Source organism: Cololabis saira, chromosome 21 (assembly GCF_033807715.1).
Source record: "Cololabis saira isolate AMF1-May2022 chromosome 21, fColSai1.1, whole genome shotgun sequence".
NCBI lineage: Eukaryota > Metazoa > Chordata > Actinopteri > Beloniformes > Belonidae > Cololabis > Cololabis saira.
The window spans coordinates 15,818,618-15,881,187 of NC_084607.1; the positions used below are offsets into that span (position 1 = coordinate 15,818,618).

Sequence of the window (62,570 nt, forward strand, 5' to 3'; positions counted from 1 at the left end):
AAAAAATGTATAAATATTTGATGTGACTAGACAAGAAAAAACTTGTGCATTTTTTTCTGACCCTATTAGAAGTGTCAATTTGTGACGCGCTGCTTTCATACCCCCTTTTTTTATTTGACACTGTACCGCTACAGTTCTTCAGGCGTTCATCAAACTTCTGACAGGCTGAAAATCATATTGAGTATCTGACACCGACTGAGACAAAGCTTTTATTGAAGATATCTTACAGAGAATTAAGTTGACATGATTGCAGTTATTGTGCACTATATTGCATTGAAAGAGAAACATCAATGATGAACTATGAGCAAAAATATAGTTCACTGAGTGGTCAAACTGTTGAGGGAATACATTAATATTACAACAACTCTTTGGATACATGTGCAGCACACACAGAACCGTTTTAGTTATATTAAAACAGTTCATCTTCTTAGGTGGATAATGATGATCTCGTCAACCGAGATGAGATGGGAAACATCCTCATGTGAGGGCAAGGTGGCAAGAACGGTTGGGGAAAACATTTCTTTATTTTTTTACAGTTGCTATTTCAAGTCGATACCAATGATTTAATTATGAAGCATTACCCAACATATGCAATAAACCACTGACAGGTAAAGTGAGTTACATTGTTCCTCTTGTTACAGTGCAGTTTTGTGCTGAGAAAACTCTCATCCTGATTCCCACATAGATTCCACATGACATTTTCCACCTACTTAAACATTTTTGTAGACCAGTTATCCTTCAAATGTCAAAAGAATCCCCTACAGAAGCAGCTTCCCGCAGCAGAAAAGACAGCAAACATCTTGCCAGAAAGGGTCTGAAGTGCTCACCTAGCATCCAAACTCCCTGGATATCAATCTAATGGGACCTGATGGCATCTGTGGGAAGCAAAGCCCATCTATCTACAACCCACACAGCCCAACAATTGACCCTCAGCCAATAGCACAAGACAGGGATGTTTTATTTTAATTTATTTTTGCTTGTTTATTATCTGTACTCAGATGGAGCAGAGCTTTTTTGGTTGCTTGAGGAAGAACTGTCCAATGCTAACCAGATCATTATAATGTGATGTATGACTGATGTAGGAATCCAATTCAAATCTATAGTCATTCTTCAGCCGCACAAAGCACCAGGCTCACACTTGCTTTAAGCTATTTTGTGGTTGGATTACGCCCTTACTCACCATCAAATGCCTGAAAAATAGTACTATATCTTCTTCTCTTTGAACCACTTTCACCCCAGAGAAAAAAAAAAGTCCATCCAAATTTAATTTAGTTTTGTCTGATTTACGATGCTGATCTCCTGGTTTTCTCCCCTCTGGTTTCCCTGGCACACAAATGTGGGAACGCTAATGTGAAATGCTGTAATCACAAGGAATCGGGGATATTGAAAAATGATTAATGTGACAATGAGCTTAAATCAAAGAAAATACTCAGATTTCAAAATGTATGTGTGTGTGTCCTTTCTTGTCTTACTGATTTCTCTTTGTATTTGTCCTCATGTCTTTTTTGGTTAAGCCATAAAGACCACATGCCTTTCTACTGACTCTCCAGCTGTCATCCTGAATATGTGAATAACCTTTCAGCTGGTTTGTTTGATGAAGATCGCGCACATCTGTGCTGATCTCACTGATGATTTTCTAAAAGCTAAAAAGAAAACAAAAGCAAGCATTAAATCATTTTCTTTGAAATGATGCTCACAGCCTGTCTGTCTCGAGCTTGAATAGGTTTTGTTGAAGCTGTTGAGTTACTGAAGAGTAAAGCTGAATAAAAAGTCTCCATATGCCTTTAAAGGTATGTCATCTCCATCACTGCACACTCTACTCTGCTGCATATATATATATATATATATATATATATATATATATATATATATATATATATATATATATATATATATATATATATATATATATATCCACATCTGTAAAGTGCGACAACGTGGAAATGCAGTCTAGAGAATGTGAATATATATCTGCGTTTTTTTGCAAAGACTTTGATAAAATTATTGAAAACAGCTCTTACGTCAGTGCATGAAATGTGAAGATGCAGCCAGCAGCCGGTTGCTGGGGAAACATATTAACTGTTGATGATGTGCTTCCAGCATGAACCCTAAGAAAAAAACTCTGGCTAGGAAATTATTGTTTCCCGTTTGTCCGTCTGTCTGTCTATCTATCTATCTATCTATCTATCCATCCATCCATCCATCCAGCCATCCATCCATCCATCCATCCATCCATCCATCCGTCCATCCATCCATTATTATCCTTGGAGGCAGAGCCACCACCAAACTACTCCCCTGTGGTACTAGCTCCTAGTTATCAGAAACCATCTCTACTTTTACGATTGGGCATAGAACACATTTTTTTCCCCATTTTCATCACCCAGTGCTCCTACCTAAGTGACAGTCCTTGCTCTCCCTCTACCAACCCTGAGAGGGCCCTGCACTGAGCTCAGGTCTCCTCCTTAACCTGAGGAGTGAGCAGGCCGCTTCTTTTCACCAGACAGGGTGGGGCTTCTCTGGCCGGACGTAGCGCATGGAAGGATCACGTTATTCCGGCCAGATCCTCCCCACCCCATCTGGTGCCCCGGCTGGCCAGAGGGGGCATGTATAGCCCAGGACTGTTGCATGTTTTTGTGAGGGTAGCTCCCATTGCTACCCAAGGGAACACGGGGAGAACATGCAAACTCCACACAGAAAAGCCCTTTCGCCAACCCCACCCAGGAAACCTGAGGGACTCTTAACGAAAAGCATTATCGTTAACCTGAGCAGAAACCCCCAGATTTCCCTCTCCAAAGCTACTTTCTCCTGCTCTTCTGGGAGAACAAAGAGGTGTTTCCAAGCCAAATGAGACCCTGTCCAGAGGAATATGTCTGAAACGCCTCACTTGGAAGGTGTCCTGGCCAGATGCCCAAACTAACCTGACTGGTTTCTTGATGTGCAGAGCAGAAGTGACTTCACCTGATTCGACAACCTTTAGAATCAGCCAAAGTGAAAGCTTGAGAAGGAATTTTGAATGACCTGTGTAGAAGAGGCGATCCTGAACATTTTTAGGTTTCTTGAAGAGAATCGATTTCTTCAAGCGGAGACCTCCAACAGGCAAGGATTCAGTTTGCAGCAAAGTGTGAAGCAGCCGGCACAGTCGGAATACTAAGCAATAATGAGCTCTGGTGCAGACTGTTACCAGGCTATTACCTGAGCTGCACAGGTATGAAGCACATACAGTTGAGACACTCACACTTCTCTCATGTCTAGAAACCCTATACAACTTAATTTGTGTGCTCAACATACTTAATTTAGACCAACTGAAACCATTATCATTTTAACATTTCCTATACCAAACTGAACGCTTCTCTCACAGGTACTGCGACTGTGCTGCATGTCCCCGACCGCAGCTGGCAAATGTACTGAATAAATCCTGTAGGAGTTTACAGTCGCCATGTTGTATTTGTTGTATTTGCAAAGCACAGAAGGCAGGGTTATCACAAGAGTGTTTCAGGACTGTGTTGCTGAGATTACTGCTAACCGTTTTGGTATATTTTGAGCACAATAACTCCAGGAATTGCAGAAACTACATTCCTCCCACGGATGAACAAAACAAGATAAGACAGCAAAGCTCTAAAAAACTAATCAACCCCATGTCCCGAAACAGTTTCAGCACCACACACATTGAAACAGGTCCTGAACGATGACCCTACCCCTTAAATGATAACAGTGCTTCCAACGATTAGGATTCATTGTTGTTGTTTTCACAGTCTGAGTCGACCTTAACAAGAAGCATTCCTCACGAGGAACTTTCAACACATGAAACATTAACCATAATAGACAAATACATTTTAAACCCCAACTGTAAACACAGAGATAATACACAGCTTTGTTCTACACAGGTCATTCAAAACAGTTGTGGGCAATTGGGTGATTTTTCTTCTCCATATTTAGTCTTTTTATTGGTTATCTGTCTGCATGAGTGAATCATGTATTGAAAGGATGACACGCCTCCAACACTACGGTTTGCACTTTGCAAATAGTGCTAACAGATTTGTCTGTGAAGCTGGAAGTAGGAAGGCTTGTTATTTTGGAACATGTCTGAGTGATATTTATCAGCTTATTCCAGGTGTAGCATGCAGGGGCGTCAATTGGGTATGGCAAGGTATGGCAGCCGCCACACCTTTGCTTCAAGGGTTAAATGTAAATTTTTGTTTTTTAAATACATTTATGGAATAACTACAAATGCAAATAAGAACAACATGATCGATTTCACTAGTTATTATACACTGCAAAAACTCAAAATCTTAACAAGAATATTTGTCTTATTTCTAGTTAAAATGTCTAATTTTTAGTCTCAATTTTTTTTTTTTTAATCTCATTTCATTTAAGACAAGACTCAAAAACAACCATTTTCACCTGTTTCAAGTAGAGTTTCACTTAAAATAAGTAGAAAAATCTGCCAATGGAACAAGATTGTTTTGCTTGTAATGAGAAGATAAATCTTGTCCCACTGGCAGATTTTTCTACTTATTTCAAGTGAAAATTTACTTGAAACAGGTGAAAATGGTCAAATAACAAGTTATTTTTTCTGGTAATGACTCTTGTTTTAAGTGTAATGAGATTTTTTGACTAAAAATTTGACATTTTAACTAGAAATTAGACAAATATTCCTGGTAAGATTTTGAGTTTTTGCAGTGAGTGAGACTGCTTTGAAAAAGTTCCAATTTTCTTGACCACACAGATAAGCTACATAGCAGACTTCTGTGATGAGAATTTGCTGGACGTGTTGATTGATACTCTAGTTAAGTTCTGTGACTCGTAACCTTGCCATACCTTAGCTTCCACTGAATTGACGCCACTGGAAGCATGGTGAAGTGGCAGGTGGTACAATACAGAAGCAAGGTCTCAAGGATGCTGTGATAGAGAGGACGTAGCAGGTGGGCTTTGACTGAGGAGGACCTGAGTTTACAGATAACATGAGGTCTCAAATATGAGCTCCTCTGTTGTGACATTGTTCAGAATCAGAATCATCTTTATTGGCCAGGTTCGAACATTGTCCAACAAGGTATTTGACTCCGGTAATTTCGCTCTTTGGTGATAAAATAGAATAAACAATAAAACAAATGTGGAATTTCTATGATACAGAATAAACAGTATAAACATTTAAGGTGCAGCAGTTTGAGGTAGAGAGAAAAAAGAAAAGAAAAAGAAAAAGGGACAGTTCTGAATAAAAATAAACAAGAGAGCATCATCATTGAGAGCATCATTGTCCGTACACCACTGGGAGAAATGAGAAACAGTCTGTGGGTCGGCTGTGAGAGAGTCTTTGTCTGTAAGTTGAGCGAGTATGACTGTGTTAGTGGGGACACAGCAACCCATTAGACATACCGAATTATTTCAAAAAACCTTGTGTTCTCGTTTGAGGCGCATCTAAATATTGCTGCTTTTAGGGGACGTAGATGGTGGAGTACTGTTAAAAAAGAATTATCAAATGACTAATGTTAGGAGTTCTATTCTCCTATTTTTTCTTCTTCCAGCCACATTTATGTTTGAGTGGCATGGCTGAAGGCTCAGGTCTGCATACCGAATCTGTCATCAGATTTTGCACTGTTCAATTTAGACTTTGAAGTCACGTGATCGAGCAATTACTTACTTTTATACAGGCATACTGTCATACCGAAAATGTCATACTGTTAAATATTTGTAGTGCTTTTCTTCAATGGATTGTATGATATTTTTAACACTTTAATACTTGACACATGAAATAACACCAAAAAGTGTTGATTATATATTGAAATGAAAAACACTTCCAATTGTGTATTTAACAGTTTCCGAATAATTATTTTTCCTGTCATTATGAATACATTAGGTAAGTGTATGTATTTTTTATTTAGTTGATTTTTTTTTTCTCCTCCAATTAAAGTCCTGACGCCTTGGCAAAGCTGGATGTGCACATGTAGGGTTTCATAATTAAACAAGTTGTTTAGAATATGAGATTTACAATCTTTGTGCCTGAGCATTTGCTTTTATAACCACAATGTGACACCAGGAGCCCACCTTCAATACAGAGAAGAGCCACGTGAATTACAGGCTGCAACACCCTTACGGGCCCCAGTGCCAGCGCTGTTTTTAATAATGCCCCTGAGCTGAAATTAGCACTTTGAAGTCTGAGGGCTATGATCCTCCATCGGAAGAGAGTGGATTGTGCCCCCTGGGTTGATGAGTTGCTTTAAGTGGAGGAATTTAAAGTAGTTGTTTTTTGTAGTAAGGATAGAGCAGAGGGGGTGATTGGGATGGATGGTTTATCTATCTGTCGTGAGAGGTGAGACAAAAGGTAAAACTGTTGATTTACCAGTCAGCCTGCACTCCAATACCAAAGGGGTTGGAGCGTGCGAGACTGCAAATGAGGTCGTGAAGTTAAATACGAGCAGAAATTAGTTTCTGTCAAAGTTGGCTGGCTAACCTTTAGGGATAGACGTAGGAATCCACTCAACCACTTTAATTTATTCACATATTTCTTGTTTAATTTATTTCTATTCTATCTATTTATTTTTAATCTATTTTCTATTTTGTCAGATATAGATACATTTTAGTTTGGGCCAAGATGCCACGCTGACAGGCCAGTGTCTACCCGAGCCATGACTCATTCTCTTGTCTCTGTTTCATTTCTAAATGAAAGCGATTGTGTGTCTGTGTGAGTGAATATCACAGCTGTTATTTTCCTCCGTTTGTTGGTCAGTTTATGTTAACCTAACCTCCACAAAGCCTCCCAGAATACGCTCTTTTCCCTGTCTGTTAAAAGTTCCTTTTTTTTAATCAGAGAGCTGCTGTGATGCTAATTAAATGCCAATTATCAACATCGCCCATTTGCCTGTTCTATCAAAAGAACCACACATAGCTGCTGTGGTCAAATTCATTTGCAAGTAAATATTTGTTCTGAGTTCATTTTTGAGTGTTTCTTCCGTGTTTCATCGGCCAACATGATCAATCACATCTTCTTTTATTTATTTACTTTCTTGTTTTATTTTTTTATTTTTTATTTTATTAGTTTGCACACAATAAAATTAACACTTGCAATCAAAATAGTAAAACAAATGTGACAGGAGAGGTCAAAAAGCCAACAGGCTTATGCAACGGACCTCCCCTCAATTTAGGAAGTAATTACAAAAAATCAAAAAACAAAAAAAACAAGACGAAGACTATAAACAAAAACAAAGAAAGTTTGACTACATAGTTACAGATCATCAACACACACAAAAAAAAACAAACAAACAAAAAAAAAAAAACAAAGAAAACTTTTTTTTTTTGGTTTTTTTTTAAATGTGAATTAAATGTGATGATAAATTTCTTTTAAAAATCTCTAGAGAAGCAGAGCTTTTGATAATGTGAGATTTGGAGTTCCATATCTGTACACCGCGATATCTGAGGGAATTTGTTTTGAGTTTGCTGATTCTCACTTGAAGATTTTATAGCTCAAGGTCACAGTTTTGACAACTCTCAAATTGTTAGCATGTTTACCTCCATATTGGCTCATCGTTGAATTCACAGAAACATTATAATGTAAAAGGTTCATCTAAAATCAGCACTGACTTTGCTGAAGTGTAAGAGCCATTGTTTTTTTTTTGGAAGAGATTTCATTGTCATTGGAAAAGAAGTTAAACTTCTTTTTCTTGTCTTTTCACTTTAATCTTCAGATAAAGAAAACTTAAAAACTGTCAGGCATTCAATGTGATAATTGTTTTTTTCCCCCCTCCAACAGAGCAGATGGGTGGTAGCTAAACCAGCAGAAGCACAAAGCGACAGGAAGAGCACATGCATGGGTGACATCACGCTTCCCGGTGTGGAGATGTCAGCTGAGGCGTGGGAGAACGACAGCTTGGCCAGCCCTTCCACTGGTCTCCCGCTGTTCCTGCTCATGTTCAACGACAGCGATCTGAATGAGACGCTGTTCAACTTGACCAACTCCACCTTCCCAGATGTCTCATCGGGCCCCAGTGTAGCAGGAGTCCTCATCCCACTTATATACATCATTGTTTGTGTCATCGGCCTCGGCGGAAACACTTTGGTGATTCACATCGTCCTACACTACTCGAAGATAGAGTCAGTGACCAACATCTACATTCTCAACTTAGCCATCGCTGACGAGCTCTTCATGCTCGGCCTGCCCTTCCTGGCAGTACAGAACACCTTGCAGTCGTGGCCTTTTGGTTCCTTCATGTGCCGAATGGTGATGACCGTCGACTCCATCAACCAGTTCACCAGCATTTTCTGCCTGACAGTAATGAGCATCGACCGCTACTTTGCTGTGGTCCACCCCATTAGATCCTCCAAGTGGCGGCGTCCTCAGGTGGCCAAAGCGGTGAACGGCACGGTGTGGGCGCTGTCCTTTCTCGTCGTTCTGCCAGTGGTGATCTTTGCAAATATCCAGAAGGCAGGAGGCACCTGCAACATCTCTTGGCCCCAGCCGGCTAACATATGGAGGGCTGCCTTCATCGTTTACACCTCCACTGTCGGATTCTTCTGCCCTCTCCTAATCATCTGCCTCTGTTACCTGCTTATTGTCTTCAAGATCCGTAGCTCAGGTAAAAAAGTCCACGCCACCTCAACCAAGCGAAGGAAGTCAGAAAGGAAGGTGACTCGAATGGTCGTGATTGTTGTCGCCGTATTTGTCTTCTGTTGGCTGCCTTTCTACGCCCTCAACATCATCAACCTGCTGGTGTCCCTGCCCTCAGAGTACCAGGGCCTTTACTATTTTGTTGTCGTGCTTGGATACGCCAACAGCTGTGCCAACCCCATCGTCTATGGCTTCTTGTCAGACAACTTCAAGAGGGGTTTCCGTAAAGCTCTGTGCCGCTCCACAAGGAAGGTGGAAAACCACGATCCCGTGGAGCACCAACGGCAGGAGGAAGGAAGGAGGGCGCTCATGCCCAGGGAGAGTCTCAGACGAGTCATTAGGAATGAAGAAGAGGAGGATGAGGAAGACGTCTCAGAAATGACTGAAATCTACAGAATCACACAGAATGGAAACACCAGTTTCCAGCCTCAGAGCTCGCAGCCACCGTTTTTGGAGAAAGGAGCGACCCCCGGAGCAACGGAGCTGTCGTCCCCTGACAAGAATGACAAGAACGGGGACACAAAAGGGAAAGATCAGACCAGCAGGTCCGCACTGACTGTCCCACTTCTCAATGGAGCCAAAAACGGGAGCATTAAGACTCCACCAGAGGAAAATGTAGAACAGGGCACCTCTTTGGAAATAAGTTATTTATAGTGTAAGATGTGGACTTTAAAAGCTTGTGTTACTTTATGTGAAGTCGACGTTCCAGCACATGGTGACTCATCTGTAATTTAATATATTTTTCAAGAACACAAAAGCCCATCAATGAACATTAAGGGCATTTGACATTGATGTATTTAATGTAATGGGATGTAAGAATCTTTGTAATGTATATATTCAGAAAATGTATATACATGAATGTATAATGTATTAATGCTTTAATTCACTTTAATCACATGTTGGTGTTTCTCTATATGTGTTATTGTGATGACCGTCTGTTGAGATGTATGTGTTCAAGTTAAGTGACTCCTTACTGATCAGAAGAAATCAATACTGATGGTGCCGCATTATTTTAAATATTTTTTAGCTTCAACTTGCATGTGTGAGACTCCATCTCCAAGAAATTTGGTTTGGTTTACTAAGGTGCTGCAGCAGGAATCCAGCTCGGTTTCTTTTATTTTTCTTCAGCAAACATTGGTAGAAAGTTATTACATGTATTCTGGTGGGCAAACAAAGCGCAAGGGTGACTTTATGTTGACTCTCGGTCTCAGTTCGGGAACCAAAGGCACTTTGTTTTAGGTTGGTAAAGGACTCAGTTGATTTAAAATGTTAAAAGGATTTTCACACTGCGTAACTTGAAGACCTGCATTCAAAAGCTGTAAAATAATTTAGAAGTCCAAGATGCAAAATACTTCATATACTTCATAACCATTGACAAAAGATGTAAAACGTAAGAAAGTTAAAGGCCAAATCTTACATTATAGTTACATGCCACATCTTCTATTTTTGTCATCCTATTTAAACTATAGTCATGCAGACAAATGTGTTATGGGTGCGTAACACTTCCACATCCATCTTTCCCTCACTTAAATCATATTTTTTAGCATCTCGGATCAAGTGAAGCTGTTGCAAGAAAATAATTGTGTCATTGTCAAGTTTTTTTTTCATAGAAATTTAGAAACAGACCCTTTTAATAGGAATCTAGATTAATACTCATCTAGAATATCTTGGAACTGGGTTTAGTCTAGTGGCTACAGAGGTGGGCTGCATGGTGTGTGTGTGTCTCAGATGGATAAAGATTTGGATAAAAGCGTCTGCTAAATGACAGTAGTAGTAGTATCTTCTGAGGGATCATCTATTTCCAGCTGTAACACAACAACTTCTCAGATGAATGAAACCATCACGTGTAAATAAACTTCACGGCTCAAACTGTACCAGGTTCTTGTCCAGGCTGAAACTGTTCTGTATGTTTTGATGAAATCTGGTGTAGTAGCTTTTGCCATTTTCAGTTCTGTTCACCTTCACATGTACAGCTCCACTTCACAACAAACAGCATTTCATCTCAGTTTTACATCCACTCACTTCAACCCTGGCTAATGCTGAGTTCTGACTGTTGGTCTAACTGCGGATTGATTTCAGCAGCACATTGTTGGAAATCTAAGGTAAAATTGCTTACAAGTAGATTATCACAAAATCCACTGCACTGAAATAAAAAAAAATCAAGAAAGAAAACACTTGTAGAAATCTTCAATGGTTTCTACAAGTGTTTTCTTTTTACATCTTTAAAGCATATATATATATATATATATATATATATATATATATATATATATATATATATATATATATATATATATATATATATATATATATATATATATATAGTATAGCAAGTCAGGGTGCGTTTGTATAATAGTTTGTATAATAATTTGTACAATAATAGTAATTATAGTATTTTTTCATAGTTTTCTTTTGTGTTTCACGTAAACAAAAATGATTTTAAAGTATCACAGGGGCAATTAAATTAAGTCATCTTTGAAGCTCAATTGTCTTTATGATGGCAGTTAAGTATAACTGGACTTTAATGATTCACTGCTTTTTTTCTAGAAATAACTTCTATTTAATGTGCTACACACGGATAAATTGTCATTTTAGGAATGTGCCAAAAAAAAGCAAACATTCAGACTTTGTGTTTGGGTGTAAATCTAGTATTTATTGTTTGTTTTAGATGTACAATGAAGTCAAGTAGCTGTAGATGATAAACAAAGATGTGACTATTAGCAAAACTTAAAACTCCACTTGTGTAGGTATCTACACTTCTCTGCGTGATTTTCTCTTTTTTCTTGTTGTAGAATGTGAAGGTAGACATTCATTAAGAAGGAGAGGGATGATTTAAAGATGGAAATAGAAATCCTGGATCTGAAAGGTCCAGCATTTACAGCTTGACTCAGACTGTTTCTCGTAATTAAGAATCTGAGTCATGACCTGCTCTCTAGCTCTCCAAGTACGTCAGTCAGGCCTGCAGCAAGTGGCCCCGCGCAAACATCAGAAGAGAGGCCAGTGCACAAACTACACATGCATGAATCACGTTAGTCTGAACGAAGCTTTATAAACAAAGTTATTTTGCACACTCGGTGCAATATGCTTTCAAACCAGCAGAGTAATTCACTCTAATTAAGAACAAAGACTCTGCTGTTTCTGTTTTTTTACTCTTTGATTCAAACCATCAAGTCAGCTTCACTCTCATCTTACTTTGATGTAATGAGTGGTAGACAGTTGCATTTGTATTTTATGGTTTTTAACTTATTTATAGATCATGTCTCAAACTGACATGACTTAAAGTTGAATTTACTGTTAATTTATAGAGATTGCAAATAGCTGCACGCTTTATGCAATATACAGTTATTCAACCCAGTAGCCTCAAATAAGACATCAACAAGTTCACTTTGTGCACTCTGCACCGTTCTGCAAACTAAAAAGATTCAGTCTGACTCACCGTAATACACTGAGCTAAAATTGGTGCTCAACTCTGCTGTTAAAGTCTGAAATGTCTAGATTGGCTCCCTCACTTTCTTTGAGAAAACACAGTCTTTGAATCTGTAGTCGCCCTTTTTGGAATAAGCCTATTATGCAAACTCAACTCATGAAAGAATACGTTTATGTCCTGAGATTCAGATGTAGAGCTGGGTAACACATGAAGCAAAAATCTGACTCTTTTGGCATTGAATTTAGCATAGTTCAATATCTCAAAAACCTTAGTAGCCAGCATACTGGGACTTTAATATGGTATAATCCAAAGCGTCCTGGGGAGTACAGGAGGGGACCCCCACCTCAGGACCCCATCCGACCCTACGACATCATCCTGCAGAGTCTGGCTGAGCTCTCCATCCTGCAGGGTTTGGAAGACGACCACACCTTCCAGAAGGAGCGTCGCTGAAGACGCTGGTCTACAAGGCCAGCAGGTGTTTCTTTATAGTCTACATATAGTTTATAGAATATATATATATATATATAGAATATATCAACTGTTACACTGTTAGTTTTCCTACATATATCACACACTTAGCGACACTGTCACGGCTGGTGTAATTTTATATTCTCAAAGCTAGCCCGTACTTTCACGGTCCCCTCCCGGGTACGCCGCCATCTTGTCCTCTGTTTGGATCGCTTCTACTTCCGTGCGGTCACGTGACAGCATTTATATCAGCTTTGATACAGTAGCATCCGGTTCAGATCCATGGTCCTCACATAGACGTATAAACATAGACGCGTCATCGACCGCTGGGGCGCGAGAAATACGGCCTCCATCTTGGACCGGTCATCCCACCCATAGACATCATGGGATAGACATATGGTTATATATATATATATATATATATATATATATATATATATATATATATATATATATATATATATATATGGAAAAGTTCAAGCTTGCGTTATCTGAACTGTAAATAATCATAGATCGTTTCATCCTTATATGAAGTCATAAAGCAAATCAGCTGACATTCTGCTGCAAATGATGTTTTCAATAATTAATTTTACAATTAAATGTGACCAGTATTAGCACTTGGCAAAATAAGGTGAATTTTATATTTAATGTACTTATTCAAAACTACATATTTAGTAATGCAGGATCTGGGACATTTACTTCAGTGAAGTACTTGAGTAAGATTCTTCCCACTTTTTTCTGTGAGTGCAGCAAAATAATTCTTCTAGTGTCAGCAAATGTGACAACTTTAACATCATTCATCATAATTTCAACATCCTCCCCCTTATTCATGAGTGTAAATAAATATTCCCCACGCTCTGATGCCAGACTTGTAATTTTTATTCGTCTGTAAATGCAGTGAAACAATTGGTGCTAGTGTGCTGCTGCTGCTCAGCTGGTCCTGCAGGCCACACGCCCACACACACCTTCTGCAGCGAACTACCGAGGAGCACAAGACCGTCATTAAACCGGCACATTAAAAAAGGATTTGCCTGCCTCGTGCGTTATCTGCCAGTCCCCCGAGGCTTGCAGTCTGATGAGAAGCAGAGACTTGTTCAGACCAGAGTAAAGCTGGGGTGGGTTTTCTGTCTCTGAGTGTGCTGTTTATTTGCCATGTGTGCATTCAGCTATAAATGTTGCTACACCCCACTTGTGCTCACTGTGCACGCAGAGGTGATAGTCCCTAAATGGATCTGCTCGTGGCATCGCAGTGACTCACTGTGATTGTCTGCTACTGACTCTCACCTACAATGTGGGCAAGGTCTTAAATTAATTCTAATTAATTCTTCTTCTTCTTTTCTTTCTTTGTCAGGACCTTTTAAAGAAAGTCTAAGTAAACACAGCTATCGGCTCAGTCCACCCAAGCTTATTCTGTACATTTAAAACAGCTTTGCATGTAGAGTAACGCTTGCATTTTCACCGTGTGTGAAGGCTTGTAAATTGATCCTACTGCTAATTAAAACTAAGTGCGAGTCTTCATTGCTCTGTTTCTGTTGTTTTGTTTTTTTGTTCTTTCAAAAATAAACCTCCACTTCAGCTGAAGTGTTGGCTTAAGTGCCGAAACAGAATCCCGGTGCGATACGAACACCTCAGAGTGTAGCTGCAACGGTGTTATGTTTTACATCTTTCCTCAGCACACTGTCTGAGGTTCATTCAAACTATCGAGCTGAAATGTGCAATTCACCTCTGCTGCTTTAGCTTTCGTATATTGCAAACCGTGTGTTTTGTTTGTTTTCTACTTGTGACCCTGAAGTTTCACTGTTCATATAACCTATGATGTTGTTGATTCTCGAGTTCAAATAAATAAAATGTGTGCTTTATTGAAAAGGTATAGACTTTTGTCATGTTTACCTTGAGTGAATTACAGAACAAACTGGCTGTGAAGGCAAGTAGAAAATAGATGAAATGGCTTACAATAGTCAGAAAGCGATAAAGGACAAAAAAAGATCAAGCAAAATAGATAAGTAAATAAAAAAGAGACAGAAAGAGACTCAAAAGGGACTTAACGCATGGAAAAAACACTAAAGCGACACAATTTTCTATGAAATTGATCAGAGAAAACATATTAAGGGACTGGGGGGGGGGATCAGTAAAAAAGCCTCATGTAACGCATAGCCTTGAGAAGAAACAGACTAGCTCGGTTGAGCAGTAGGAATCAACCTCCAGGCGCTCTGGTGACAGTGGATTGATGGGGAGGAGGAAGTGGACTGCCTGTGGACAGGCTTAAAGACAAAATCACATTGCTGTGTTTGTGGGGTTTCTTCATACGTCTGTGGTCATTTTTGTGTTCTGCAACTCCTTCCATTCATTCTTTTTTAGGTTTTGCATGCCTGCGGTTGTTACAGCACCGAGTATTCATCTTATTGTGAATCTCGTTGTGGTTTAAGCGTCTTTAATTATTATTTCGGCCTTTGATTTAGAATTTGTTGTTGATAGATATTTTCTTTTTGTCTGTTACTGAATGAGAAGAAAGTAAATTTACTGGAAACTAAACGTCATCTACTGATTCAGTTTATCATGTTATGTCGAGCTCTTCAGTTTGGTGAACCTCCCTCAGCTGTGTTATAGATAATCTAAGTTTATTTTTGGTCAATTTTACCAGTTGAGGGTTAGAGTTAAAATGTTATTGATGTCAGAAGTCACATGACCTCTTAAACCCAATGCACTGCTGATAGCGCCTGCAGTTTAACCTGCAGCTAAAGGTTATCTTAATCCCAGTGGCTATTGTCAAAAAGGATCACATCAACCACTAGATCGCTCTTTTCCAGCCTGTTTGCTTAAACCTGTTACAGGTAGGTTTCAACCAGAATCAAAGGTTGTGTTCGAAACCTCATACTGTGTACTGCACTTGCAATGCAGTGCAGTACAGTATGTACTGCTGGTGGTGGTTGTATGTAGTATGCCTCTGCAAAAGAGACTATTCTATAGTACAACTAGAAGCTGACCATGTGAATAGTGTGACTAGTATGCTTCAGCTTTAAAGGTGCATTATATTATGTAATATAGTATACAAAGATGACTGGTGAGTTACACAGAGGAAGGTTTCCCAGAAGTAGCATGTTGACGTTGGGATTGCTCGCATCCTGCTTCCTACATCTTAACAAAACCTGTAAGTGATAGTTGCATGCTTTGGAAAATTGCCTTTGTCTGTTAACAAAAACAGGCATGTATCTCATCCTTTTTTTGTTCTGTTTTTTTATGCACAAGTTTTGTTCATATTTCTCCTAATTTACTCCCATGCAGTGTGTTGCCTCCCTGGGTGGGCAATCTGCCAATCTGGGTGGGCCTGTCTGTGCACATCCAGGGCCACCCAGATTGACAGATACCCACCCAGTGAGAGTCATTCATATATATATATATATATATATATATATATATATATATATATATATATATATATATATATATATATATATATATATATATATATATATATATATATATATATTTCTTACTAAATATACTTTGTTGTCAAAGTTTCATTGGCTGTTTTCATTTCATTGAACATTTAGAATTGAATATAGTCTACACTAAAACATAAACGAACTTCATGTTTCCCAGTATTGACTGATGTCTCGCGGCACTTAAGAGAAGATCAATGTCGATTAAAAGGTGGGTTATGGTACTGGAGCAGATCGATCAAACTTTTGAGTCGTTTTGCAAACAGACAAACAAACGAAAGCACAACCTCCTCCAACAGGCTCCTTGAATGTTTTTAAAGTTCTGTTTTTCCTCTTTGTGGACATTTTGCTTTCATCGGGGGAAGTGCTGAATCAATAGAATTCGGTTTATTTTCTTGTGTCATGTCTCCTTGTGATTGTTTCAGTCTCTTTGCAGTTATTTTCTTCATAGATAATGTGTCTCTGTCATTATTTTGTGTCGCTTTCTGGTTGTTTTGTGTTGTAACACTTTCTTTTCCTAATTATTCATAGCTCTGTGTTCATTCAGCAGCTCCTTGTGGATATTTCCTCTGTTTTCACCCTTTTATTAACCCTCAGATTGAGAAACGTTGATGCTAATTTGGCTCCTTGAATCTGAGCCCAGCAGACCTGCTCAGTATTCCTTCCGTGAAGCTGCCTTCTCTGACCACCACAACAATATTATTAATTTGTGTTGCTGTGTGGATTAGTGGTCTCTGGAGATCTGGGTCTACCTTTTAATTCAAGCCTTTTTTTAAGCAGCAAATAGAGCAAAGGATAAACACCTATTTTATAAACAGTGACAGGTAAGACTTCTCTATGCAGTTTACCCAGAAATAGGCCAGTAGTATTTGCACATTGTCCAGTTATCGGTTTCATTCGATTTTTACCCTCTAAACAGTCAATTACACACAATGTACCGTGGTGTCATTTTTTGCCAGGACATTGGAGCTCAAATGTTTTATTAACATGATTTACAATGTCCAGCAAAAAAAAATAAAAGGCCCAACCACAGTAGTTGACATCTTCATCTGACGTTGTACCAGCATCTTTAGCTGTGCAGGATGAAGAAGCGGCACCTCCTTCACTGTGAATATGCTCTGGGAGTGGAAAACAGTTGGACGAGCACCAGTGTACCAGCGCTAACATTAGTTGAGCTGCGGGTTGATGTAAATTCACGAGGACGTTTGCAATTGTGAAGGGAAATTTTTGTTTGAATAGCTCACTTCATCTGAACTATTCATTACATATTATTAAGGCAAATAATTTAAAGGACACTGACAAAAGTATGGATAGGCAATATTAGTTCTCCCGGGTAGACCCGCCTTCCTGTGCCTCTGATTGGCTCATCAGTCCTCAAGCCTAAACCTAACTAATCTAACCAACGAAGACAACCAGTACTAGCCAGCTAGAGGCAACTTACGGTGTGTCATGCCCTCACCATCCTGTGAAGAAAATTGGCCGATTTGGCTTGCAGACACCACTCGCTGTCAGCATGTTGTTGTTTTTGAGTGTTTGTGTGATTGTTTTTGCGTCTGTTTATGATATTTAAGTCTCTGTGGGTGTTTTGCATCCCTTTGGTTGTTTTGGGTTTGTAATCATTTTGCATCTCTTAAGCTGAGATATTCTGTGGTCATTTGGATTCTCTTTGTTTGAGTTTGAGTTTGAGTTTGAGTTTATTTCAATCAGCAGTCATTGAAAAAATGTCCATCCAACAAAACAAGAAAGGGTACATAAGTCTGAACGAAAGGGTTAGGGCTGAAGCTAACGATCTTATAGATGCCCTAACCTTTATACCATCAAATCATATATAGCATACGTATATACAGTACGCACACATACACATTGATACATTCATGCTTGCATCTACACCCATACACAGTGCACATATATATACACATAGATTTTCACACGTACACACATACCTACCACCTATACATATAAATACACATACACAGCTAATACCAAACATAATAGAAGATTACCAGATTTGTGATTATATTCAGTTTCTTTCTGCAAATTATGCTTCTTTCTCTGGTTATTTTTAGACTCGATTTTCATAATTGGGCTCTTTTTTTAGTCATCTTGATAATGTGTATCTGTCTATCTCATCATGCATGATTTGGGTTCTATCATAATTGAGATATTTTGTGTATGTTTTGGTCACTTTAAGTCTTTTCTCAAGTTTTGCATCTCCCATCCTTTCATTCATGATCATTTTGGATGTTTTATTGGTCATTTTGGGGTTTTGGTCATTGTGGCTGCTATTAAAATTTTCAAAACTTCACAGAGGTGAATTTTTTTTAATGATCTTTTTGAGATTCTCTGGTTGCCATCAGCAGCTGTTATAATGGAGCCAGTTTTTCCCTTGTGTTGTTTTAATGAATACATGTAATAGCATCAATGAGTGCAGTTCATCACTACTTTATGTATCAGTTGTGATTACGGTAAATGACAAGAAAAAATGTGTAAAAAAAAAAACATGAAGGGAATAAACAGAGGTGAAATGTCTTAGGGGAAACCTCTGATGAGCCGAAAACAGAAACAGTCTTCCAACAAAGACACTCTGGAATTCATTATCACAGTTTCAAGGATGTTGGTCACGTTTTCACTGTGTTCGGCTGTAAATTAATTTTCTTTGTGGCAGCAAAACCTTTTACAGCAGCATTCCTGAACTCCTTTTTATAATAATGATAATAAACATCTCAGGGATGACTGACTCCCTTTTAAGAGACTAAAATGCTTGGTGAGAGAACATCACCAGTAAAGCAGCACTTATTGTGTAGGATTCTTTCAAAAGGAATACCTCATGTGACATATATCTGATGACTGTCAACATCAAATGCCTTGTCTTTGAATATAAGAGATCCCAACTTTTGCAGACCAATTTACCTGTTTTTTAATTAAATCTGCAATAATTAACTAATCAGCTGAGCCTGAAAGGAAGCCAATTAGTTTTGCTGGAATGTATCCATAAAACAAAACATTTATTTATGGTTTAACATTAATATCTGAAGAAATTCCATAAAAATGCAATGTTATTAATGAGCTGTAATCTGATGGGGATGACAGGAAACATCCAAGAAGAGTCAGATGAGTCAGAAGAGTCAGGTGTGAGAACCGTAACAATTTGGTAATCTTAAGAAAAAGGTGAATGAAGACTCTGCATGGGTTGACTCCAAGTGTTTAGTTAGTCAGATTCAAACTTAATTACCAGAGAGAATTTAGGCTGAGGAGAAAAAAAAAACAAAAAAAACCCAACAACAACAAAAAATCCTAACTTCCTTTTAACAATCAGCACAGTGTGTACATGCAACAGTAAACTTGAAGAAGAACTAAGGAACTAAGAAATATTCAGTTATTGCAGATTAATCAGCAGGAACTGCAACACTCCCCCCCCCCCCCCCCCCCCCCCAATTGTTAAATCCAAATTTTGACCAAAATGTGCATGCTCATTGTTGTGCATTGAAATGCACTGAAACTTAAAGTTTCAGAATGGCAAATATGAAACATGCAGAGTACAAAGATGGTTTAACAGGAGAATAAACTTTTATTTAAAAGAAAAGAAAAGAAAAAGAAACTGTGTTGCACTTTTTTTTTAATTAGAGCACATTACCAGATCTTTCAAAAACACAAAAGGTCCACATCAAGGTGGCATTAGCTCCAAAAGGTTCTCGGGACCTCACTCTGCAGAGAGCAGGAACATTGGCAAATCAGATGGTTTTTCAGTCTGGAATAAACTGCTGCAACAACAAAATGAAACCAAACTGTGACTAGAAGAGATAAAAGTTTTTCCAACCAATTTATTGTGCAGATCAGTGTGAAAGCATTAAAAAAAGAGTTTTGTCTACAGAAACAATCAGCCAGAGTAATATCCCTGTTAGGATACACAATACAGATCGGTGAGCACACACTGAGCTGACCATCTGCTGTCAACGTTGCTCCAGAAATCCCCGAAGGACGACAGTGGGCATGTTTGATGACTCACAGCTATTGCCAGGCGACGCTGCAGCACAAAAAAACATGAAAATGTCATTATTCTCTGTGTGTCTTTTTAAAGTACATTTTATATAGAATCTGGGCTTCATTGTGAGTACACTAAATGGAATGTAAATGAAAACAAATGCAGGAAAAAGCTGACATACAGCTGACATGAGAAGCAGCATCCTTTATCACCTGAGTTCTGCCAAGAGATTTGTGCATGAGACTGAATTAGTATGCTGCTTTTTCACCTGCTGAATGCGGAAACCTACCATTATGGGATTTGCATTGAATGAAGCTTGAATGAATCTCTGTGGGAGAAACCAAAGGGAGATGACAATATATTCATAAAGCTTTTCCTTGCATGCAATATTGTGTATGTAATAGGCTCTACTTTATCAACCACTTATTTTGCTCTAGTGTTATATAAGTTAAATAACCTGGAGAAGACACAAGATACCTATACAACAGCATACAACTATGAAATTGCAAGTAAATTATTTGAAAGGATTCACCATTTAAAGAGATGTGTAATGTAATGAGGATTACACCAAAAGGTAATATGTCATGGGCAGAAATAGATTGGAAAGATTGTTTGATTCTTAGTTAATACTGTGTTTTTCAGTTGCATTATATGTCTCATTAAATAACTGCAATTATAACATAACTGCAGAACGGAAACATTTTCAAACTCTCCCTTTTTAAATAACAAAAACATAAAATGGAAACAAAAGTAGCTCAAGATTAAAGATAAGTATTATTCCATTGGTTGTACACTCTCTGTTTTTGCAGAAAGAAAATAAAAATGTTAAATTAGTATTTGTTGGTTTTAAGGAGAGATTAACATTTTAATGGTTGTGATTTATTCACTTATCTATTTATTTGTTAACTTATATATTCAGTTTAATAATGTTTAAAATAAAAACTCTTGTGAATTGTTTCATTATTTATTTATTTATTCTTGCTATTCTTATGACAATTCTTAGAACCAAGCCAAAAAAATGACTTCTATTTTGAAAGGTAAACGGAAGTATATGTACAACGTAACTGAGGTGCTGGTTAAATGTTTTGTTTGATAATGATAAAATTCCTCCAGGTGTTTGCTGTCCTCCAGTGGTCACATTCAAACAGGCAGCAACTTAAGGTTTTTATATTATAAAGACAACTAACAAACCCAACATTTACAGCTCATGATCACTGTTATAAAAATAACCTGATGGTTTGTTTAATTGCATTACTTACAAAACTATGTGTGTATTACTGTCATCTTAGTACTGCTTAGTACTCATCATACTGTGTCAGCTCAGGAAGTTTAACCTGCCACAGCTGTTGACCATCTTCTAAACTGCCATCATCCAGTCTGTTCTCTGCACGTCCATCACTGTCTGGTTCGGATCGTCCACCAAACTAGACAGGCACAGACTGCAGCGGACAATTAGGTCTGCAGAGAGGATAATTGGGACTAACCTCCCATCTATCCAGGACCTATACCGGTCCAGGACCAGGAAACGGGCAGTTAACATCTCTGCAGACCCCTCACACCCAGGACACAGTCTGTTTGAACTCCTGCCCTCTGGACAGCTCTACAGAGCACTGTACGCTAAAACCTCCAGACTCTGTGTGATGCAGCACTGACTGATGACGGGCAGGAGTTGTCCCCGGGGATGGATTACCAAACCATACCTTCGGAGGCCAAAAAGCACAGGTTTATTGGAAATTGCCAAAAATAACAAATAACTTCAGCATGGCCTTTTCTGAGACAGAGACAGTTTCTTCCCCCAAGCTGTTGCTCTGATGAACTCTCATCACTCATAGAGTCTCAGAGTAATCAACTACTGTGCAATAATAATAATAATAATAATAATAATAATAATAATAATAATAATAATAATAATAATAATAATAATAATAATAATAATAATAATAATAATAACCACAATCATATGTTGTAACAATGCACCTTTCAATAACCATGTCTACCTCATACTGCTGCACCTTTCTCTTTTTCTTTCTTTTTTTTTTTGTATATATGTTAATAAGAGCTGTCATTTGTCTGTACAGTGAGAAAAAATAACTGAGTGAAATTCCCTTTTTCGTTTGACCTGACTTGGCCAATAAACCTGATTCTAAGGGCCAATCCCAATTCAACTCCACTCGCACTTCTTTTCTTCCCTAACCCCTAAAAAAGAAGGGGGAGATTTTAGGGCACTTGAAATCTAGGGCACTTGGCCCAGGTGCCTGTCCCAATTCTCCTACTCCCCCTCGTTTTCATCCCTAGCCTGATCAGGAAGCCCAGAGCTAAAAGCTGTTTTAACTTCAGCTGTAGCGCTGTTAATATGGCACTTTATTAAGTTTTAATATTTTTTCAGGCATAAAGGTAACCTTAAGATCCGCAACAGGGGCTCAGTTTATCCAAATAACGCCGTGCATATGTTTAATAGTTTTGTACTTGTGTGGTTTTACTCACTTGGAAATACTTTTAAATTGTCTAATAAAACTTGTTACACAACAGTTTTCTCTTCTGGGGTTTCTCAAAGTAAGGTAATGTCTCAAGTTATAAACTGTACAACGAGATCAATAGTAAAATAAGGATAGTGAGAGAATCTGCAGTAAAAAAGGCTTTATTTTCTATATTCAAATACAATTTTTAAAAAGAAAAAAGTAAACCTTGCACGCAAAACAAAGAAAGGTGCTGTTCCATATAAAAACATTTGCACAGAAATATTTACCAAAAAAAAAAAAGTTTGCAGTGTATGTGCTGCTACTGCTGATGAGGTGTCTGGTCCACCATTTTCTCTAAAAGGTTCAGGAACCTGTCCATGTGTTCTTCATTTTTTTGACATCTTCTGTCTTCTTTGGCGGCCTCAGCTTGAAGGAAGTCCTGCATAGAGAATTTCTTTTTTGGGGGGGATTCTGATCTGTCACATTCATAAACTGCAAAAAAGTTGTATGTCAATTGTGCAGGGATGACGTAGGAACTTTCCGGTAGTACCTTTAAAAATAAAATAAAATAACGGTTCACATGTTTGTTTGTTTTTTGTTTTTGTTTTTTTAAGGGGGGGCTACGCATTCAAGTGGTATTTCCCCATACAACAGACATATTTATTATTTTATTATTGTTCACTTTTCATACCTCAGGTTTTTTGGCAGGAAGTGCAGTGTGCTCGGCAACATGACGTCACTTCCTCTCACACCGGCGCTCTGTCGGGGTTTCACATCCTCGTGGGTTTGCTGGACTTTTAAGACCCGTCAGAGAGGCATCCTACCCGGTAAACCTTTAGATTCACGTGTACAGTTAACCAAGACATGGCTGCTTCAATTGACGTGAAAGGTGGAACTCTTAAAGAAACGCATGTAGGTGATCACGGCGAGTAGCTGCGTTAGCTCCTGTTAGCTAGCGCCTCCACCTGGACGGATGACGGGCGTTAGCATTAGCCACTGTTAGCTTCAGTTAAAGTCTCACCAATCTGCCGGACAGACACATATTGTCACTTTAATTATCTATGTTGTCACAACACCACAAGGTGATTCAAGAATTTTAAGCATTATGTCCAAATCTGAATGTGTCTTCCAGTAGCTTGGTGAGGCTAACTGTGCTAGTTTGATTCAGTCTTTGGTAAAAATGTATTTATGTAAATATCCCACACGGGACTGTGTCATTATGGACAGTTTCAAGATGGAAGTAAGGTTAAACCTAAATGTAAGACGATCCTTTTGAAATATTTTTAAGAATATACAGGACTGTCTCAGAAAATTAGAATATTGTGATAAAGTTCTTTATTTTCTGTAATGCAATTTAAAAAAAAAAAAAAAAAAAAAAAAAAAAAAAAAAAAAAAAAAAAAAAAAAAAAAAAAAAGAAGAAAAAAATGTCATACATTCTGGATTCATTACAAATCAACTGAAATATTGCAAGCCTTTTATTATTTTAATATTGCTGATTATGGTTTAAGATTAAGATTCCCAGAATATTCAAATTTTTTGAGATAGGATATTTGAGTTTTCTTAAGCTGTAAGCCATGATCAGCAATATTAAAATAATAAAAGGCTTGCAATATTTCAGTTGATTTGTAATGAATCCAGAATGTATGACATTTTTGCATTACAGAAAATAAGGGACTTTATCACAATATTCAAATTTTCTGAGACAGTCCTGTATATATTTTTACTGGCTTGGAGTAAATAATTTTTGAACACATTAAAAGTTGAATAAGTCATTTCTATGGTTGCATTTGATTTTGCTGTACAAGATATCAATGTGAAAATGTATATCCTAAATCCTACGATTTTAAAACATTATTTACAGCTGAATTAGCTTTGACAATTAATTGAATGTCTAAAATATGAAGTTGGGTCAGTGATGATTAGCCCACTGCGCAATCTGATCAATGCCTGTCTGTTTGGGTTCATTGCTGGAGAGATCAGTGCTGCTTATTTCCTGAGACCCCGTTCAGATGTTGGATATATCTACCGCTCAAAACTAGGACACTGGTCTGTTATTACACTGTTCATGTTCAGTCCTTTCTTCCACTCTGACTTCAGGTCATGGCGAAGTTTAACGCCCCTGTGATACAGGACAACCCGTCCGGATGGGGTCCATGTGCGGTCCCAGAGAAGTTTAAAGACATGCCCTACCAGCCTTTCAGCAAAGGAGACCGACTGGGAAAGGTTTGTTCTCTATCAGATGATCTACTGTAAAATCACCAAGTAGTGTTGAAATGATGTTTCTACAGCGTGCATGTTTGATTTAACAGGTTGCTGACTGGACTGGAGCAACTTACCAAGACAAGAGATACACAAGTGAGTGAGACGCCTGTCAGCAATCAGCTGGGTAGATGTAATTTGGTTGGGGCTAATTCTGATTTACCTCAATTTAGAGGTCATTTTTACTTGAAGGGGACCTATTATGAAAAACACGTTTTTTCTTGCTTTAACATATATAAAGTGGTCTCCCCTCACCCTGCCAACCCAGAGTTGGAGGAAAGCAAACAAATTCTGCAGTGTCTGTACAGCCGCCCGGATGATCCATCCAGTGTGATGTGGCTTCTACCAGCCGTTCAGATTCTGCTCCCTTTCGTTACGTAACCAAAATGCAATTTGCATCGGTTGGCCTCCGATGCGTGAAACCACGCCCACAACTAACTCTGGCCGGAACAACAACAACAACTCCGCCAGCCGGAGCTTCCGCCATTTTTTTCGTAGCGGTGTATCGCGTCATTCAGGCAGCCAATCAGCACAGTGCCTCATTATCATAGCCCCGCCCACTCAGAATCCCTCATAGAGAATGAGATTAGAGAATGGGATGATAAAGACATGGCTCAGAGGCTGAATTTCTCATTTATTTAGCAAAAACAATCAAAAGCTTTTTTTTAAAGACATTCAAGGCCTGTTTAAAATATGTATTAGATGCCATAATAGGTCCCCTTTAAGGTTGTTATATATCTTAATAAAAGGTCATTAAACTACTTTTTAGTTTATTCGTGTTTGGTTTAAGAATTAGTGCTTGTCTCTGTTGTAGCAGATGCAATTACTGTTGTAAAAAGAAATATTGATTCTTCTGCAACACGTCTCGTGCGTTAATGTATATGTCTTAAAGGTATTTTCTCATTTTGTCTTCAGATAAGTATTCCTCTCAGTTTGGTGGTGGAAGTCAATATGCTTACTTTCACGAGGAGGATGAGACAAGCTTCCAACTGGTGGACACCGCCAAGACTCAGAAGACAGCCTACCAGAGGAACCGCATGAGGTTTGCTCAGGTACAGCAGATCAGCACACAACGCTGAGACATCTCCGTCTGAACGCAAGTGCTCTGCATCGTATTGTCAACGGTTCAGTAACAGAATGGGCTTTGTTTCCACAGAGGAACCTACGCAGGGACAAGGACCGCAGGAACATGACTCAGTTCAACATGCAGACGCTTCCCAAGAGCGCCAAGCAAAAGGAGAGGTAAGATAATGGCTCAGGATTGGAGATGAAGGACCTCAGCATGAGATTACATCTGCACATTGTCTAATAGATGTTCAGACTTTAGACATCCTAATTTCAGCTCTGGTTTGTCTTTTTAGAGATCGTATGCGTCTCCAGAAGAAGTTTCAGAAGCAGTTTGGTGTCCGTCAGAAGTGGGATCAAAAATCTCAGGTATTTGAACACCGATTACAAGATTATAGTTTCAGTGACTGTAATTCAGTTCATAGGGAAAAGAAAAACATCTTTCCATCTTTCATGAATCAATTTCCAGTCAAAATCGATTTTAAATGGTTGTATTATGAACAGTCGATTGGCCGTAAAGGTTTTTGCAAACACGCATCTTGATTTGATTTGTGTTTCAACAAGGCCCAGCTGAAGCCCAGAGACTCATCTGTGGAGGTGAGGAGTGACTGGGAGGTGAAGGAGGAGATGGACTTCCCCAGACTGATGAAGATGAGATACATGGAGGTGTCTGACCCTGTTGACATGTAGGTGGAGTTGAACTGCAGCTTATCAGCGGAACACGGGCAGCGTTTAAGCTTTTTCTCTGTTTCCCACAGTGAGAATTGCGGTGCTCTGGAGTACTACGACAAGGCTTTTGATCGGATCACCACCCGCAACGAAAAGCAACTGAAGAGCATCAAGAGGATCTTCCATACCGTTACCACCACCGATGATCCTGTCATCCGCAAGGTATGAACGTCTTCACCGAACTAGCTCTTCCAGTTTCTTGTTTGGAGCCCTTCATCGTGGCTATGGCCTTTTTTGTTTTATTTAATTGTTTTCTTTCTCCAGCTGGCGAAGACTCAGGGTAACGTGTTTGCCACTGATGCCATCCTGGCCACCTTGATGTGCTGCACCCGCTCAGTGAACTCCTGGGACATCATTGTGCAGAGAGTTGGCAACAAGCTGTTCTTCGATAAGAGAGACAACTCTGACTTTGGTGAGTTTTCAGGGGTTCTGGTCACATCAGGAGACGCGTCTGACTAAAATATTCTTTTAAGAAACTCGTCTGAATCTAACAGAAGTTTTTTTTTTTGTAATTTCACAATCTTAAATATCAGGTTTTCCACCAGCGTAAGCAGTCTTAGCCCCAATCTCTAGCTGATTTTATGATTTTTCTTAATTACACTGACGTTATTGTGATTGAGGATCAGAGCTGGCCTCTCATGTTGCAGCACTTCTTTCCTTTGGTAACCAACTAAAACTTTGCAACCCACATATTTGGAAAAGTGTCATCTAATCTTAGGAAAAGCAATTAAAACTGAAGACTCAGAGTCCTCAGTATTTTCTTCTGACTCTGGAAATGTATCTGCAGACTTGAAAACACAAAAATCATTAAATGTTGGGTCAGCATAAATTTATAAATGGCATTTCCTAATCTAATATCACCAGATACTGTTTTCACCAGTAGATAAACCGTAAATGAAGACTGAAAAATTTTGCCTCAGTTCATTAAAGATGTTGCAAATTTTAATAGATTTGACAAAAGATTAAATGTATGTTTCCATCTGCATTTTTTGTTGTTTTTTTCTTTTGTGTGTGTGTGTGTGTGTGTGTGTGTGTGTGTGTGTGTGTGTGTGTGTGTGTGTGTGTGTGTGTGTGTGTGTGTGTGTGTGTGTGTGTGTGTGTGTGTGTGTGTGTGTGTGTGTGTGTGTGTGTGTGTGTGTGTGTGTGATTACCGTAACAGTTGTATCGAGAAAAATTGTTGGCGACACCAAGTCTGATTGTATAACTGCAAGAGAAGCACAACGTGGTCTTAAGAAAAACAGCTAAACTTCAAAGGAAGGAAGACTGAATAAAATAACATGGTGGAGAATGAAAAATAAGACTTATAAACAATTGGTATCACAACTTTGTGCTCTAGAACCAGTTTTTGCAACAGCTCTGTTTGAAGCTGTTCAGTGTGTGTACCTGATGATTTGTTCTCTGAACGTCCTGCTCCTCTCAGATCTGCTCACCGTGAGTGAGACGGCCAACGAGCCTCCCCAGGATGAGGGCAACTCCTTCAACTCGCCACGAAACCTGGCGATGGAGGCCACATACATTAACCACAATTTCAGCCAGCAGTGTTTACGCATGGTAACCCCAAAAACACACACATACACACAGGGGTGATAGCGCTCCGGCGTCACGCCGGATTTCCGGCATACCGAGGTGTTTGCGAGAAAAAAATAAAATAAAATCAGGTTTGCCGTTTATTTTTCTTATGATATGAATTTTTCATATACCGTAATACTGGTGAGTAGCGTACACAACGTTGGGAACGCCGCGCGGCGGAACGTAGCGCAGCTGGACGCTGTGTGTGCGGGGACTGTTCAGCCAGTGAGCAGTGAGCAGAGCCGGCAGGGAAAAGTCAACAGTGCCGCGTGTCCGCGTGTAACCTAAATCTACCATGGCCTCAGCGTTAGGGCTCGGCCAAGTGAGGCTTTGTTAATATATGGGCTTTATAAATGTATTAAATATATGAGCGCGGAGTCGGCGAGGAGCTGCGCGCGGCGAGGAGTATGAGCCGAGCGCTGTGAAGTCTGATTTATGGTTCCGCGTTAAATCGACGCAGAGCTTTCGCCGTAGGGTACGCCGTAGATCGCGTAATCCACGGCGTATGGCCTGCGTTGGTGTAACGCGGAACCATAAATCAGCCTTAAACCACACCTGCAGCCCATCAGGTCATGAGGATGAGAGGTTAAAACAGCTGCGAGTTGTTCATTGCTGGTTCGTTTTGTTACTCTGAGAGCTTTATTGGTTTGTTTTTTAGCTTGCTGGTGTTTTTTTTCTCTCTGGGATTTTTGAGTTATTTATGAAGAAGTTCTGAGTTCCGTGTGAGCTGTACTCGAGTTGAGGGGGGATGAGGGGTGATGTGATGGCATCCCCCCCTGAAATAAAAACGGTCCAAATCATCCCCCCCTGAAATAAAAACGGTCCAAATCATCCCCCCTGTAAAACTGTCATCCCCGCTTTCCATCCCTTATGTCATTTCATCAATGAATGTGGTTTTACTGCTATTTCAACATTTAGAGTAATCGCCAGAAAAATAACACCAGAAAAATAACTTATTTGACAATTTTCACCTGTTTCAAGTACATTTTTTTACTTGAAATAAGTAGAAAAATCTGCCAGTGGGACAAGATTTATCTTCTTATTACAAGCAAAGAAATCTTGTTCCACTGGCAGATTTTTCTACTTATTTCAAGTGAAAATCTACTTGAAACAGACTGATTTATTATTTGTGTAGTTGAAAAATACATGAGAACAGGACCTTGAAAAAAAATAATCACATTAAATCGCAATCGTAATATTGAGGAAAAAAATCGCAATTAGATTATTTTCAAAAATCGTTCAGCCCTACATTAGAATCATAAGTGCTGCCACCTCATTGTAAACGGCATCATTTTGTGAGGCCATGCAAACCTGTATTTATACTAGTGTGGACATTAATGTTTTTCTACAATTTTTCCTCCTCATGACAGTAAAATAGGCCATTCTAAGCCAATTTACTGCTTCACATGCGGTTGTGTTTGTGTGTGTTTGGCAGCGTGGAGGCATATCTACAAAAATATGGAAAATCTACAAAAGTCATCAGAATATTCAATTTAATTAACTATTTATCAAAATGTTTTCCCAGGGAATCACACCCCTGGCCTATGTTGTTCAATTTACTCATTCTGTTTTCTATGGGCTGCATGTGGTGAGCTTGAACAACAGACCATGGGTCAATTTACACCAGACTTACACTTTAAGAGGACAAAAAATGACAATTGTGTTGATCGGGGCATATATCTTGGCTTAGTGGCTCGCTTACCTCCCAGGGAAAAAAAGTTCAGGCTCAGGATTTTTTTTTACTATCACCCCTGTACACACACACACACATCAGTACTTTCTCTCTGAGGATACGTCATATTCATGTTTTCTGTTATCCAGGGTGGAGAGCGGCACAAGTTTTCTAACTCCAACCCCTTTGTGGAGGAGGATACGGACAAGAGTGAGGTAGCATCTGTGGCCTACAGGTAGATGCTGCGTTGCTATCGTCTTGTCTAGTCCTGCATACCTCAGTGTCACTGGGTTCAGGAACTGCTTCCAGTCCGGCTGACGAGTCGTCTTTGTGATGCAGATACCGTCACTGGAAGCTCGGAGACGACATCGACCTGATCATCCGCTGTGAGCACGATGGAGCGATTACTGGAGCCAACGGAGAAGTTTCCTTCGTCAACATCAAGACCCTTAACGAGTGGGACTCCAGGGTAAAAGACAAGAGACTTTAAATCGCACCTCCAGGAACATCATTCACTTGGAATCTGTTAATGTTTTACATTTCTATAGGACTTGGTTTTTATACCTTATTGCTTATAGTAGCACAAAACATTGAAGTATCTGGGATGGTGGTTCTAATTTCCAGGGACATTTCCCATTTTAAAATGACTTTTAAGACGATATTTATCTCTGTCCTGTTGTTTTTGAAAACTGCGGTTTAAAACATCAGTAACCTTTTAACAAAAAGGTCAAAATGAATCAATGAAATCAAACATTTTTACTTTATTCAGCGAGTTTTAAAAGATTTAAATCCATCCAGATGTCGATTTTATTCACTTCATAAATGATCAGGTTTTACAAAGTGAGAGGAGTAATTCTGTACTAATTGTTTACATAAATTTGTTGACTTCTATTAATTAAGCTGTGACTGAGGTTTAAATGGATTACGTGTCGTCACCAGTATTGTAACGGGGTGGACTGGCGTCAGAAGCTGGACTCCCAGAGAGGAGCCGTCCTGGCCACTGAACTGAAGAATAACAGCTACAAACTGGCCCGCTGGACCTGCTGTGCCATGCTGGCGGGATCCGAGTACCTCAAACTGGGGTGAGTGGGGCAACCCCTTTAAGATCCCATTCTCGGGACATTCAGCACTAATCCATTAAAACGAGGGAAAACCTGGCCCGTCAGTCATCACTGTGTGCGCCCGTCAGGTACGTGTCTCGCTACCACGTTAAGGACTCCGCCCGTCACGTCATCCTGGGAACCCAGCAGTTCAAACCCAACGAGTTCGCCAGCCAGATCAACCTGAGCATGGAGAACGCCTGGGGAATCCTTCGCTGTGTCATCGACATCTGCCGCAAGCTGGATGAGGGCAAGTACCTGATCCTCAAGGACCCCAACAAGGTGAGTCATCCCAGGCGACAGAGGAGCAAGAGGCAGCTGCTCGGGTGTCGCGGTCGACTGATTCACACTCTTGTGTTCTCGTAAACAGCAAGTGATCCGGGTCTACAGCCTGCCTGATGGAACCTTCAGCTCTGATGAGGAGGAGGAGGAAGAGGAGGACGAAGAGGATGAGGAGGAAGAAGGTACAGTTCACTTGTCAGCCATTAATATATTCCATATGTCACTTATTTTTATTCATGTCAGGAGTAGGAACAAGCACATGAGAGGAAAAGTCTTTGTTGTGCATTTTGGAGAAAAGGTTTGAATTGCAAGATGGAGGTGGTTTGTGATAAAGAGGAGGGATGGGATACGTTGGTGAAAGGGAGGTGGGATGGAGAATACAGACAGGAGAGAAGAGGGAGAACCAAAGCAGAAAACAAGATGTGATGGAAATGGATGAACCACGGCCGTAACCACCTTAAAGAGAAAAAAAGACGAGGTAACGATAGTTTTTCCACTGCTTCTTTATTAATTCTGTTCTCTTTATTTGTTGTAATTTCAGATGAAGAAAATTGAAGTGTGGAGTTTGCTTCAGTGACCAAAGCAGCCTTCAACATGCAGAAACAATTAAATTACTCTCAACATTCAATAAAGACGACAGATTGGACAAATGCTTTTAATGATTTGTTGTTTTTTCTTCTCAAGAACTCTTAACATTAGTCATCTAAATAAGTCATCTCATACGGCATTGTCTTGCAGATTCTGCATCGCAGTTTAAAGATATTCAGTTCATTTGAATGCAAAAAAAAAAGATTTTATTTACTTTGTCAAGTGCCCTTTACGATTGGAAACTTAATTTATTTATTTTGTTCAAACAACATTTTTAATCATCTTGACAAATACCAGACATGATGATTTGGCATCTAAAAGAAGGACTAACCCTTTTTCTCCACATGAGAGAATTTGATACATCTGTATTTTTGAACGTTTAGAACAAGACATAATTACGTTTTTTTTTTTTTTTTTTTTTTTTTCTTTCCCTTTCCCTGATACTTATGTCTTAGGCCGGGTATGAGATGTAATACAGTAAGCAGTGCTGAGAGCAGAAGGAAGCAGGAGTTTTGGTTTTATTCTCTCACTGCAAACAATCTGAATGTGACCACCTGTCAGGTACTTCGAGAACATATCGAGGAAGTCTTTCATGTCTTTTAAAGGCAGCAATGTTATAAACAACTAACATTTTTATACTTTGCTGTTTTAACTTCCCTCCTCTGCTTCAAAGCACTTGTAAAGATCATGATTAGGCTGCTTTCTAGATGCATTTCAAGGAGTGTCACTGTCGTGAGAAGCACCGAAGTCAGAAACCTTCATCAATATCTGTCAATGTTTTCTTTGTGGAGCCAAATCTAACTTGAACCATCAGCTCTGGATGTTTTTGTCCAGATGTCCCAAGTCTCACCACAAAAAAACAGACGTGTCCTGTACTGATGAATTTTTGCATCAGAGCCGCTTCTTGGTAGTTTTATGGATTTCTTTCTTTCTCTGTGAAGATGAACCGATCAATCTGCCAACAGACGGAGAAAACCACTGCCTTTAGTACACTGCAGCCTAATTGGACAGTTGAGTCCAGGTGTACCGGGGTAGGTACCAGATGTGCCCAGATGTTACACTGGTCACCCTGAGTAGGAACCACAGAGCTTTTTGGTACCAAAAAATGGAGGACGACTCCACATGAGCCGCACAGAACCTTCCCGTCTCCAGAGGGAGACAAGGTCTCTTTCTCAGACATCAAGCAACAGCTGATCACGTTCACCTAAAGTTGGTCATCATAATGAAATTAAACACCCACTGAAATTCTGGTGGTTGGTTGATTAATAAATATCCATCATAACTCATGCCAGCATAGATATTAAAAGTGAACTTTCAAACTATTCAGACTTCCTTCTTCATTTGTTTCATGCTGCAAAAAGCTTCCGTGGGCTGTGAAGTAGATCCAGGACCTGCAGCTCGTGTGTTTGCCTCACCTGCTGCACACCCAGGGCGAGACGCTGCTACCTCCGTCTCCAGGATTTGCGTGACCCACCAGGATCTACTCCCCTTCTCTGGGAGAGATCCAAACTTCAGCAGCAATGACGTCATTGTTTTCTGAATAACATCATTCTTGCATCATTGTGGAGGAATTTAAAACAACTCTCTTTAATTCCTTTTAATTCACCCAGGGTTTTTGGACTTTACTTTTATGTCCCACTCTCTCTCTCTCTCTCTCTCTCTCTCTCTCTCACACACACTTCATTTGGATTAAGGTCCATTGCATCACATTAACCTCTTTTTTCAGCAGTTCTGTTTCAGATTGATTCAGATCCTGTTGCATGACCTAATTTCAGTCTTTTACCTGTTTTATGGATAGCCTCACACTAAACTCTAAAAAGTCTTGCAGCACAGAGAAGTTCATAGTTAACTCGATCACTGTTAGCTGCCACGATCGTGTGACTACAGAACAAGCTCACGTCGACTCCTTCCATCCCATAACTTTAGTGAGGTGTTTGTGCAGATATGGTGTTGTAGTTTTTCCCATGAAGGCACTTTTCATTATGTGTGTTGTCTTTCAAAAGGAAACTGATTCACACGTCTTGTTTCTTGAGATGCTGCTTTGCAAAGCAAAAATGAACTTCCATGTTCTTCATGAGAAGATGCTCTTATTTGAGTTAATTTACTAAACAAATCTGCCTTACTGGTGATATAATCAAGTTTAATTTGTAGTTGTGTTTGAAGCCGTGTTTGAAAAAAAGGGAAAAAAATACATTTTTATATCTGTATATTTATAAGATTGAAATGTTTTTCCATTTGTATTCAATGGTGTAATATAAAGTGTAGCAGCACTGGCCATCATTTTTTTTTTTTTTTTCCACATTGTAAGCTGAGGCTCTTAACGTATGCACAGCAATGTAATTACTTTAACATTAAAACTGGGTCCCTAAAAAAAAAATAAGATGCTTTCTGCTGGTAACACCAAACGGTTATGACCTGTAAAGATTCACCCGCTGGATGAGGTCTGTAAAAAGTCTCACCTGGAAGTCTTTGGTGTTTTCAAATTTCTGAGCATTTCACTATCTGACTTTGAGGTGAACTCAGTCGGGATGTTCCATACTAAAAGATTGGAAACTGTTTTGAAATGCCTTCCTCACTGTGGAATGATGGGAAAACATGAATTTTAGAAATAATTAGGAAACAAAGATAGAATTTGAATTGGGAGGGTGTTTATTTTCAATACATACCTTTAAACTCTTCACAAGTACTTATCTTTTAAACGTGTATTTGCAGTTATATAAAACTCTACTTCACACGAAGTTTAGTGAGTGTATCATGTTTGTTTGAAAATCTGACAACTCCACTGCTTCATCATGGATGTGTAGGAGAATCAAACTACTATTTCAGGCTCTATGCTGGTGATATTTGCACAGCAGCAGCATGTAAAAAGCTGCAGGACACTACACCTAAACCAGATGCAGCCATTTCTAAATAAGATGCACTACTGAAATACATTTGGCATGACTTTCATCTCCTCATCCATACTTGGTGAACTCCAGATTCTCCTGCTGTTTGCCCACATTTGAGCAGTCTGGTTTAAACAGCCAAAGTTTTGGGAGAATACAAACTGAATGAAGGTGACTGAGAATTATGCTTTTTACTGTGGCGTTCACCTCAGTAACAATATTAGTTATAGTTTAGGGTAAATATTTGTTACAACCACAGCAGTGCAAGATTTTATCTATCCCCTGATCACACACACCAGTTAACATGCAGTGTATAATTCTGTTCTCAAATTAAATCAAAGAAACAGCATTATTTAGTTCCAACCCTAACCCAATAAAGGAAACAAACAGACGGGCATTTAAACAAGATTTTCTTTATTTGACATTGAGACCAGTTAGCTGGACAACAGCCTTCCTTTTCAAAGCCAAACTTAAAACTTCTGGAACTGCTTCTTGGCTCCTGCAGCCTTAGTCACTTTGAGGACATTAAACCGTACGGTCTTGCTGAGCGGTCGGCACTCTCCTACGGTCACAATGTCTCCAACCGTGACATCTCTGTGGGGGAAAAAATAAATAAAAATTGAAGGGACCCGTGTGTGCAAAACCATGCAAACAACAACTTTGTCATGTCTGAATACGTGACGAAGAAAAGCTGCATCAGGATTTGCCAAAGGCGATTTCGTCAGTGCTTCTTGAGCTTGGAAGACCATCGTGAGAAAAACATCATTTGCAGCTAATTTGGATTACTTTTGCAAAGTCTTAGTTTGTTAACTGAGAGGTGCTGATGAAAAATCAAATGGCAGGGCATTTAACTTGAGTTCTATATAATTCTATACATTCAACTTGCATACAAAAAAAATAAACCATTCTATTCCAGCCATACTTTGAGAAATTAAGTATTCGAGAGTCGTAATACCTGAAGGCAGGTGACAGATGGACGGAGAGGTTCTTGTGCCTCTTCTCAAAACGGTTGTACTTGCGGATGTAATGCAGGTAGTCACGTCTGATAACGATGGTCCTTTGCATCTTCATTTTGGTCACCACACCTTAAAGAACAACAAAAACTGTAACCTTTCCTCTTGTGAACATAAAGACACATGAACTGACATTCTGTATACATTTTTGTCACTTGACTGCATCAGTGAAGCCATAAGGCAATGTCGTCAGAACCTGAAAGGCTTGGAAGACCATCGTGAGAAAAGCATCATTTGCATCAGTGACAAAAAAGTAAAGCCTATGCAGAGACTATGGCAAATTAACCAGTTTATACATTTTTCCCCCCATTTAAACCAATTCTGAAAATTGAAATGCGGGAGGTGTGATGCTGAAAAAAACTTGGGTTTATGGCCACAGAATAGCACAGTAGCCTAACAACACATCACCAAAACCTAGGGAGGTTTACTGAAAAATATTCAACTCACCAGAGAGGATACGGCCACGGATGGAGACACTTCCAGTGAAGGGGCATTTCTTGTCAATGTAAGTGCCATCAATAGCCTGAAGAGAAATAAGCGGATTGTCACAGAACGTATCACTAGGACCTTTTCAAAAATCACCCTTTAACAATTATAACCAGTTGCATCAGTTTTGCCAAAAAGGCATTGTCGTCAGAACCCTGCAGGTTTGGAAGACCATCGTGAGAAAAGCATCATTTGCAGAATACACCTAACAAATATGATCAAACTCTTTACTTTCACTGCATTTAATAAGTTCTGAAGTTGACTTCTTACCTCTCTTGGGGTTTTGAAGCCCAGCCCAACAGTTTTGTGGTACCGGGGGAGCTTTTCCTTGACCTCCTTGCCACCATCAGCAACAAGAACACGTTTCTTGTTCTGGAAGATGGTGGGCTGTTTCTGATAAGCCCTCTCGGTCTAAAGAAAAGGAGAAAAAAATAATTTATAAGGCTGTCAATTACACTTTGTTCCACATTTCACAGCAACCGTTTCACCCAACGCTGCCTGGACGGACTAAAGAGCTCCGGACTGACTTCCCCTTAGGAGAACAAAAACTGTAACCTTGCCTCTTGTGAACAAATACACATGGACAACTGACATTCTGTATATATTTTTGTCACTTGACTGCATCAGTGAAGCCATAAGGCAATGTCGTCAGAACCTGAAAGGCTTGGAAGACCATCGTGAGAAAAGCATCATTTGCATCAGTGACAAAAAAGTAAAGCCTATGCAGAGACTATGGCAAATTAACCAGTTTATGCATTTTTCCCCCCCATTTAAACCAATTCTGAAAATTGAAATACGGGAGGAAGTATTACGTATTAGGTTTAACACTCAAATATAAGTAAAAGCGGTTGACCAGAAGCAAGCCATGCTAACCAAGTTAGCATCCCCGGTAAAAGAGCGACACACGCGGTGCAGATCGACAACAAACTAAAGCTATTCGCGTGTAAACTTGCTTGATAATAGCCTAAAAGCTTCAATAAACACAAATGAATGTAATGCGTTTCGCATTATTTGGCTAATATGTTCATTTGGGTGAATTATTTTCGGTTTTTTGTTACCACGCCGCTCTGCTCGACATACTTGTGCGTCCGCCATCTTTGCCAGCCGAGTCGTAAAGAGGACTGTGCATGCGCGCGACGCGCGGAAGACGGAGCGGTGCAGGAAATGACGTTTAAGGCAAAGCACGTCACAAATATATATATCTTTTTTTTTTTTTTGTACCATTTATAAATATATAGTTAATATTTTAGAAATAATATAACTATGTGATTTAAAAAAATTATTGACAATATATATTTTTATATATTTTTCTCAAACTCGAATGTAAATAAATGTAAAATAGGCGTCATAGATCTATAAAATATGAATTTGAAGTTGACCCCTGTGCTTTTTGTAATGAATCTGAAGAATCACTTGATCATATGTTTCTATTGTGTCCTGTCTCACAAACATTTTGGCGTGAAATTAGAAATTGTCTATCTTTAAAAATGAACGACATTCCCAAATTACAAATCTCCAATATTATTTTTTACATAGATACTATGGACAAATCAGTGTGTCTCTTGGTTAATGTCATTCTTTAACTGGCTAAATATCATATACACTGTTGTAAGTGGAGAAAAATGAAGCCCTCTTTCCAATGTTTTTTAAATGATTTCAAAGTTTTTTTGTCTCTATAAAAAAATAAGTCAACTAACTGCAAAGAAATTATTAGCTGATATATCAAAGTATCTTTCGTTTGAATCTCTTTCTGAAATGTCGATGCTATTTGCCTTAAAATGCCTTACTGTTTTTGTTATTAATTTTAGTTATGTTTACCTTATTGTTTGTGCGTATGTCTCTTGTTCATGATACCTCCCAAAATATGTTCTATTTTCTCATATTGTATTGTATTTCCTCCACAAGCCGTTTGTATAACGTTTTTTTGTCTCTATAAAAAAAATTAAGTCAAATAACTTCCACTACTACCACTACTGTCATTTAGCAGACGCTTTTATCCAAAGTGACTTACATCTGAGAGAACAAACACACCATTGCAAAAAAATGATTAGCTGATATATCAAAGTATCTTTTATTTTAATCTCTTTTTGAAATGTCCATGCTATTTGCCTTAAAATGCCTTACTGCCAGCCGTCTAGTAAATCTGGGACAGTTCAGCATCTTAGATTAGACAACCCTAACGGAAAGAGTTTCAAAATGAAAGCCCACAACATGCTGTCTTGATATTCTGATATTCTTCTAACAGTTTTTAACTGCATAGCTCCGGATGTATTGCAGATAATAAATACTTCTCTTCAAACAGGCCAGTTTCCCCGGCCTTGAAAACTGCAGTAATAAAACCTCTTTAAAAAAAAAAAAAATCTGGATGCTACAACACTTAGTAACCAATATCAAATCTGCCATTTTTGGGGAAAATAATTGAAAAGGTTGTTTTCCAGCAAATCTATGCTTTTATGATGCAAAACAACCTTTTTAACGCATTTCTGTCTGGATTTCGGTCACACCACAGCACTGAGACTGTACTCATGAAAGTCTTAAATGATATTCATCTGAATAATGATGCAGGCAAATCCTCTGTTCTGGTATTATTGGATCTCAGTGCTGCATTTGACACAGTTGATCATAATGTGGTCACATGTGGGGTTCCTCAAGGGTCCATTCTCGGACCGCTTCTATTCAACATCTATATGCTACCCCTAGCTCAGATTATGGAACATCACAACATTTCCTACCATACTTATGCCGATGACACACAACTATATATTTCAATGTCACCACATGACTACAGTCCCCTGATCTCATTGAGTAACTGTATTCACCAAATCAATGAGTGGAAGTGCCAGAATTTTCTCCAGCTAAATGCAGAAAAGACAGAGGTGATCATTTTTGGCCCTAAAAATGAAAGGGAAAAGATCAGCGCTCACCTTGGCTCCATGTCATTGACAGCTACAAATCAAGCCAGAAATCTTGGTGTAATTATTGACTCAGACCTGAACTTCAACAGCCATCTAAAGTTTATCAATAAATCTGCCTATTACCACCTAAAAAACATTGCCAGAATTAAGGAGATTCTGTCTAAACAAGACATGGAAAAACTTATTCATGCATTCATTTTCAGTAAATTGGATTATTGCAATGGCATCTTTCTATCAGGCAGCTGCAGCTGATCCAGAACGCAGAGTCCTTACAAACACCATGAAACTGGATCACATTACACCGGTCATGAAATCACTGCACTGGCTTCCAGTGAGTCAAAGGATAGAGTTTAAAATCTTACTGTTGGTCTACAAAGACCTGAATGGTCTTGGACCAAAATACATGCTTGATCTGTTAGTTCCTATGAAGCTCCCAGACCCCTGAGGTTCATCTGGATCTGGTTTGTTGTGGTTCCCAAGAACCAGAACCAAGCAAGGTGAGGCAGCGTTCAGTTATTCTGCTCCTCACCGGTGGAACAAACTTCCTGTAGACCTGAGGTCTGCTCCAACTGTCAGCTCCTTTAAATCAGGCCTAAAAACATTACTGTTTACTGAAGCATACTCTTAAATTAAATACTTACCTGCTGTACTCTACTGCCCTTATTTTTTAACAACTTGTGCTTTTTATTATTTTACTTCTTTTCTTATCATCTTATTCATAATTTTATTTAATCTTATTTGTTATTTGTGCCACTTTTAATGTCAATGTAAAGCACTTTGAATTACCTTGTGTTGAATTGTGCTATATAAATAAACTTGCCTTTCCTTGCCTTACTGTTTTTGTTGTTAATTTTCTGTCTCACAAACTTTTTGGCGTGAAATTAGAAATTGTCTATCTTTAAAAATGAACGACATCCCAAAATTAGAAAAAAATTTTTTTACATAGATACAATTGACAAATCAGTGTGTCTCTTGGTTAATGTCATTATTTTACTGGCTAAATATCATATACACTGTTGTAAGTGGAGAAAAATTAAACCCTCTTTCCAATGTTTTTTAAATGATTTCAAACGTTTTTTTGTCTCTGTAAAAAAATAAGTCAACTAACTGGAAAGAAATTATTAGCTGATATATCAAAGTATCTTTCATTTTAATCTCTTTCTGAAATGTCGATGCTATTTGCCTTAAAATGCCTTACTGTTTTTGTTATTAATTTTAGTTATGTTTACCTTATTGTTTGTGTGTATGTCTTTTGTTCATGATACCTCCCAAAATATGTTCTATTTTCTCATATTGTATTGTATTTCCTCCACAAGCCGTTTGTATAAATGTGTGTTTTTGTTTATAAACTGTGTTCAATAAATAAATAAAAAAAGATCTATAAAATATAATAATATTCCGTGAACGATCTCAAAACACCCATAGACATATACGTAGACATATATACGTAGATGCTGCATCGGGCGTACGTCAACGTCGCCGCCATATTGGATGTGGCAAGACTGCGCTGTAAACTAATACAAGTAAATGGGCTTATTTTCATAAAGCGCCTTTCTACAAAGAAATTTATGTTTTACGTCTCATTTATTCATCCAAACACGCACTAATATACTTGGGAAACAGTTAGGCACCAAATATAATATATTACATTCTCTCAGATGGCAAAAAGGACTTTGTTGATCCCTCATAGGAGTAATTCATGTTATATCAGCTATAGAGAACAAGGTAGTGCAGAAAAACAATATATATTACCCCTCACAAAAATAAGAAAAATAGAGAAACATATTTGATATTTATAAGGGAAAGAAGGAAAAAAAAACAAAAAAACAGCCCATATATATATATATATATATATATATATATATATATATATATATATATATATATATATATATATATATATATATATATATATATATATACACACACACACACTATGACATGCTGTTCAGGAAATGAATCTTTGAATATATGGAATGAAACAACAAGATTAATTGAAAGAAAGATTAATTTTCTCAATGGCATGCCATAACACACATATACATCTATGTGTAACAGGTTTGGATCAGGTGTGAATAACGATGAGTCAGGGGTTGTTTTCCTGCATTTATTTGCTTCTGCAGAAGACATAAAAACACATTTAGCAGTCTTCTGGACCCTTTTTGCACTTTCTGCTCCCTCATCAATGCAACACAGCACTGTGAGGAGCTGATGTAATGACCTACGGAACCCTAGGAGGTACAGAAAGAGGTGACAGCCAAGGAGACGCAATAAAATAAAAAATTTCAATTCAATTCAATTTTATTCTTATACCGTCTAATACAACAAAAGTCGTCTCTAGGCGCTTTCCAGAGACCCAGAACCTGACCCCCGAGCAATTATTAAATAGACAATGGCAGGTAGAAACTCCCCTAGTGGGAGAAAAACCTTAAGCCAAACAGTGGCAAGGAAAAACCTTGAGCAGGACCAGGCTCATAAAGGGGGGCCCTCCTGCCGGAGGCCAGACTAGGGGGGTCGGGGACGTCAGCAGCACACAGCAGACATCCACGCAGGCGGGTGGAAGCAGCAGCGGGATGACCAGAGGAGGGGACCGTGGGCCAGCACGCAGCTCCTGAAGCTCTGGCCTGCAAACACGCCGGAACAACTAAAAGATAAATTTCACAAATATTCAACAAAATGAATAAATTATGAATAAAAACCCCAAATACAATTTGAAAACAAAATTATTAAAGTGCATTTTCCAACTCTGTTACATACAGTCGATACAGTATATATATATATATATATATATATATATATATATATATATATATATATATATATATATATATATATATATATATATATATATATATATATATATATATATATATATATACATACACTATATATCACAAACCATATTTACACATATGCTAAAACAGCCCTGAAAGAGGACTGCTTTGCAGAGCTTCTTTCTCATGCTCCCTTTCTGCAGGTCAAGGGAGGTGAGTTTGGCAATGTGGTGTAGCCTTATTTTTATATTTTTTATTTTATTTTTATATTTTTATTATTTTTATTCCTGGTCGCAATTGTTCGCCGATTTGTACAGGAATACGCGGCACAGCGCTCTGGCAACTTCAATACTGTTCTCTGCTGTCGTATGGGTGGGTATGGGTGGGATCATAGATATATATATATATATATATATATATATATATATATATATATATATATATATATATATATATATATATATATATATATATATATATATATATATATATATATATATATATATATATAACCATAAGTCTATGGGTGGGATGACCGGTCCAAGATGGCGGCCGTATTTCTCGCGGCCCAGCGGTCGATGACCATAATACATCCATGTCGATGACGCGTCTATGTTTATACGTCTATGTGAGGACCATGGATCTGAACCGGATGCTACTGTATCAAAGCTGATATAAATGTTGTCACGTGACCGCACGGAAGTAGAAGCGATCCAAACAGAGGACAAGATGGCGGCGTACCCGGGAGGGGACCGTGAAAGTACGGGCTAGCTTTGAGAATATAAAATTACACCAGCCGTGACAGTGTCGCTAAGTGTGTGATATATGTAGGAAAACTAACAGTGTAACAGTTGAATTTTGATTTCTGGACTTTGATCGATAAATATGACGTATCCTGAACTGAGATTATCTATGTGTCACACCGCTACATGTTAGCTCCATGTTAGCAGCCGCTGAGTTAGCATTAATGTCTTAATAAAACGTAAACATTACTTTAGTGAAGTTAATTTACAACTTCAATGGACATGTTAACATTAGCTGGTTAGGTAGAAGAGACTAATCTAACATTTCGAGTACATTTATAATTGGAAAGTAACTTATTGGTTTATTACGTGATCTCTTTGTGTACTGTAAATATTGTAAGGACTTTTATAGACTAATACAACTTAGATGAAAAGTAAATTAACAATATAATTCCAGCGGTACCCAATCTGCTGTCTTTAGATGCTCTTTTTATATAATCCAAAAACTGTTTCGTGTCAAGTGTATCAGCAGTTTCAGTTTTGAACAGAGTCATAAACAGTAAAAACAGCTTATGTGAGATAAATAAACTCTTAAATTAGCCTTTGGACGATATGACTAATGCCAACCTTTGTCTTTTAGGAAACTCCACGGACCAGATATTGGATTTAGCAAATGTTTTGCTACGGGAGTAAGTACAAGCTTCATACACGAGTTTGAAGTTTCTTTAAGCATTACTTTTTTATTTTATTTCTGCTCTTTATTCTTAATTTAAACATTTTTTCAGACCACTTTGGCTAATGACTTTATGTAAATTTTAGTCATAGGCCAATGACTGCATCCTATGCAAACCCTTGTCAACTGTATATGCACATGCACCGTGCTTTGCTGGTAGATAATTAACACTAACTTTTAAACATGAGCATATTGATAAATGGGGATAGACACACATTTATGATTACTTTATCAGTCAGTTGCTGTTGAAAGCTTGGTCTCTATCTTGATCATATGAGGAGAGGCTTTACTTTATATCGCTTTCCCTAGCCTACTGTCCTGAAATATATTAAGATGAAGTCTTTTTGCAGTGAAGGTTAGGGTTATATTGTGCACATAAGCTATTTGTTGAAAAGAACATACTTGCATCCAACATGAACTTTCAAATTTATTTTGGTAATTAGTTGCACAACAATGTTGCAAATAAAAATTTGCTTTTCTAGCTCTGCAAATTATGCCTTTTCTTGTGTTTGTCCATCGCTGTGCGTAGTTTCATCTATCAGCGGATTCAGCGACATGAAGATGGGAACACAGCAGTCACGAGGGAACAGCTGGGTGTGCAGGAGCTGCGTAACCCGGACCATAAGAGGATTGGTCAGTGCCTGCAGCAGATTGGAGATGAGCTGGACGGAAATGCACAGCTCCAAACGTAGGCTACCTGTCTGCATGTATCGGAAATTAAAATCCCATTACAAGGACCTGAAATCTATTGTTCTTTAATGGTACGTGTTGGCTATTTTCTTCAGCATGATAAATGATCCGATGCTCAACCCGTCAAAGGAAACGTTTATGAGAGTTGCGCGGGAGATCTTTTCTGATGGAAAGTTCAACTGGGGCAGGGTGGTTGCCCTGTTCTACTTTGCCTGTAGACTTGTCATAAAAGTAAGTGAGTCAGCTCTGTTGTACACCCCTCCCTTTTATTGTGGAATTAATCCAGAATTATAAACATTTTCGCTTTTTCCACAGGCTCTTATTACCAGAATTCCCGATATCATCAGGACCATAATCAACTGGACCATCGACTACCTGCGAGACCATGTGATGAGCTGGTTAAGGGAGCAAGGTGGCTGGGTAAGGAGCTAACTTTCAAAAGGTGTTTGAGCACATCCATTGTGTATAAGATGACTTGGTGATTTTATTTATTTATTTATTTTTTAGGAGGGTATCCGTTCCTACTTCGGTACTCCCACATGGCAGATGGTGGTAATTTTCCTGGCAGGTGTTTGCACAGCTGCTCTAGTCCTTCGCAAAAACTGAGAGGTGTGTGTGAAGAGCAGACGGGAGAAAGATGGAAAGAAAAATGGCTGAGGAAACAGGAACAAAACTGAAAGAAAACCAGAGGGACAAGAGGAAGATACGACAGAGTGAACAAATTGAACAGGAGGAACTTGTTCTCGGAGAATTTTTCTTTCTTTCCCATTCATGTGTGAAACTGGGAAATGTGCTGGAAGCTCTGTCGTAGCTCTGTGGTTGCTATGCCACTGATGAAGTCAGATGTGCATGATTGCCCGTGCAAAATCAGATGGAAAGGATGTCAGACTTGAACAAGAAATGTGCATTTTAAGTAATTTATTTTTTACTTGGTACAGATATAGTCACTGCATTCTCTTTTCTGGAACTGAATATTGAATGAAAATCAATTAAATGAAAAGGGTTCTCTCCGTTTTAGTTTTAAAGTTCTATATCTTTCACCTTTAATTTAACTTTTTTTTTTAGTCTTTCCAGTCTCTCCATCCATTTCATTGTAATTTTTTTTTTTTTTTGTTTAGACGGGACAATGCATATTAATGTACACTACATTAAGCAGTGTAAATACACCAGGTTTTTGCAGAATTGCTAGTTTCCACCCGCAGTCCCCACAAACAACCATACACACTCACACCTACGGGCAATTTAGAATTAGCAATTTACCTAACATTAATATGTCATTGGCATTAATATAATGTCTGTATGTTAGTGTATCCATACTCGTTTTGTAAGTGTACACTATTCAAATTTATCCAATCTGATGTTAAATGGTGGTCAGACCCTGTATAATTAATGGTTTTGTATTTGCAAAGAATTATTAGATTTACTAAGGGGGATAGTTAAGACATCAACTTCCCATAATTATACAAGTTCTGTTTGTCTGTTTTTTTTTTTTTTTCAGTCTCATGAATGTATGGCTCAACCTTTTATTTAAAGGGTCAAAAAAGTGCCATAACATGATGTTTTGTACTTAGATTTGTTTACGGCCAACACCAATAATCACATAGTTAAAATGGATGTAAAATCTCAGAAAAAAAGACATAGGATATAGACATAGGCGGAATCAAATTTCATGTGACATTGAATCATGAACTGTTATTGGGAAATTCTGACTGCCGTTGTGACCTTAAAGTGACTCCCAGTCAAAAGGAAGTGTGCGTACTCCCCTGATGGATTTGAGTTGGTGAATAGAACTGCATGTTACTTTGATCTATGGAAGAAAAAATGGACTGCTCATGGACCCTTACCTCACTTTATACATGTGTAAAGTACTGTATTTTTACATCAGTTATTCAAACCTTATCTACACAGCAGACTGGTTTTTATACGTTTCTCGTTTGTCAGTGCCTTGGTGTTTTCTTTTTTTTTTTTACAATGAATTCACTTTGATATCAAGTTTTCCACCTTTTTCTATCACCTTTGTAAACCTGAATTTTGGCTCAAGTTTTTGAAAATCTTCTTGGCAGTGACCTTTTATGTTGTAATATGAAAATAAATCTTTTACTCTTCCTGTTGCCAGGTGTCAGCTTGCTTACAACAGCACAGAACAAAAAAATGACATTTCATCACGTACTTAAGGTTTATTATTCAGTATTTTGTATTGTATTGTCTGAAATCCTAAATGAACCCCATCGATAGTTGGATATATAAAAAATGGATGGGAAAAATCATAACGGTGCTGTATGCATGCAGCTTATACTTGATACAGTATTCAATTCATGTGAATGGCATCGGTACACAACAAAAGTCAGTTCCAGGCACAAAGAAAATCAGTTGTCTACTTAAATTCCACTTCCACCAAATTCTGCTATGTAGAAGCCCATAGCATCATTAAACAAATATTGGAGGAAAGAAATTTGAAGACTGAAGTTAGGTTTTAAAGGGTTCAAGTGGGAGAAATGAGTGTGCAAAGAAAAACAAGTTTTCATGATTTAGATTTAGACACTGGACTTAACCGAAACACTTTTGAGAATAGTGCATCCGGAAAGTATTCACAGCTTCTTCTCCTCAAAATTCTACACACAACACCCCATATTGACAATGTGAAAAGTTTTTTCGAAAGTTTTGCAAATGTATTAAAAATAAAAAACTAAGAAATCACATGCACATAAGTATTCACAGCCTTTGTGTACATTTTTCAGCAGGACAACGACCCTAAGCACGCAGCTGAGATTTCAAAGCAGTGGCTTCAGGACAACTCTTTGACTGTCCTTGAGTGGCCCAGCCAGAGCCCAGACTTGAATCCCATTGAACATCTCTGGAGAGATCTGAAAATGTCTGCACCGACGCTTCCCATCCAACCTGATGACCTTGAGAGTTGCTGCAAAGAGGAATGGGTAAAACTGCCCAAAGATAGGTGTGCCAAGATTGTGGCGTTATATTCAAAAAGCCTTGAGGCTGTAATTGCTGCCAAAGGTGCAACAAAGTATTGAGCAAAGGCTGTGAATACTTATGTACATATCATTTCTTTGTTTTTTATTTTAATAGATTTGCAAAACTTTCGAAAAAACCTTTTTCACCTTGTCATTATGGGGTGTTGTGTGTAGAATTTTGAGGAGAAAAATTAATTTAATCCATTTTGGAATAAGGCTGTAAAATAACAAAATATGGTAAAAGTGAAGCGCTGTGAATACTTTCCGGATGCACTGTATGTGAACCCACTTCAGGTAAATGTGAGTGGTGATGACAGGAATAAATAATAAAATATATTCTCAAAATGAATAAGAAAGAATTCCACAGTATCAAGGAATAAAACAGTATATATCTATGCTACAAAAGGATTAAAGGAGTGTGATACAAAACTCCTTTTCCTGCTTTGTAATGTTTACATTTTTCTGGAAGGTGACCTTGGGTATAGAAAGGCGCTAAGGAATAAAATGTATCTTTATCAAAACTCTATTTCAGTTCATGTCACAGGCAACAGCCTGACAGGACTGATGAGTAATTTATGTACCAGTACTGTAGGTTTAGAGAAAAAAAGAATGCAGAATAGAAGATGCGAAAGGCGGGAAATCTGAAGTCGGTGGTGAGCTGTGACCACACCCAAAATGAAGATGCTGAACAAGAGCGCAGATTAGAACCCCAGGAAAACAGCCCCAGTTACCACACTAACAGAGGCTGGTTCATTATTCATTGGGATTATGTTCTGGAAAATGGATTTCATAAATAAAAGCGAGAATCAAACATCCCATAACATGTAAAAAAAACGAATCTAAAAAAAGAATGGAGACGGACTCCAAAAAGGAAACAATTGTTAAGAAGTATAATTTATTAATTTCTTTTTTATAGTTTTTGATATTTTAGAGATAGACGCTTATCTGATTTTTAAGATATTACATGAGCTTGCAAGATTAATAATCTGGTTTGTAGGAAAACAAAGTTGGCTCACACTGGATAGTTCAGTATTTTTATTGCTTTAAAATGATGAAATAAGAAGGACCAACATACGATCACCATAAAACAACAGCCCATCATTATTTTATTAAAGACATGAGTCAAACTTGTTAAAATGGCAGTTTGAGAGGTTTCAAACAGATAAAAAACATCTGACAGATGGGCGAGGTCATCACTGAGTTGTGGGCTCTATCTCGTCTCCAGCACTCCGTCTCTGATCCTCCACCTCCACGCAGGGCTGAAGTCTGGAGCAGGAACACAGCAGAGCTGCAGACCCGATTCCTGTACCTCTTCATCATGAGCGATCTGCTGGCCCTGCTGGGTTTCCAGAGTGAAAACCCGCTCGGAGATCTGCAAAGAAGACACTCACTTAGCTCATTTTTTATTCTCCTGCATCACTAAATCTGACAAACAAGAATCCCTGTGTTGACACATGAAGGCGTGATGCTGCCGACTCTCACCTGATCACTGATTCCAGTGGCGATGTGGCCCACCTTCACCCGACGCGCCTCCCTGATTCGAATGCCTTTGCTGCTGAAGTCTCTGATGCAGACATCCACCCCTGGAGAGCAGAGGCACCTTTAGTAAACATGTACTGAATAAATTAGATGAAGGAAGATGTGAATTTATTTCACCTCACCTTCAAAACAGCAAGGCTGCGGAAACTGTGTGCGGCCGAGCAAATCCTTATTGAAGGCCTGGACATCCGGCTGGCTGTTGTAGGAGAAAACACCAGAGCTTAAGTCATCTCCTGGGCTCAGGGACCAGCTGCCAGAGTCCTGTGAGGAACAAACACCAAAAAAGTTAGTCTGTTAACTCTTCAGTCAATACGAACGAACATAAGCAATGCTTCTTTTAAATCGGCCCAAGTTTCAGAATAATCTTGAACATCTCAGCAGTTTAGATTCGATCTGTGAGGAGAATTACATAACAGCTCACCTTTTCATCCCATGGTTCCCAGTTGGAATAATGGACACCACGGAGACAAGACAGGAGCTGCTCCTGCATCTCCGCCGAGTGGAGCTGAGACAGACTGCTCAGGTAGAAGTCTGCAAACGTTAAAGAAAGCCATGAGTGTAAGAACATCTCAAACGCAACAGTAGGCAGAGCACTGAAGGAAAGCTCACCATGCTCCAGTTTACGAAGCTCCAGTTCAGGCACAGTGGTGATCTTGCTGCCCTTCTTGTGGGTTTGTGGCTCAGAATTCAGCATTTGTGGACTGGATGGGAAAACGTGCTTTGGCTCATAAGAACCACGTTCCACCTCTTTCTCATCAAGTGTCTTCGGTTCGAGTCCTGCTGTGATTGCATTGTCAGTGGACTCCAGATGTTCCTCATCTTCAAACTCATCACTGTTATTAACCAGCTGCAGGGAGTCAGGTGCTTTGTTGGCAATATGCAGAGGTTCTGTGTAGGGCCCCTTAACTGGACTCCTGAGTCCTCCGACTGCAGTTAAAAAAAAAACACAACACATGATTTTCTTTTTACTGCAACTCCCCAATCACCATATTGCAGAACTGAGACTGTCTCAGTGGATAAATGTCAGTGGATTAAGCCACACAAAAGTAACATTTTGAGACACCTGCTTGCATCATCTTGAAGTAATAAGGTAACATGTAGCAAAATATGCTTGTTTTGGTTTGAAAAAAAGGTTTATCCAGCTAAATATTCAGGAGTTTTATATTACTTGTATTTTTTGAAGTTATTCGTGTTTTGAAAGAATGCTGAAATTGAATACTATTAAAAGATTTGAAGATGATCAGGAAGTAATGGACTTTTGGAAACAAACTTCTCACTTGATTAGAAAAAAAGAAAAACGTGTAGAAAAACGTGTAGCTTTTTTGTGCTCGTGTTGTTCTCTCAGATGTGAGTCGCTTTGGATAAAAGCGTCTGCTAAATGATAGTAGTAGTAGTAGTAGTAGTATCTTTACTTTACCTTCTCTCAGACTTCTGGCGTTTTTTTCTTTAAGCTCAGATGCTGACGATCTCTTGACAGGATCCTTCTGGAGACCTGCCTTTAAAACCTCCGCTGTGAGAGGACTGCAGTCAGGTGGGATCTCTCTCAGAGGTGGAGGCTCATTTGCAATCTGTAACCATCAAGAAAAGCATTTTTAGTCCGTGTCTGATGAGGAAAACCATCGGTTACGAAGCAGTGCAGTTGAATATCCGCGTGTTGATGTGAAGAGCACCTTCAGGTAGAGTCTACATTTGTAGTATCTTGTCCATGGTTGGCACCCATTGAGCATGTGCAGTAACATGCAGCAGCTGCTCCACACATCTGCTTTGGCTCCACGGGTTTCTGCTTTCACAATCTCAGGCGCCATGTGGGTCTCTGTGCCCTTCAGATCTGTAGTGAATTAAAATTGGACGAAAGTGAGACATGGAAGCAATTAAATCACAGTATCTTTACTGAAATTACACAGGATCTACCTTTGGACCCAGAGAGACTCTGCCCCTGATTGTCCAGCTTTTCTGCATGTCCAAAGTCGCACAGGAAGGTGTCTCGACCGTCCTCTGACAGCAACACGTTGTCAGCTGTGAGAAACCAGAAACGAGCGGAGACATTAATCTTTGTGCTGCCTGCCCGGCGGGTTCACAGACACAGTTGAAGTTTGTGGATGACATGATTAGAAACAGGGCAGCTGCATAAACACAAGTAATTTGCAGACAAAGAAGAAAAAAAATGAAGTCTGTGAATGCCTGCTTCTGTAGAAAACACTTTAATATGGAACAAATGTGGAGAGTAATAACACACAGGGTGCAGACAAAAACATGTCCTTGCTCGTGTTTTCCCTGAAGCATTACAAACACCAGGTGGCGCTTAAGCTTAAGAAGAAAACTCATGTTTAATCTGCCATTCCGCTTTTGTCTTTTGCTGTTCTTCCCTCTCTTCTGTTTTTGAGTTTCCCTTTTTAAACTCCTTTTCCTCTTTATTTTCATGATCTGCTTTGTTAATGCTTGTATTCTTTTTTCTTCTCCTTTTGTCTCACCAACTTTTGGCTCGTCCTCCCCCCATCTGCTTCGTTTTCCCTTTCTCTCTCCCTCTCCCTCTCTCGCTCTCTCTCTCCTGATCTTGTGCACATGCGCCGTTTCTAAAGAGCAGTGGTGAGTCACACTGTGGGAAATTCCCAACCCGTAAGTGGTAATCTGGTTTCAAAAAACACACAGGTAGGCTTCATCTATGACACTTGTGTTCCACACAAACACATCCATAGAGACACAAAATGCTCTACAGAACTTAGTAGAAATATAACTTACTCACTCAATATATCTCGTTTTCCATCAGGTACTATGACAAGTTGAGCCCTTACATTGATAAGTTCAAAGGAACTACATAAAAACATCTAAAAGATCGCTGCGATCTACATGTAAAGGAATGTTCCTGCTTGTCAAAGCGGTAATTTAACAAAAAATGTTTTGTTTTTAGCACATTTTGGAGGAAAAAATTAAAATCTGTCTTTCCTTTTTCACTTGACAACAAAAAAGATTAAATAATACAGAAAGAATTAAACTAATTGTACTCCATGTTTTATCTGTATGTCCTAATAAAACAATATTTAACTCTGAAACATCAGTAAATGTAACATACTGCAAAAGAATCCATCTTCATGAGCTCAAATCAATTTTCATCATTGTGGTTTTTTCTGCATTTTTAAGTATTAGAATAACTCAAATCACATTCTTTTACTAATCTACTGTTGCATCATCATGAATGGAGACCATAATTTGAATGACATACCTTTAATATCTAAATGTGCTATTTTTTTCTTTCCCAAATACTCCAGAGCCGTCAGGACCTGAGACTGGTAGTGCAGACCTAAATCCTCGGGGATCCGGCCGCGATCTGTTATCAGCTGGCTCAGGGAGCCTAGACAAAACAGGCAAAGTCAGTGCGACACAAAGACCAACTCCTCCTTTACTCACACAGTATTCTTCTGTTACTGAAACCTCTGAAGAAGCCAATGTTTGACTTGTCATTGTGATATTTAATATATCAAGTACCACCACACTTCAAAGAAGCTCGACAGTAATTTCTAGCATCCTAAAACCATCTTCTACGTCATGACATTCATTCGGACACTTCGTTATCCTCATGTTTCACATGCTGCTAAATGTTGTTAATCCCAACAAATAGGGCTTGTTTACCAGATTTGTGGTCCATAAAAAGCACAACGTTGAACCCATCTCTGATAACGCCAAAGAGTTCCACCACACGAGGAGATCTGAGGGCACTCCACGCACCCACCTCCTCACTGTTGAACCTGTTCAGGGCAATCTGTGAGAAGACCATGGAGGAAAGGGGTAAATACCAAATGGCAAAGTTATAAACAAGGCAGTGGGGTGAGACGTGTATAATCGGGTGGAAAAAAGCTCTCACTCACCTTTTTAACTGCAAATCTGAATCCCGTGTTGGCATCTTCTGCACAGTACACTTCGCCATAGGAGCCTACTTTGATAAATTTTGATAGAACATACTCCCTTCCTTCCTTGTATTCTGAGTCTACGGGCTGAATTTTCTGTAAGGAAATAAGAGGAAAACAAGTTCCTTTCAGCAAACCACATCCTAAACAAAGATAAAGGACAAGAAATAGAAGAGGAAAATAACTTACTTCATTGTAAAAGATTATCCCCTCGTTGTAAGCAGAATAATCATCGGAGGAATTATCTTCTTCCTCCCTCGCATCCCTCTCCACCTCTTTGAAAAAAGGCCCTGCATAGCACGGGTCCCCCTGACTGACACTGCCCCTGAGGCCAGCGAGCGGCAGGGAATAGTTTTCCAGACCACTGAGGGAGTCTGAGCTGCAGTCCCGCTCATACGAGGGGAGGCTGGAGAGGGAGCAGACGGACTGCTTGGGCCAGTTCAGAGGAGAGCAGCTGGAGCCGGTGATGTATATCTGCTGCCTGTAGCGAGAAGTCTCTCGCTCCTGCTCCTCTGAGCTCTCAATGCTGCTACAGCACGAAGAGCTGGTTTCACTTCTGCTTGCAAGAGACGATGAGTCCTACAGAAGACAAGCAAAAACATATTTGATCCAAAAGCGTTACATGGTTCGGGGCTTAAACATAGAAGGAACTGAGAGGCAGCGCTGTAGTAACTCAGTGTTTCACTTCCACAAAACAAGAGAGCTGAGGTTTGCAGGAATGTCTGGAGATTGGGCATCCTACTCCTACAGAATGTGGCAAACTGGCCTTAAAAGTGAGTCACAAAGACAACACTGTGTGAAGAACAGGGTCTATTTAATGCTAACCGTCTTCTTGTTGTGTAAGATTCAGCGAGACATAAAGAAAAAACTGTTCTCACCACAATCTGGACGAGAGAACTTCCGCTCTCCTGTTCAGGGACTCCAGAGGGCATGCGTTTTCTCTGCCGCTGCTCCTCCTGCCTCCTCTTCCACATGCACTTCTGTCTCCTCCGGCCCCTCTTTCTTGGGCGTGCTGAAAAACTGCTCGGCTCGTGGACAGAGGCAGTCGTTGGACACGCCACGTTGTTGTGCTCGGAGGAGAGACTGAAACAATACGAATTGAAGACATGGTTACACATTTCAGGAGACAATTATGAAAAATAAAATGTGGGGTCTGGTCAGTTTAATGCCATACTTGTTGGTGAAGCAGTTAAGGGAGGGAACCAAGGAGCGAACATAACATGAAGGACTAAACTCCTGGGATTCCTGGGTTTCACCTGATGGAGGGAAGAGTGATTATGTTAAATCCTGTCCAGGAATAATTATATGATGCACTGAATCATTAAAATTAAGCAAATGTATTTACATTCAGCCTGAGCAATGATGGTTGAGGTCTTTATCGGCATTTCTCCAACTTGCTCTGCTGTTCCACGTGTCAGGAGTTTTATAATCAAAGGAGATTTATCCCATTCTGGTAAATCTGTGAAGCCCATTTTGCTTTCCTTTCCCTCCTCTTCATCCTCCTTGGTCTCCTGTTCCGTGGCGGAGCAGGTTGGATATGTTCCCTTCAGCTCAGCTTGAGGTGAACCCGAGAAAGGAGCTGTGGAGTTGAAGATCCTTTGCCTCACCGCCATTTCATATGATGGATCTGGAAAAGAGAGTATCAAGTTTGATTCTTCCTGAACAACTGAATGCTGTCTCTAGCTTCTATCTTTACATCCATGACAATGTGCTGCACTTCAGTCTTTTTTGTATTTTTTTTCCTGAAATCCTGGTTCCTTTTTTTGGCAACCCTCAAGGGGAGCAAGTTTATGGTGCAACATGTATTATTTTCCTCATCAGTATTCATGATGGACGCACCAGTTTCTCAGCTGATGACTGTAATCAGGTGATTTTCTGCTCTAACCAGTAAATATTCAATAAGGTTACAAGAATGTTGTTTTTTTTTCTCCAGCCACGAACCAAATCATGTGCAAAGCACTGAAAATGCTCTTTTTTTCTCAGTCAAAATGACAACAAGACAGTTTCTTCAACAAGCATGTCTTGTTTTCCAATTAATTTTTGTATTTTGAGATGATATAACATGGAACAATATCATCTGGTGCATTAAAGATCATCAAATCCTGATGTTTGAGAGGGTGACAATGCAAAAATGTGCATCATTGCATTATAAACCACTAACAAAACTAGCATGTAATGGGTACTGATTTATTAATAATGCTATTGCATTGATGAATGGAATACAACTGCAAATGTTCTTTTCTTTCACCTCTCATCAAACACATAATGAACGGCCTTGCAACATGTCTATACAGTGCGGCTGCCGCCTGTTTACAGAAAGTAGGAACTTTAGAAATGCTGTAAGACTTGAAAGAAAAATGCTTCCTTGAAATAGAGCAACTTTGTCACAAGTTGAGAGTGATGATATCTAAAAAGGAAAAAAGATAGTGATAACAAAATATATCATATATATATATTATAATATATAAGCTACAAGTTCAACATTTTTTTAAAGATCAAGTCAATGTTTTTTGTGGTTTTACTTAAAGCTTAAGTTACTTTTGTTATTTTCTGCATCAGCAGCTGTAACTAAGCTCAAAAGAGCAAATGTTTACTCTTGATGACAAATATGCACACACATAAATAAAACTGGCTTTTTAATGTGCCTTGCAATAATAGCATGTTTGAATTTAACACACTAGACCACATGTGTCAAACTCAAGGCCTGCTGGCCAAGTCCAGCCCACCATAACTATTTGTGTGGCCCTTTAAAGATAAAAGTCATAATTGTCTGATCAAAGCAGCCGTTCTCCATCATGCACCAACCTTAAGTACTACCAGGACCGGCGCTTTGAGGTCATTTATGATCTTGATGTTACCCAAAATTAAAATGAGTTTGACATCCCTGCGACTAGACTAAGACATATACATTCAAAAGCGGGATCCTCACTCTATTACTGAAATGAACTGAAACTTTGAATGTCTGCAGTGAGATGAGACAGGAAACTCAGCCCTGGCCATGTTTTGACAGTTGCAAATATGTCGTTAAATGCAAGTGCTCTGTTTCATTTAGAGGAAGTATAGTAGGTGAGGCACAACTGGGCTGAATTTCCAATAAATATTTGCATGACTGTTTGCCTGCAGCTTGGAGGTTAAGCCCAGCACAACACACATTACTGTTAAGCTAATACATTTGGACATCGTCATTTCATTTTAACACTGCCCGTACACTGTTTGAAGAGGCAAAGTGAGCAGTGGGGCTACAGTTGCAGAGTGTTGCATCAGAGCTTCACTTGATCACAGCCTTTCACTCAAAGATTAACTCTGGAATTGGCTAGAGCTATAGCACAGCTGCCAACAAGTTTATCACTTTTCTCCACAGGTCTAACAGTATTGATGCAGGTTTAAAAAAATAAATGAATAATGCTATCAAACCTGAAAAAAGCTAATTCATTTGAGTAATGATACTACCTTCTCTGCGGAGATCAAGCACTGCAAGATCATTATAATGGCGCATTTCAACTGTCACTTCCGTGTCACAATGCCTGCAGCTCCACAAGCTGACAAATTTACGTGGAAAGGAAATTGAAAAAGAACCAAAAAGGGAAAAAAAACTCAAACCACAATGAACACAACCACAAAAACAACTCTGTATGTATGCTTGAGGATATGAAGGTGGAGACGTACCATTAGATCCCAAGTTATATCTCTGCTGCGTTTCCGCTCTGGATAACCTCATCTACATGAACTAGGTGCTCTGTTTGTCTGCTTCGTCCTTCATGTTGCACAGCAATGCCTCTGAACAGTGTCTGCTGGTTTGCTCTCTGCTCTGCCAATTGCTGGCTTGCAGCCAAAAGGGGGGAGGAGCTGGCCGACAACCACTTATGGGAAATGCATCTACTTCCCCATACTCTCCCCTCCCTCCCTCTGCAGCCTCAAACAGAGCTGGGCTCCTCAGCTAACCCGCTCTGCCCTGTAACTACCAGTCAGGAGGATAGCACGATAGATTATAGCTCCATGACCAACATTGAACTATGAACAGTGATAAATGTAGGCCATAGGCTCTCTCTCTCTCTTATCACACTTATAAAAGGTGTCATGTATGACTTTACAAAAAAGCATCAAGTTCAAATTAGCTGAATTTTTGCTGAATTTTAACGTGTATAATGTGTAAAAATTACGTAAAAAATCAGCAAACTTGTACATGTTAACAGAGACTTTCTGCACACCCCAGCAGTGACTGAAACATGAGAAGATTGGGGACCTTTGATGTGCCATATCCTACTCGTGAATGGCTATTACACCCCCCCCACTCTTGTTGTTGACAACAAAGCATCTTCTTTTTACTTTTCACTAAAATATCAATATCTGAAATTATGAGTCTCTTCTTGTGGAATACATTACTAATAAGAAAATTTGGAGCAAGCGTATGAGCTGTCATTGATGCAAGATGCCTTTTTTTTCTACCTGAAACACTCTCGCTTGCTTTTCTCTTAAGTAAGAAAACAACTGACTCAATTCAAACCCACTACTGAACACAGGAAACTCATTTTACCACCAGTGCAGTTTTGCTGCAAGCTTCAAACAAATGGCTAAATGCAAGTTGTCGGATTAACTTTCAGCAATAAACTATGTCGCTGAAACCCTTAAACCATTGAATCTAGTGTTTTTTTTTTTACACATTAAACATTATTTCAATACAATTAAAAAAAAAAAAAAAAAACAGCATTACAAAATTCCTCATAACAGACCCAATTATTTGAACTTTACAAATAATGGAAAAATACAATAAACTTCTATACAAGTTTCTTCAAGTTATATAAAAATCTAACTTCCCAGCACATAGCCGGACACAGTTTTTGACCAAAGCCTTAAATCTAATTTGTAGAAATGCAACCCCAACCTTCCAAGAGGCCTCTGAGGTGTTTATTACACTAAATGGATTTGTAATACATTTGAAAGTCAAGCTGTAGTTCATTATTCAATATATAATACATTATTCACAGAAATATTACTTCTTGGGCAGGAGCAGCACTTTTTATGTGGGCCTTTTTTGCAGCACATTCTGTTGCTTATGGTGGCTTTACAGATGTTGGCACATGTTCAACATGTTGCCTCAGGGAGAATCAAAATATATATATATAGCACAAATAATTGTGGCCTTTGCAATTTGATAATAAGTTGTGATTTAGAGTATCATCTTTACCATGTAAGTTATTGTCATGCACAACTTTATCACTTTTCAGGATGTTCCTTAAACTGTAACACGATAACCATCTTAATGGATTTATTGCAAACAGGTTCGTATAATAAACTTCTACCTGAGAGCATAAGTGTTTCATTAGTAAACTTTTACCCTTGATTATGGCACACATTCATTGTGGAATTGTTTGATAAGCTTATTTAATGTGATTTAATGTTTTTTTTTCTCCATCCATTAATCTTTTTTAACCAAGATCTTGTATTGATGATGGAGTGTCAAGAACCAACACGTAAAAGTCTTCTTCAGCAAATTCCAAATATTCTGAATGGAGTTAAGGTCTGGACTTTGTTGTGGTCAATCGATGTGCAAAAATTATATTTCAAACTCCCTGAGCTCCCACAACCTCTTTTGAAATGTCATCCTAATATGATTATCTTGAAATATAGCTTTATAATCATGGATATAAAGCAATTATTGATGGAAAGACCAGGTCATTCACCATATTCAGATGGTTGGAGAGCCTAATATTTGGGCACATAACACTGCTAAACCTAGACCCGAGCAGATGAAGCAACCTCCATAGTTTTGTATCTTTAACATTTGGCATGAGTATGGCATCACTCTTCTTATCCTGGTGCACAGATCAAAACATGCTAAATTTGGACTCATTGGATCACATGACCTTCAATTCAACAAAGTTCAGACATGAGTAAAGGATTTTTTTTTATTTTAATCAAATTTCAATTTGCCTTACTGGTGTGTTGTTTTCTTATAGCACACCAAGCTGTTTAGTTTCAAAACATTAAATGTTCTTCATATTGCACACATGGAAATGCATTTATTTTCACTAATAAACATTTCTGTGAGTTTTAATGTTTATTTTCATTCAGTAAGGTTCCTACAAACATTTACATGATCTTCAATCACAGCTATGACAGATTATTTTCATCTGACCACATTTCTTCCTTGACGACGATGGTATCCCACTATCCTTCTAGATGTGAATAATGCCTTGAAAACTAATTTTCAAATCTATTCAAGCAGTTTTAGCATCTCCTTACTTGATCTGTCTCCTTGATGATGACCAATAACTTCACCTTCCTGAAACAGACCCAAGTCTCTTCCACCACCACATCTCCTATCGTCCAAACTGGTTGTTTGAGGAGTGAATAGCTGAGCATTTGTTAGTGCTTAACAAACGGCTTCCAGCTGAAACATAATAATCACCACAGGACTCTTTTTCAGCCTCTTACCTATTTGCTTAGTTAAATCCAGATGATGGATCTTATTTTTGGCCAGGCAGTGCGTAAAGGAGAACAAAATATGATGATCTTTTTAAGAGTTTCTGAACTAAACTCCATGGGGATGGACCTGAAGTTGGTTCCTTCATAAACACAGCCAAACTTTCCTCTGAGGGCTATGATGACTACTTCTCCTAAAAAAACACTCCAATCTTGAACTGGAATGGTATCCAGGCATTTTTATATTATTCTTAAAATTGGTCAAAGGCTTCATGAAACCATATGCATATACATTTGACTAAAATTATGTATTCAATCTATATTTCCACTTAATTTGTTGGTATTTGCCAAGTTAAAAACCTGTAGTTACTGCAGAGTACCGCGGTTGAATTGGTTTGATATTGGATATTCGACATTCAAAGACATCCATTTAACTTGTGATACCTACCACTGATTTTGGTCATATTGCTTGTGATGTGTTCATGGTCATCTAGACTATATATCACAAGAGAGTAATTATTATAAAATCATATTATGGGCTGATTTAATGAGGTTTAATGATGATTTAATGAGGTTTAATGAATTCAACACCAAATGAATTCAACACCCATAAAACTTGTGATACATAACACCGATTGTTTTCAAACCACTTGTGATGTGTTCATGGTCATCCAGACTATATATCACAAGACAGTAATTATTTAAAAAAAAAAAATCATACTATGGGCTGATTAATGTGGTTTAATGAATTCAACACCCATAATAAACAATTGGTGTTATGTATCACAAGTTTTATGGGTGTTGAATTCATTAAATCAGCCCATAGTATGATTTTATAATAATTACAGTCTTGTGATATATAGTCTGGATGACCATGAACACATCACAAGTGGTTTGACCAAAATCAGTGGTATGTATCACAAGTTTTATGGGTGTTGAATTCATAAAACCACATTAAATCAGCCCATAATATGATTTTATAATAATTACTCTCTTGTGATATATAGTCTAGATGACCATGAACACATCACAAGCAATATGACCAAAATCAGTGGTATGTATCACAAGTTTTATGGATGTCTTTGAATGTCGAATATCCAATATCAAACCAATTCAACCGCGGTTAGTTACTGCAGAGTCCAGGCTAGAAGGGACTGCTGCGCAAAGTAGTCTCTTCGCTGCTAAATACTTTAATTCAGTTTATCATTCTTGGGGATTTTACGTAGGAGCACAGATGGGTTTTAATGTTAACAAATGATGGAAATGGATGTGCATTTGTGGATTTCCACGTTTATCCCTTTTTTTCTGCTCCTCTTTATTCCTTTCGCGGCACTTCTGCCATCTTATATGGTATTTCCTGTGAGCAGTGCAGTTGTTTTAATCAGAGACATCTGCATCTGACGTTGTATGGCTCAAAGACACACTCAGATACATTTGACAAAAAGCTTCTTAATTGTATCTACAGTACAATGTTTGTTAGCGTTTTAACTACAACCATTGACAGGGGAAATACATGCGTTATTACACCTGAAGTTTGGCGCATTCTTCGATGTGTTGTAAGCGAACAAAAATCACAACTTCCTTCTAGCCACATCCACCGCCATTTCACATACTACTTTGCCCGAACGATTTTGATTTTAATCGACAATCCCATTACGCGAAACCATAAATAGTGTAATTTAAAGACGGCAAGAAAGAATGGGATCGCATCATTGACAATACGGTTAAAAAAACTAACTTTAAAGTGAATACAACAGATAATTGACTCACCGTTACAACAGTTAAAGGCGTCGGCCGATTGGAGGCTTCACATCCCAGCAGCCGGACATCTGTATCAAAACAGGACTTCCGGTTGCATTTCAAACTAAATTACTCGTTTCTTTTTAATTTCCAACAAATAAGCCAAACACAACAGTCGACAAAATGCATTCTTTTGTTATCTATTAAATACTATAAGTATGTGTTTTACTTTGTCTACAGTTATATGCAGTACTGGAGTTGAGGGGGGATGAGGGGGGATGGCATCCCCCCTGAAATAAAAACGGTCAAAATCATCCCCCCTGTAAAACTGCCATCCCCCCTTTCCATCCCTTATGTCATTTCATCAATGAATGTGGTTTTACTGCTATTTCAACATTTAGAGTCATCACCAGAAAAAGAACACCAGAAAAATAACATTTGACAATTTTCACCTGTTTCAAGTAAATTTTTACTTGAAATAAGTAGGAAAATCTGCCAGTGGGACAAGATGTAGCATAAAAACAAGCAAAAAAATCTTGGCAGATTTTTCTACTTATTTTAAGTGAAAATCTACTTGAAACAGGTGAAAATTGTTCCAGTTCCAGTGATGAGTCTTGTTTTAAGTGTAATGAGATTTTTTTTTACTAAAATAAGACATTTTAACTAGAAATAAGACAAATATTCTTGTTAAGATTTTGAGTTTTTGCAGTGATCCATTTTACTTATCCTGTGAAGGACAGAGTCATATTGATAAGTTCAGAAAACTGTTTTTTATTGTTGTGTTTTGATGTATTTGATTTAAGCCCAGTGGATATTTAAAGCTTACAGAAGGCTGCATTTAACTGCTGCTATGTCATTCCTGCAGTATTTCTGCAGGTGTTTTGGTCAGTGCTATTTGTAATATATTATATTATTTGTAATCAGCACAAATGATCTGTCCCCATATGATTAAATCCACCATCCCCCCTGATTTTTGTTTACAACTCGAGTTGGTTATATGTTTTCTGTGTAATCCTAATTTAGGGTCGTGCTTTTAGTTTGAAAGAAAAACGTCAGTACTTCCTGTATGCGCCTGGTGATGACACTTTAGTTCCGTCTTTAGAAATGTCACCTGGAAATGGCAAAGGGCAATGGAAATGAAAGCTGCTAATAAAATGACATTTTAAGTATTTTATTTAAAAAGAACAAATTCTCGAAAGTTTAAAAAAAGTGTTTGAATCTGACTAATCTTGCTTTCTGAAATACCAGTCATTTAGTCTGTTTTACACAATCGGCTACACAGCTGAGGTCTGTGTTATTTACCGTTTGCATAACGTAAGCCTTTTATAGTTTGAAACAATTCTATGTTTTACTAATGCACGACTGTAATTTCTCAGCAAATGCGTCATATGTCAATTGAGGTTATCTGTATTGAAAGTATTCTACCACAAGGTGGAGTTATAATCTGACTAAAAGTGTTATAGGCAGCTGGGCATAAATAAGCATTAAGTCAAGCGTCTCCATGTAACAGTACTGTGCCTGATATGTAATCTAATAGGCCTAACTATTCCAAAGTTGAATTATTTAGGTTACAAAGTATTCATATTTTGGTAATAAAGGTGGTTATTACCAAAGGTTCTAAGTTTTGGCCTGTAAAATGTAATGTGTATTCCTATTCATGTTGGCCAAGCCTTTTAATGCTTGATATAGTCTTTTTTTAAGGTTTTAAACTGCTTTTACTTAGCGTGTGCATTTACAAAGATGACATTCGACTGACATAAAAATGCTTGTCCTGTGGGTAGGAACAATTAATTAATTAACATACATAACTAGTATCATTATTATTATGAGTATGACTGAATATTAAAGTGACTTAAGAAGGTTTCATCCACCAACATGCATGAGTTTCCCTCATGTTGGGGGCAGTCAATGTAAATGTCCGTTCTCAGTAGAATTAGTGGAATTCATGTTATTGTTCCATTTATGTGAACAAAGGATTTCCAAAGTAAACCACAGAAGTTTGATGCAACAACAGACATGATACATTTCTAATCATCAAACATTTGTTTGGAGTATAATTTATAACAACAACAAAGGACATTATAAGAAACTTTGGCTGCTCATGTGTACCGCAAGGTA

At 38.5% G+C, this 62,570-nt stretch overlaps 5 protein-coding genes and 4 non-coding genes across 12 annotated transcripts; 3 read left to right on the top strand and 6 right to left on the bottom strand.

The window, feature by feature from the left end:
* Window positions 1–7,801: 7,801 nt before the first annotated feature.
* sstr3 (somatostatin receptor 3) lies at window positions 7,802–9,253 on the top strand. Its single transcript, XM_061711556.1, has one exon. It carries the CDS (start codon window positions 7,802–7,804, stop codon window positions 9,251–9,253), a length of 1,452 nt encoding a protein of 483 aa, XP_061567540.1.
* A 13,862-nt stretch (window positions 9,254–23,115) lies between these two features.
* eif3d (eukaryotic translation initiation factor 3, subunit D) lies at window positions 23,116–31,711 on the top strand. Of its 3 annotated transcripts, none has more exons than XM_061711048.1 (16): window positions 23,116–23,202; window positions 24,474–24,599; window positions 24,686–24,731; window positions 25,551–25,687; window positions 25,792–25,877; window positions 25,997–26,069; window positions 26,265–26,386; window positions 26,459–26,591; window positions 26,694–26,841; window positions 27,850–27,980; window positions 29,820–29,905; window positions 30,010–30,139; window positions 30,610–30,752; window positions 30,860–31,052; window positions 31,141–31,234; window positions 31,594–31,711. In XM_061711048.1, the coding sequence occupies exons 2-16, from the start codon at window positions 24,477–24,479 to the stop codon at window positions 31,605–31,607; spliced, it is 1,659 nt and encodes a 552-aa protein (XP_061567032.1). In that variant the 5' UTR covers window positions 23,116–23,202; window positions 24,474–24,476; the 3' UTR covers window positions 31,608–31,711. The 3 variants fall into 3 exon arrangements, with proteins under 3 accessions (XP_061567032.1, XP_061567030.1, XP_061567031.1); XM_061711046.1 differs by having other exon boundaries at window positions 23,121–23,287; XM_061711047.1 differs by having other exon boundaries at window positions 23,121–23,287; window positions 26,271–26,386.
* A 3,211-nt stretch (window positions 31,712–34,922) lies between these two features.
* On the bottom strand, window positions 34,923–37,174 carry rps11 (ribosomal protein S11). The gene is made up of 5 exons (XM_061711081.1): window positions 37,105–37,174; window positions 36,295–36,435; window positions 35,986–36,061; window positions 35,481–35,610; window positions 34,923–35,119 (listed from the first exon to the last, which is right to left on the bottom strand). The coding sequence occupies exons 1-5, from the start codon at window positions 37,117–37,119 to the stop codon at window positions 34,996–34,998; spliced, it is 486 nt and encodes a 161-aa protein (XP_061567065.1). The 5' UTR covers window positions 37,120–37,174; the 3' UTR covers window positions 34,923–34,995.
* Window positions 35,213–35,296, bottom strand: LOC133422835 (small nucleolar RNA SNORD35). Its single transcript, XR_009770772.1, has one exon. It is a non-coding gene; the product is annotated as a small nucleolar RNA SNORD35 (small nucleolar RNA).
* On the bottom strand, window positions 35,694–35,777 carry LOC133422832 (small nucleolar RNA SNORD35). The gene has a single exon (XR_009770769.1). It is a non-coding gene; the product is annotated as a small nucleolar RNA SNORD35 (small nucleolar RNA).
* Window positions 36,137–36,221, bottom strand: LOC133422834 (small nucleolar RNA SNORD35). Its single transcript, XR_009770771.1, has one exon. It is a non-coding gene; the product is annotated as a small nucleolar RNA SNORD35 (small nucleolar RNA).
* Window positions 36,639–36,722, bottom strand: LOC133422833 (small nucleolar RNA SNORD35). The gene has a single exon (XR_009770770.1). It is a non-coding gene; the product is annotated as a small nucleolar RNA SNORD35 (small nucleolar RNA).
* Window positions 37,175–42,406: 5,232 nt separating the features above from the next.
* On the top strand, window positions 42,407–45,990 carry LOC133421364 (apoptosis regulator BAX-like). The gene is made up of 6 exons (XM_061710891.1): window positions 42,407–42,473; window positions 43,097–43,145; window positions 43,719–43,877; window positions 43,975–44,110; window positions 44,195–44,299; window positions 44,387–45,990. The coding sequence occupies exons 1-6, from the start codon at window positions 42,443–42,445 to the stop codon at window positions 44,483–44,485; spliced, it is 579 nt and encodes a 192-aa protein (XP_061566875.1). The 5' UTR covers window positions 42,407–42,442; the 3' UTR covers window positions 44,486–45,990.
* A 1,878-nt stretch (window positions 45,991–47,868) lies between these two features.
* map3k14a (mitogen-activated protein kinase kinase kinase 14a) lies at window positions 47,869–60,544 on the bottom strand. Of its 2 annotated transcripts, none has more exons than XM_061710890.1 (16): window positions 60,483–60,544; window positions 53,635–53,916; window positions 53,464–53,545; window positions 53,168–53,372; window positions 52,479–52,868; window positions 52,251–52,385; window positions 52,015–52,144; window positions 51,608–51,736; window positions 50,299–50,403; window positions 50,058–50,215; window positions 49,805–49,955; window positions 48,997–49,314; window positions 48,809–48,918; window positions 48,510–48,648; window positions 48,331–48,431; window positions 47,869–48,220 (listed from the first exon to the last, which is right to left on the bottom strand). In XM_061710890.1, exons 2-16 carry the CDS (start codon window positions 53,900–53,902, stop codon window positions 48,059–48,061), a joined length of 2,583 nt encoding a protein of 860 aa, XP_061566874.1. In that variant the 5' UTR covers window positions 53,903–53,916; window positions 60,483–60,544; the 3' UTR covers window positions 47,869–48,058. The 2 variants fall into 2 exon arrangements, with proteins under 2 accessions (XP_061566874.1, XP_061566873.1); XM_061710889.1 differs by lacking the exon at window positions 60,483–60,544 and adding an exon at window positions 55,956–56,085.
* Between the last annotated feature and the right edge of the window lie 2,026 nt (window positions 60,545–62,570).

Bases quoted from the DNA above. Each gene is read 5' to 3' on its own strand.
- LOC133421364 (XM_061710891.1), top strand. From the start codon at position 42,443: ATGGCGGCGTACCCGGGAGGGGACCGTGAAA. The intron at 43,146-43,718 runs GTAAGTACAAGC...CGCTGTGCGTAG, and splicing joins GCAAATGTTTTGCTACGGGA to TTTCATCTATCAGCGGATTC. The intron at 43,878-43,974 runs GTAGGCTACCTG...TATTTTCTTCAG, and splicing joins GGAAATGCACAGCTCCAAAC to CATGATAAATGATCCGATGC.
- eif3d (XM_061711046.1), top strand. From the start codon at position 23,240: ATGGCTGCTTCAATTGACGTGAAAGGTGGAACTCTTAAAGAAACGCAT. The intron at 24,600-24,685 runs GTTTGTTCTCTA...TTGATTTAACAG, and splicing joins AAGGAGACCGACTGGGAAAG to GTTGCTGACTGGACTGGAGC. The intron at 25,878-25,996 runs GTAAGATAATGG...TTGTCTTTTTAG, and splicing joins AGCGCCAAGCAAAAGGAGAG to AGATCGTATGCGTCTCCAGA.
- rps11 (XM_061711081.1), bottom strand. The intron at 35,611-35,985 runs GTGAGTTGAATA...TTGTTCTTTAAG, and splicing joins CCGTGGCCGTATCCTCTCTG to GTGTGGTGACCAAAATGAAG. The intron at 35,120-35,480 runs GTATTACGACTC...TTTCCCCCACAG, and splicing joins CATCTGTCACCTGCCTTCAG to AGATGTCACGGTTGGAGACA.
- map3k14a (XM_061710889.1), bottom strand. From the start codon at position 56,007: ATGAGGTTATCCAGAGCGGAAACGCAGCAGAGATATAACTTGGGATCT. The intron at 53,917-55,955 runs GTACGTCTCCAC...TCTCTTTTCCAG, and splicing joins ATATAACTTGGGATCTAATG to ATCCATCATATGAAATGGCG. The intron at 53,546-53,634 runs GTAAATACATTT...TCCCTCCATCAG, and splicing joins CATCATTGCTCAGGCTGAAT to GTGAAACCCAGGAATCCCAG.
- sstr3 (XM_061711556.1), top strand. From the start codon at position 7,802: ATGGGTGACATCACGCTTCCCGGTGTGGAGATGTCAGCTGAGGCGTGG.